The 72,089-nt window shown below is 38.8% G+C and overlaps 1 protein-coding gene and 1 long non-coding RNA gene across 9 annotated transcripts; one reads left to right on the forward strand and one right to left on the reverse strand.

Annotated features, from left to right (window-relative positions):
* Positions 1-7,800: 7,800 nt before the first annotated feature.
* Bbox1 (gamma-butyrobetaine hydroxylase 1) lies at positions 7,801-56,958 on the reverse strand. 8 transcript variants are annotated; one of them, XM_039105802.2, is made up of 9 exons: positions 56,663-56,942; positions 56,552-56,581; positions 47,876-48,129; positions 46,717-46,831; positions 34,070-34,268; positions 21,173-21,278; positions 14,089-14,285; positions 12,178-12,344; positions 7,801-9,325 (listed from the first exon to the last, which is right to left on the reverse strand). In XM_039105802.2, exons 3-9 carry the CDS (start codon positions 48,092-48,094, stop codon positions 9,165-9,167), a joined length of 1,164 nt encoding a protein of 387 aa, XP_038961730.1. In that variant the 5' UTR covers positions 48,095-48,129; positions 56,552-56,581; positions 56,663-56,942; the 3' UTR covers positions 7,801-9,164. The 8 variants fall into 8 exon arrangements, with proteins under 8 accessions (XP_038961730.1, XP_063140593.1, XP_038961729.1 ...); XM_063284523.1 differs by having other exon boundaries at positions 47,876-48,132; XM_039105801.2 differs by lacking the exon at positions 56,552-56,581 and having other exon boundaries at positions 56,663-56,958.
* LOC120101622 (uncharacterized) lies at positions 19,168-45,023 on the forward strand. The gene is made up of 4 exons (XR_005502326.2): positions 19,168-19,260; positions 37,988-38,191; positions 38,852-38,939; positions 44,618-45,023. It is a non-coding gene; the product is annotated as an uncharacterized LOC120101622 (long non-coding RNA).
* Positions 56,959-72,089: the final 15,131 nt, after the last annotated feature.

Genomic DNA, 72,089 nt, shown 5'->3' on the forward strand with positions numbered 1-72,089 from the left:
TAAAGGACTTTCAAAATAGAATTTCATTACCCAGGAATTAAGCCCAACAATTGAAAAATGGTACTTCATAAAACTAAAAAGCATCTCTGCAGTTAAGGAACAATCAATTGTGTAAAGAAGAAATGCTGGAATAATTAGAATAGAAAAATCTTTGAACCTATGATCACTACATGGAAGAAAAAAATAAATATCATGTAAGAATGAATGAATGACTTGCTGGTTAGTTTATGTCAATTTGACATAAGCTAGAGCCATTTGAAAGAGAGAACCTAAATTGAGAAAATATTCCCATGAAATTAGCCCGTGGGCAAACAAACGTGTTGGAGGATATTTGACCACACTATGAAACCCAAAATTGTTATTTACTGGAAAAAAAACCTGTTTCTAGTTGTGGTGTGGCTCAGTCCTTAGTACACACCTTTAATACCTGTGTCTGGAGTATAGAGATGCTTTTTGTACACACCTTTAACTCCAAATAATTAAGGTAAAATTTGTAGAAGGAAGTACCCATTTTTGATAGTGATATCTAATTGAGAAGCAGGCAAAGTTATAAATCAGAGATAGATTTGACAGAATAGGATATGTCCAACTTTCAAGAGAGAGGTAAGGGAAACTACTTGAGGGACAGTGCAGAGAGAGTTTTACAGAGACAGATTGAAAGAAAGAACAAGCTAGACACAAGTGAAAAAAGAATAAACCAGAGAATGAGAAGAAGCCAGAAGATTATATTGCAGGAGTTAGTTTGAGGCCAAGCAAAGCAATTCAGGCTAGGAGAGAAGCCAGATTGAGTCAGTCAGCTTGAAGAAGAGTTTGAGCCAGAACAACTGTGTTGACCCAGCCAGCTAGAGCTTGGAAAGAACTAGGATGGGTGAGCTGATTCAGCAGCAAGTCTCAGAGTTTAGAAACATTCTAGGCTGTTTACATTGGACTAAGGCTAGAGACTAGGTTAGCAGAGAGAGGCAGTAAGCCCCAGAGATGCAACAATTACTTAAGGTGAAGAAAAGATACGTTTACACAAACCTGTGGGCCATTTTTAAAATTAGTTATTGATGTGTGAGTGTCCAGGCATTGTGGGTAGTACTGCTCTTGAGAAGGTGGTCATGGGATGTATAAAACGGAGGCTGAGCAAGCCACGGTGGGAAGGCAGTAAGCAGCATTTCTCCATGGCCTATGCATCAGTTCCTGGCTCCAGGTTCCAACCTTGAATTTCTGCTCTGACTTCCTTGAGTGATAAAGTGTGATCTGAGAGTTTTAAGATGAATAAACCCCCTTTCATAAATTGCTTTTGGCTATGGTGTTTTATCACAGCAATAAACATAAGCAGAAAGATAGAAAGTCATGGTTAGAATCAAATAAAAAGGCAGGAGAAGAAATCTCTAAAATCATGGGATTAAATCACCAACCATGGCTATAGCTACATATATAGCAGAGGATGGCCTTATCTGGTATCAGTGGGAGGGGAGGCTCTTGGTCCTTTGGAGGCTTGTTGCTCCAGTGTAGGGGGATGCTAGAGGGGTGAGAGGAAGGAGTGGGTGGGTGGGGGAGTACCCCTTAGAGGCAAAGGAGAGGGAGGATGGGATGGGGGTTTGTGGAGAGGAGACCTGGAAGGGGGACAACATTTGAAATGTAAATAAATAAAACAGCCAATTAAAAAAATCACTACATAACAGAAATCAAAAGGCTAGTGAGTGAAATGGTCATGACTGAGGAAAGGATCTCTGATGTAGAAGTAAGACAGTAGAAATCTTATAAGTGAAAATTAGATCGAGGAAAAAATACCAAACAGTACACAGGAATGTGGAACAGCCACTAGCCATGCTAGATTCCTCATATTTTGGTGCCACGCAGCACCAAACTGAAGCAATGGTTGACGCAATAATTACCAATTGCTCTCAAATTAATGTCAAAGATTAGCCCAAAGGTGCAGGAGGCTCAGAGAATATGAAGTAGGATAGATTGCAAAACTAGGATCAAACAGAAATCTAGACATAGTCTATTCAAGCTTCAGAAAAATGATGACAGTAAAAAATAGTGAGCAAATGTACCATCACTAAAAAGAAGTAAGGATAAGGTTTCCACTAGATTTCATAATCTGTGCAAGCAAATGAAGAGAGTAGTATTTTACTCTAGTAAAATATTTAAACATTGAAACAAAACCTTGAATTCCATAGTCTGAAAATTAAGAAACAAAATTCCCACCAAGCTGGAATTTCATATTAAATTTTTTTTCAAATGTGAGAGAGAAGTAGATTTTTTTCAGGCAGATAAAAACTGGAGGAACGGTATGTTAAAATATGTCACCTTTCATATGTGTACCGTGCAGTCTCCTTAGGAGATGGAGACATACAAGATTCTCATAGGTAACTGAGATCAGATCGCCTTTGAAAAGACTGTCAACTCTTTCTACAAAGATCTTCATAAGTTCTCAGGAAACAAAAGCAAACAAACCCAACCCAACCCAACCCAACCCAACCCAACCCAACCCAACCTAACCCAACCCAACCTAACCCAACCCAACCCAACCCAACCCCACCCAACCCAACCCAACCCAACCCAACCCAACCTAACCCAACCCAAACCAACCCAACCCAACCCAACCCAACCAAACCAACCCAACCCAACCCAACCCAACCCAACCTAACCCAACCCAACCTAACCCAAACCAACCCAACCCAACCCAACCCAACCCAACCAAACCAACCCAACCCAAACCAACCCAACCCAAACCAACCCAACCCAACCCAACCCAACCCAAACCAAACCAACCCAACCCAACCCAACCCAAACCAAACCAATCCAACCCAACCCAACTGTCTTAGTGTTCTATGGCTGTGAACAGACAGACACCATGATGAAGCCAAGTCTTAAAAAGGAAAATATTTAATTGGTTCTGGTTTACAGTTTTCAGAGGTTTAGTCTATTATCATCATGGTGGGAAGCAAGGCAGCATGCAGGCAGTCTTGGTGCTGGAGGATCCCAGAGTTCTGCAGCTTAATTGGAAGGCAGAAGCAAGGGACATCTGGTCCTTTACATGTGCAGGCAGAAGGGGGACTGCATTCCACGCTGGGTGGAGTCTGAGCACTAGGAGCCCTCAAAGCCTACGTACACAGTGACACACTTCTTTTTTTTTTATTAACTTGAGTATTTCTTATATACATTTCGAGTGTTATTCCCTTTCCCGGTTTCCAGGCAAACATCCCCCTCCTCCCTCCCCTTCTTTATGGGTGTTACCCTCCCCATCCTCCCCCCATTGCCGCCCTCCCCCCAACAATCTAGTTCACTGGGGGTTCAGTCTTAGCAGGACCCAGGGCTTCCCCTTCCACTGGTGCTCTTACTAGGATATTCATTGCTACCTATGAGGTCAGAGTCCAGGGTCAGTCCATGTATAGTCTTTAGGTAGTGGCTTAGTCCCTGGAAGCTCTGGTTGCTTGGCATTGTTGTACATATGGGGTCTCGAGCCCCTTCAAGCTCTTCCAGTTCTTTCTCAGTGACACACTTCTAACACTTTTCCAATAAGACCTCCAATAAGACTAATAGTGTTACTCCATGTGACCAAGCATCCAAACACATTCAAACCACCATACAGGCACACACGCACACACGCACACACGCACACACGCACACACGCACACACCACACACCACACACCACATGCACACCACACACACACACACACACACACACACACACACACACACCACACCAACACCAACCCAAACAACTAATTTCATGTTTTTCTCCTTTATACAGCTTAAAAAATAAATCTTGTAATCCACTGGGTGTTGTGGTTCATGTTATTTGGTTTCAGACCCATGAGCAAGGGACTGCGATGCATATTTTACACACCAAAGCAGATATGGCCTCCAGATTCTTCCTGGATACCCCGCCCCTAACCGTGAACTTGCTAGTCCAGGAGCTGGGCTGCCCTACCTTAAAGGCTCTTTCCTTTAGAATCCAGACATTTTCTCCTGGGCTCTCCACCCCTCTATCTCTCTTCTCTCTCCATGCATTTTTTTTTTGCTCTTCTCCCTTTCTTCTCTCTCCCTTCCCATGGCAACTTCCATGGCCTCCTTTCTTGGGTCCAGTGAGCTCCCCTGAGATCACTTTCCCTGTAGTCCTGTGTTTAATACAATCTAATCTGTCTTGAATGAGCTCATTTCATCAGCAGCAGAGAAATAATTTATCACATCCCTTTAAGTCCAGCACATGGGAGGCAGATTCCAGATAATCTCTGTGAGTTCAAGGCCAACCTGGTTTACAAAGAAAGTGTCAGGACAGCTAGGACTAGGCAATGGAATGCCTGATACAAAGTAAACACAAGCAGGACCCCTTCCCCAAACCTTAAACCTTCCAAAGTTTTTTTTTTGGAAAATCTGCTTATTTTTGTAACGCATGTTTGAAAAAGCCAAAGTTTGTGCAACCAGCTGAGTCGAGGAGACATTATTTTCATTCTGTGTGGAGAACTGTATCTCAATGAGAGAGGACTTTTATTCATCTGCAATGCTCCTGGTAAATAAGGAAAAAAATCATTTACAGAGCAGGAGTTGTTTCTTACGTTAGCTAGTTTTTATACGCTCACCATGAATGAACCCATTATTTTTTTATTCTGTACACAGAAGCTCAGCATATTCTGCTACTGATAATCACTGTGGCTAGTCTTGGCAGGGACTGTTCTCATTTTTCCTCAGAAGTAAGCCTTGTGCCTAAAACAGCCCAAGACCCAGACAGAAGCCCCAAATTAAAAAAGCTCTTCTAGGAGGTACTGCTGTGGACTTACTCTCCACACACCCACTTCCCAACATTTCTCCAATACCAATGGCCAGGAGCCAATGCACAATGTGTGTAATCTGAGCTGACGGGGAATTCCACTTGTACTAAAGTTGTAGTTATTTTTGCCTAATTCTAAATTAGTTTTAAAGTTTGGGAAAAAGTGAGCAGATGGAACTGTCAGATATCATTAAGGGAGAAAAATATCTATTGCTTTAGACTGTCAACATAACAGAAGCATTTAACTAAACTTTTCAGTACAAATAAAGGTGAAGTCTTTTTGGGGAAGCACCTTTATTATCATTTATAATTGTTATGATGGGAGTTTTGACTGACAATCACCAAAGGCTAAGCTTTCAGAAATTTCCCTCTATATCTGGAATTTGTTTACTGTTTCTACAAACAATGAAACAGCACTCCAACAAATACTCTGATTTATTTCTTAAAAAGTTGTCTTAAACCACCTTTAACTCACTTTTTCCTAGAGTATAAGTAGCAATATCATTAACATCAAATGAGATTATTTTAGAGCTTCTGAGGTAGACTTAAATGTATACTTTACATTTGTAACTTATTATGGTATGATTTTGCTCACAGGTAGTCCATGGACCACACGTTGGTATCATACCTTGGTCCAAAGGAACCATTCTCTCCTGCCTAAAACATCTCAGAAATGTTTCACACACATGCAGTGTCCACTCTTGCTTCATTCAGCCAAGATTTCTCTTGTTTTTCTGTGGTTCTCCAATAGCAAAGAGATGACCCAGAGAGTCTACCTTATTCTATATAATCAGGACTGGCAAACAGATCACTGTGCCAGTCCCATTAAACATATTTTCTTCAGCCTCTTGCCTACCACATGTTTTCCTTATAAACTAAGTCTTTCTTGGAAGCACTTGGCACAACTGTATTATTCAAAAGATTTCTGCATAATTAATTCTGTTCCCTCCTCCACCCCCGGCAAACATAGAGACATTTGAAACATCACAGTCACAGTGCATGGCGTACATGATACACAGCCCAAATTCACCAAGGAATCACCAAATAAACAAGCAGGGCACCATTTTTTTGGATGCAGACCTTTTTCATGTAGGACTCATCCAAAATTTATAGTTGTGAAGTAGAAGAGAATGAATTTTCCTGACTTTCTATTCTTGAAGAATGTGATGTTTCCAAGTGTTCATTCTGTGGTGTGGCCAGAAAGACAATTGGTTGTAAATGTTCTCAGATAATTGAAATGAGTTTAGTGAGAAGACATTAGCAGTAAGGGCAAAAATGTACTCAGGGAATATTTATGTTTAGGATAAATGAAAGCCTGAGTTAAACTTTCCATTCTCAGGAAGCCACACTGAAAAAGATGTCACCACTGTCACAGAAGCTTAATGAACCTAGTTATCACCCTGGTTTCCCCAAGAAAGTCAGTGTGCTGGTCCAGCTGCAGAAGATTTGTATGTTTGCACAGGTATAAATCACAAGGTTTGCCTTTCAGTAGGTTCACGTCAAGTTGTACATTTTACTGCAAGAGTTGCTATGGGATAGTGGTGCAGAGACTCACATTTGATGATGGGGCCACAGGTGCAGAAGAGTCAATAAACATGAATGTACCATTTTATTTTAGGACACCTAAGTCTTATTCCCTGTTTAACACATCTATAAAAATGGCAATTTTTGTCACCATAGCTGATTTGAAATATGTCATACATGGGAAGATCTCACACTCAGTCCACTGGTGGGGCAAAGGCAGATGAAGAAAAGAATGGATCTAAATATGCACATGATAAGAGACTATTTTCCCCATTTCTATTCTACCCCATGTACAAAATTGCTTTCATATTTCAGGTTGTGCATTTAACATGTTGGATGCACTAGAATGACATTGAAATTGCTTGGGATAGCTATCAGTTACTGATGTCTAAACAGTCGACCTTATTTCAGGTCACAATCCAAAGTATTGATGGTGGAGACTAATCCTCCTTCTTTCCAAGAATCAAAACTAGACCTGATATCCATTTTGAAGAATCCATACCCATAGTGGTAGGAATTTCCATAGCAATTAAATACTAAAGGAACAAAATCATAACCCAATCTACATTTTCTTAGGTAAGACAATATTATGTTATTTGCTTTCACTTATCAGTTACCATTGATTATGTAACTTTAAAAGAGCAGTGTAGTAGTCATGTCATAGTGAAGATAGGGTAGAAAAACTCACAAAGGACCACTGCAGATGAAGGACCACTGGAACACTCACTTGGCAGAGGTTTGCAGATGGACAGAAAGAGCAAGAATGCCAGGCACCGCCTTCACATGCCATGTGGAGTGCCATCATGGTCACATGTAGTCTGCTCTGTGGAAGAAGGGGATTACTGCGCTTGGATCTAAATTGTTCCATAAACTACATGCATGCCTCCCTACTGTTTATAGTGTTCACCATTGTTTACTCCAAAGAAAGTACCAGGAGCTTTTTACAAGTAATCCACTTCTATAGACCTCCCCAGAGAAGGAGATGTTACTGATTCCCCTACACACAGAAATGTCCCATGATCAGAATGGCCATCAGCAACTCCACTTATGTTCCAGACAGCCATTGTGATGTCACTAGGCACATGCACTTCAGGTGGTGATTTTATAGCCACTTTGCACATGTCCACACATGGTAGGATTCTAAGGCTATGCTGCATGCAAATATGAAGATCTTACACTAATTGACAGAAAGTAAAAGGATGAAATTGTAATAGCAAGTGTCCCTATGAAGATGAGCCTAGGGCTAGAAGGAGGCTCTGCTGAATTCTACCAAACCAGTGAAAGGGGCAAACACTAGTATCTCTTAGACTAGACAAATTAGAAGGGGAATACATGCTAACAAACTCTTGTTAAGCCAGTATTTTCCTAATACCAAAACAAGATACTATAAGAATAGACAAATAAGCCAAAAATAAAAAACTACAGACTAATTTTCCTGGTGAACATAGATGTGATGTATTAATAATTTTTTTGTAAACTGAATTCAAGAACTTTAAAAAAGATCATACATGAGGACAAATTGGTTTTATTGTGGGATACCACGATGCTACAACATATACAATTGATAAATGTTAACACAGCACACATATGAGTTATGGCAGAAATTACATGGTCATCTTAATATAGTTAGAAAAAGCCCATGTTTCCCCTCAGGATAAAATGTTGGAAGAATTAGGAGAAGAAAAATGTCTTTACATATTAAAGGCTAGATATGATGAACCTGGAAATGACATCATACTTAATGAAGAAAGACAGAGATTTTCCTCTAAAGTCAGAAATGAGGTGTGTGATCACTCTTGCCATTCTTAGTGTAGTGCTAAGAACCTTAAACATCAGGATAGAGATGAGACAAGACATTGAGGAAAGCAGGTAAGGATAACCATGTATTAAGATGATGTTACCACAGTGAAAGCCCCTCCTTTGCATGCTAACTGAAGTTAAGGATTTCTAGAAAAATAAAGTTTACACAGTTTCAAATGTCTACAACATGAAATATGAAGGTACTACCAGAATCTCAGCAAACTGGAATTCCAAAGCTTCTTTTCTCATTGGTATGGGAGGCTCAACAGACTACAACTTCACGTTGTGCTATGATACCTGAGTTCCATCACTAGGGGTGTGGCCATGCAGGAAGATGAGACCAGCTGGTAAGGCTGTCCAGAGGCAAGGAGACAATGTTGTCTGTTCATGTAGGTTGCCAGCATCATTTACAAATGCATGAGTTGAAGACAAGGAATGAGGAGGAGTGGTTCGTCCTTAGGTGAGAGCAATGCTGGCAGTCTATGGGAACATATTTTTTAGACAAGACAAATTTAGAAAGACTAGAGTTTTCTTTTAATTTGTCATACTTGGGTTTACTCTCATGATTTAAGGATGACAAACAATGTTGGGATTATCAACTGAATGAGGTCTCTAAGCATGTACAAAAATATCCTGCGATATAGAAAAAAACCCCCCAGATCTTCGAAAATATGAACACCTTTGAAGCGCGCTAATGATATGCAGTCATGAACAATGAGACCGGGTAGGCAACTGAGGAGGAGCGTATTTTAAGATCTTCTACTTGAAACATAAGCTTTATTCATGCATAAAAAAGTTTTATTTGCCAGAAACGTTTGTTAGATAATACTCACTAATGCAAAGTCAGAGAACACATGCGGCAGAAGGGATGCTTTGAGACTGCTCCTTACCATGACGTTTAATAAGTGATATCGAATGAGATTACAAGGAAGAAGACTCTGATGAGAGAAGCTGCATGTTCAGTTTTAAAGAAATTATTATGTGAATGCTATTGATCATGATATTGGAATAGCCAGGCTATAGATAACAACATTCCGTCGTTGGACGTGCAGTACAGTTTAAGGCCAGGATAGTCAGTTCCCATTCATGACTCTCTGTCTCAGAATACGAAGCCTTGACATCACTACATCCCAGTCAGCATAAGCGCCTTCCAGATGGCGGGATATCTCAGTTCCTGCTTCATAGCTGCGACGTCCATGAAGCAAGCGCCAGTTGTCAAAGGTAATCACATCACCTAGGTAGGAGAATATTTTAACATGAATAATTTGTATTTATATGATTTACAAACAAAAGTTATTATTTACAAAGTAGAAATTATGCCTTTGGTTGTAAATAACAAAATCTCCATGTTCAAATCTGCTGCCCAACATAATAATTATAATTAGTAAGAATGAACTATATTCACAAAGGAACCAAATAACAGGAAAATGCAGTATGCAAGATGTCACCATTACTCAGTTATTGTAAAAAAAAAGAATGCTTTCTTTTATAAACATAACCACACATTTAATTTTTTAACTAATTAATTTTGTTCATGAACAGTTTTATCATGACAGCACATTCTTCCCCCCCATCTTTATTAACTTGTGTATTTCTTATTTACATTTCAAATGTTATTCCCTTTCCCAGTTTCCAGGACAACATCCCCCTAACCCCTCCCTCTCCCCTTCTTCCCCCATTACTGCCCTCCCCCCAAGAATCCCATTCACTGGGGGGTCCAGTCTTGGCAGGACCCAGGGCTTCCCCTTCCACTGGTGCTCTTACTAGGATATTCATTGCTGCCTATGCAGTTGGAGCCCAGGGTCAGTCCATGTATAGTTTTTGGGTAGTGGCTTAGTCCCTGGAAGCTCTGGTTGGTTGGCATTGTTCATATGGGGTCTCAAACCCCTTCAGCTCTTTCAGTACTTTCTCGGATTCCTTCTGGGTCCTGTTCTCAGTTCAATGGTTTGCTGCTGGCATTCGCCTATGTATTTGCCATATTCTGACTGTGTCTCTCAGGAGAGATCTATATCCAGTTCCATGACAGCACATTCTAATTACCCTCCTATCCCCACTCCACTTTATCCCATCCCTACCACTGCCTACCGCCATGACATCCAGTTCCTTTTCTAGATTCTTGACCTTTGATTTTTTTGTGACCTCTTTAGTTTTGGATTGAAACTCTCCATGGGATCTTGTCAGGGTCGTCTGTAGAACACAACCATAGGCAATGGCTCCCCACATACATCATACCATTTAAACTTTGTAGATTGGTGGACTTTTATGGACATTGTTCTATAAATGATTTTTCTCTGGGTAAGGCTTTTGTGTGCTATTTTTTGCAAATTTTTCAATAATAGACATTCCGTCCCAGTTTAAGAGCTTTAAGTAACTGTGAGGATAGTGAAATATTTGGCTGATAGCCTATATTCCTCATATTTTATATACATTTTTTCAAAAGGAAATACTGAGAATTTAAGCTCCTCATATGTGAGAAAACTCAAATTGCAGCATATACCCAAAGCTACTCTGACACTAAATGGTGAAATTTGGATTCCAACTCCTGCTATTATTTTTGTATGTATTTTTCCCATAATGTTTTTATTTTATATGGTGTTAGTCCTAAAGTAAATCTGCTTTGACTGTATGCCAAAGGCTTTATGAAGTTATCTACTTCTATTTATGCACTTTATTATGTCATAGAAAATTTCTAAAAACAACTCAATTAGGTTTGGTATGTGTGTGTCTGTAGTCCAATTTTCTTAGGTGAATGAGAGAGGAAGTATTAATGAAGCCAAGCTCAGGCTCAGTTTTATGCCATAGTGAGGAGAGAAGGGGGAGAGTAGGAAGAGTTAAAGAGGTGCAGGGATTGAAGAGATGTCTTGGCAATTAAGAGTATTGCTGTCCCAGAGGATCCTTATTCAATATCCAGCACTCATACTGTGGCTCACAACTGTCTGTAACTCCACTCTCTGGAGATTGGATGTCCTTTTCTGGACTGTGAGGGCATTATATAATGATTAGTGAACAGAAATGCATCAGGCAAACAGACACATGAAAAGGTAGATAAAAATCTTAAAAATAAAACAAAAAAAAGTTCAGATTGACCAAACTAGTGGCAAAGAGAATATGCCTTTTATTGCAAATAACATGCAAATCTCTGTGTTCATATCTAGTTTTCAACATGGTGTCCATAATCAATAAAGATGTGCTGTAATCACTATGAAGGGAGATCTTATGTGTTCCCATTGTGAAAACTGATAGTTATGTAAAATAAGATACATTATTAATTAACTCAATTTCACCATAATATGTATAACATCTCAAAACATATACACAGTAAACATTCACAACTTTATTGTGAATTAAAAAACAAATAATAAGAGAAAATAGTCCAAGTTTGGTGATACTTTAATCAGTAGAGATTGTCCAGAAAAAATATCAGTATTTGCTTATTCATTGCAGTCCCTGGAATAGGCAGAGTCCTGCTTTATTTTATTATTAGCATCTTTGCTAGTTAAGTTTTATCAGTGAACATTACTCATGTATTTTGGAGTGTGACTTACAAAGATAATTTTGTTTAGCAAGAGAAACCTTAAAATAAACTTCAGTTGTAATCTATATTTTCACTATTTTGAGAACTGATGCTTTTATAGGAGTGTGAGCAATCTTCATGTTGTAATTTCTATACCATTTCTTAGAATCTAGGTTGTGCTCATGAAACTTTAATATAATATAATATTTGGGGTAAGGGAAGATAGCATTCTTTCTTAGATTTGAGACAGGGTGGCTTTAGTTAATAAAATAAGGAAAATCACACAGGTGACACAGAAGAGTTTTCAAAAAGCTATCAGAGCAGAAAATGTAAAAAAGTTTTAATATTAAGCATAGGCTTCATCTGGCCTCGCTTTGATTGAGTTTTAGATGGAAAGCTCTTAAATTCCACGTGCTAGGATTTCCATGGGAGTTTGGAAAAAGGACTATTTTTAAGTCTGGGGAATTAGCAGCCTAGAAGTGGAGTTGTCAAGAGCCTGCTATTGGGACAAATCGGATGCTCACTAGTAGTCTGCTGTAGAACCAATCTGGATGTCATTTTGCTCCACTGACCTGGATTCATCTTGAAGGTGTACTTGTATTCTTTGCTGTTCATCAGGTCAACAAACTCCTTCAGAGCAGCGTAGAAAGGCTGAACTCTTTCAATGGGGACATCGAAGACTGTATCTCTGGTTGCGTTGTTGAAGTTGATGCGAACCACTTGGCCTTTATCATCCAGCCTATTTTATTTAAAAGGCAAAATTAACATCTAATAAGTGTCAATTTCCTTTGGAAGATATGTTTGAAATATAGCACACTTAAAAAGATACAAATTAAATATAATGGGTATATGTGGCTTAGATACATGTTCACAGTATGCATATTGTGTTTGCTTATATTAAGCTAAAAACCCAAATAGCATTTTCAAAAAGTAGTGTTTGAATTTAACTGTCAAGTTATAACTAAGATTCTTGATCTGCTAGGTGTAAAGGTCCATGCCTGTCAGATGGGTGAGGTGTGAGGATCTCAGGGGTGAAAACAACAGAGTTGTATAGAGATGTACGTTCAAAGGGGAAAACTCCTCACCTCACAGTTTCCACAGAATAACTTAGGTTTTTTGGGGGGAGGGTTGGTTATTTTTATTGGTTATTTCATTTACTTACATTTCAAATGTTATCCCCCTTTAGAATTATGTTTATCTAAAATTTATTCCTGAAACTTATTTTTTCTTCACTTTTCCTATCCAACTTATCCAAAAACCCATCTATTTCTACACATAGATTGTATCTGTTCAGCGGTTTGCTGAATTCTCATTCAGGGAGGTTGACCCTGCAAGTTTTATCCTTAGCAAGTCTCTAGAGCTACACATCTCGTGTATCATCAACTCTGCTTTCATTTTAGAACATGCAATGTTCTTTTTTATTTTTATTTATTTATTTATTTTCATCTTTATTAACTTGGGTATTTCTTATTTACATTTTGATTGTTATTCCCTTTCCCAGTTGCAATGTTCTTTTCAAACATAGATTATAATTTAGCTGAAAAATTTTAACATCCCCTTCTTCTAAATCTAAGCTCTATAAATGTAGGGTTCTTCCTTTTTTCTTTGGTGCATCCCAAATACTAAGCAGTACCTGGGTCCCCATAAACACGTGCTGACTGAAAAAATGAAGCCTATGTGTGGAAAGAGAAGTTAATTGAATATGTAAAGAAGAAAAGGAAAAAAAAGCAAATATTCTAATTAAGAATGAGGACCAACTCAGTCAAGAAATGTATGATATGTCTCATCATGTACTCTCAATAAGGTTTAAGAAAAGCAGTATCATAAAGTAGTGTATGTAGGACATAAATATGATTTCTGCTGACTTAGCACTTTATGAGAGATGTTTTATTTTTAGATCATGTGGCTAAAATGAGACAGATTCTGCTCCGGAGATGCACATGGGATCCAACCGTGGTTAACTAGCAGCACTGTGAAATCTTCCAGTATGGTCATTGTAGTGATGTTCTAACGGACCGACCTAGACATGACTGGGCGGGGAGTCATCCAGCTGGGCCACAATTTTTACAAAACAAATGCTATCTTTGCTAGCCTGAAGGATGTTGAAAATTTTGGGACTTGTGAGAAGTATCTCTGAAAATGAGGCCAAGACAAAATGACAAAGGTAAGAAGGAAAAGCAACAGCTTCTGGCTGGCAGGACTTAACTCCTGCATCCATTTTCAAACATATTCATTCCCTTTTATCTGTAAAGGTGCTAAGACCTCTAATCACATTGATTATAACAAGCCAGAGTTCAGACTTTAAAAGTGGAGTATGCATGAATTCTTAGTTACCAGAAAAATCTAACACTGATTATGAACAAATTTTAACTTTTTTCAAAAAGCAAAACCTATTTTCTTTTCTCTTCTAGCAACTTATTAAGTCACAGCTTAATTGTTTAACCCAATTGTTCCAATGACAGGGGATTTATAAGACTGCTCACTCTATAATCTTGTGTTTAGACTGCACAGAGAAATCACAGTAATCCACTCCAATGTCTGTAAAATCCACAAAGGTGGAGGAGAGAATAGAAAAAGCCTGGGGGTTCTTCTCCTTGAGTTTTTGGCACACATTAAACCCATCTACGATTTCAGAGTCACCTCCTGTGACTGTTTGCTTGATACAGTGCAGAAGCTGAACCTGTAAGGAGAAATGAGAAGGAGTTAAAGATAATGTTGCCTAGTTTAAAAAAATCAGTATGTCAAATATCCAAAAGACAGAAGTTAAAAATCAGCAAACTTAAAAATATCTATTCCCCTATGTCAGTACTGAGGGGAATTAGGGATTAAAAGCTGCTTACAATAACGTGATGCATTTCAAGCCTACTGCAGTTGAAGACGTGACCGTAAGACTAATGCTCAATGGTAGGGCACAGATTATAGCAGTTGTAGACAGGGAAGCCAACCGCAGAGGCAGGTTTAAACTGGGTAGTGGACTATGGATAAGACTTGGGTTACATGAAATAGGAGGATGTAAAGAGGTGACTGAGATGATAGGTCTGAGAAATGCATAGTTTACAGGATGATAAAACCTTGGCTACAGCAGATTGGTAGAGTGGGAGAGGTAGGCCAGGTTGGCAGGATAACTGACTTTTGTCATCAACAGTCTTAAATGTCAAATGAAGGATTCTTGGACTCGCTGTTGTGCCGAAGGATTATTCACACTGGGGATAGTATGGTCCAAACTGAAGAAACTTGTATCGCTCTAGTGGTGCTGCACACAAACACACACACACACACACACACACACACACACACACACACACACACACACACACACATTAATTTTAATGTGGGAACATGCCAAGCCATAGTTTCTTGAAACTTTAATGAGACAGTTCATACATGTAGATGTTGAGGCAATGAATGAGGGTGGGACTATGGGAGGAAATGGTAAACTAAGTGAGAAAAGTATTAATTGTTCCATGTATTAAGGGAATATGGTGAACATATTACAATTTGAAAGGCAAAACAAAAGTTAATTTTTATTTTTGTGAATAGGGTTTTTAATTGATTTTGTGATTCCTTGTGGTAAGTCAGTTTACATTGGTTGATTCTGTACTTATGTTTAGAGCCTGGTTTTCTGCTTGAAGGAACTAATGACATTCTCTTGGGAAAATTTTGCATTTACTCATTCCATTTTAGATCATTGTCTCACTGATTACTTATAGAATAAAAGAATAAAGTGTGATGAAATATCCATACTTGGATGGATATTAGTATTAGCGAGAAAAATATTCACTTAGATTGGTTTTCTCCACAAATGGTCTAGAACAGTGGCTATTAAGGCCTTTTGCATTGACAAACATGTCGGTTTTTTGTTGTGTAATGTAGTAGTCACCAGTTTCACGTGGTCATTGTACACTTAAGTATAGTTATTAAGTATAGTTATTTTTTGCACAAGTCTGCATGTGGTTGTGTGCATGTTTGCATGCATGTGGGTACATGTTATGTGTGAGTATATGTGAGCATGTGCACATGTGTAGCATCCTGAAGCTAGCATCGAGGTTTCTCTCCATTGCTCTCCACTCTATTTATTGAGGCAGCATTTTTTGATTGACCCTAGAACTAGCCAAAATGGTTAGTAGGTTGATTGGAGGATGTCCTGTATGTTTTATCAGTGCTGAAATTACAGGACAGATGCAATGTGGAGATTCAAACTCTGCTCTTCACATATGCCTTGTGGGTGTCTTATCCACTGGGCCACAGGTTTTATATCAATTCTTATAATTTTATGTATAAACTACTCTCAATTATTTTCTGTATGTTATTTTTTTATGATGCCACTTAGAATTTGATAAACTTGTCTTTAGCTTGAAGATAGAGATATTGAAATACAAAGTTATAAAAGTATAAGACAAAAAATATGTGATAAAGATGATACTCGATCTTTGACTCGTTTGTTACAAATCCAAAACACAGAAAGTCCCCCTCATTTCAGGGGTCCATTTAGAGCAATCCAGTCTTAGGTGTTTATGTGCTCACATATGCAAAGGTCAATTCTCATTTCCCAGTGTTGGAAGATAACTCAAATTAGTAGTGATTGACTCTTTAAACGGAGCAACATTTATTTTTCATAAAAATTACCTAGAAGCATTCAGAATGTCAACAAAATAGTCACAAGTTATTTTTTGCATCTACAGAGTGATATTCAGCTAACGGAACAATTATCTTTGTAAAAGCTGCATCAAAGACAACTGAAGATGAAAGAAAAAAACCCAAACAAAACAAAACAAAAACCAAGCTACTGTCCCCATATATAACTAATTTGTGCTGTGCTCCAACAAGAACTTGCTTTAAATTCCATGCCAATTTACATCCCCCAGACTATACCAGGCAAGGTTAGTGACTATTGAAAATGCCACCAGGACAGGGCTAGCTAAAGACACATTTAGTAGTGTGTTAACTATACAAAAAAGACATTGTACAGTTTAAAAACAAATCATACAGACTTACATTTCATTCTTTTTTTTAAAAGGAGTGAATTGTGTACAGAGACGCTAAATGCTTTATAAACCAGAAAAAAAAACCCTGCTAGAACCAACTCATTCATCATCTTCTTCTTTCTCTTTTTCTCCCCTTCCTCACCCTCTTTATCCTCCTCCTCTTTCTCTCCTTTCTTTTTCTTGTCCTTTTCAGCCTTGACCACCCCCTTTTTGACTGCATCAGGTTTTCCTTTAGCTCTGTAGGCAGCAATATCCTTCTTGTACTTCTCCTTCAGCGTGGCGGCCGTCTTCTCATAGGGCTGCTTGTCATCCACAGCAGTGTTGTTCCACATCTCTCCTAGTTTCTTTGCAACATCACCAATGGATAAGCCAGAGTGCTTGCCTTTAATTTTTGGGCGGTACTCAGAACAGAACAAGAAGAAGGCTGAAGGAGGTCTCTTCGGTACATTGGGGTCTTTGAACTTCTTTTTGGTCTCCCCTCTGGGGGGGCATGTAGGTTTTCATTTCTCTTTCGTAACAAGCCTCGTCAGCCTTTGCCTTATCTTCAAATCTTCCACCTCTCTGAGCACTTCTTGGAGAATTCTGAGAAGTTGACAGAAACATCCGCGTGCTTCTTGTGCTCCTCCCAGGCAGGTTTGCACAAAGAATGCATATGAGGACATTTTGCCTCTCAGCTTCTTAGGATCTCCTTTGTCCATTTTTAGTTGATTTTCCTTCGTGAGGCAGAGTTGCCCGGAACCTGTCCAGCTCTAGCTTGCCCTGGCGCTGTCTCTGTGGAGCTCAATGTACTGCTATGGCTCTGAGAATGGGAGCCGGACAGACAGCCACCTCACTATCTTTGTTCTGATGGAGCAACATTTTAACTTTGAGAAGAATGTTCCTAAACTGAACAAGTCATTTTAGAAACGTTATCTCAGCAGGTCAAGAAAGACCAGGCAACAAGGCGACCTACACAAAGGAGAAGTAGTCACTTCAGCTATAAGTTTACGAACTCCAAAAGATAGAACAAGAACACAAAGTTGTTCTCAAGAGAATAACAGTGGCTAAATTCTTTTGAATTTTGCCAAAATGAACCTACTGATTCAAATGCTAGTTTAAAAAAGTTGATATCTTTGCATATGAACATACCAAATAATATCTCCTTTTGTGTTGTTATGTTTTAATACAATCTTATAAAAGAAAATAGCTCATAGAGTCTGACAATATTTCACCACTGATCTAAAAGCTAAATATACTCCTGTCATATATAAAACCCAATTTTGTTTCACATAAATCATTCAGAATAAAAAAATTCCTTTCTAAATATTTCCTTATGGAAGCATGTGACTTCTGGCCCAGAGAAAGAAGTGAGTGAGGCCACATCTGTGTGTCATTTAAGATGTGTCTTCTCATCCTGATCAAGTTGAACCCTTACCAGGAAAGTAATTTTCCAGATCATTGCAAACATACTGAAAAGAACATTTACCTTTTCTATTTGTTAAAGAAAAGATCAAACTTTGGTATTAAAAGACTCTTCATGATTCAAAATGGAAGACTCACAATGACACAGCCTATCTGTGTTTATCTGCTAGAATGAAAACAAGTCAGTGATTCATTATTTAAAAACTACGAAAAGCCGTTGGCTTTGGATGCCTGCTTTGGTTTACTGCATACTTCATGGCTTTTCTAGAGCAGATTGCTCTTGTGTCTATCATGCACAAAGATGTCTTAAGTTTTGAGTGACAAAGAAGTTTAAAATTCAGTTACTACCTGGTCACCTGGAGGGGACTTCCTTAGCACACCTGTGTGACTGTACAGCATTAGTTGCCCTGAGTGACCCAGGGGATCTGGCATCATGAGGATTGTGGACCTTGGACTCTGTCACTCTGACAACTGGTTTCCCATTCGGAGTTTAAAGCAGGTTGAGCACCCTTAGAACTGCGCAGCCCTGTACCACACAACCTCTGTGCCACGGGTGCTGTGCACTCTGGACATCCCTCCTCTCCCTGCCCCTTGGAGTTTAAGTCAGTAAAATTTGTTTTCTATTCTCTGAGAAGATAAGTTTGTATGTTCTGAGAATAAATACATGAATATTAAAAAATTCAGTTACTGTCCTTGAAGAGTTTGTAAAATATGATAATATCTATAAATAACCTATCACTTCACGTATTGTGGATGTTAGTAACTCCAGTGTTGACTCATAATGGTGTGTTAAACATATAGGCAGAGATGTAAGTTCAAGTCCAGGTTCTTCATCCAGGAGTGGTTGTCCTCGAAAACCTTATGCTTCTGTATGTTTCTGTCTAATGCAGCAAGGCATAATCAAGTTTGTCTACCCTAAATGATTTCTATAAGAAATCATGTAAAGAAGCCAAAAACTCTGAGAAAGCAAAAATACTGAGACGATGCAAATATTATACTTTAGGTATTTTTTGGAAGCCATTGGATCATTTTTTCCTTAGGATTTCAGTTTTTACTTAGAAACAAACTGAAACTCACAAAAAACCAAACATAATTTAAAAGTTCAAGTAGGACTTTCAGTTATCCAGATCCGTTTTTCTAAGTTGTTCTACATTCCACATCTCCAAGCAACTGTTTGCAGACGGAATGCGCTGAGTGGTTTGGTGTCTCTGGACCACATTCAGAACAAACCTCATTGTTCCTTTCCTTCTCCAGCTCCTGTCCCAAAAGGTGATCAGAGGAGTCATTTCTCTGCTGTTGTTTGGTTCAGAGAAATCATGTGATGCTTTACAATCAATGTAATAATTTAAAACATATGAAGTCAAACACTAGCTTAGCTAACTAGTTCTGGCAAGAACAATGGTAAGAACCCGGGCACAGGGAAAACACGTTCAGTTACGATGTTGGCCAAAAAGAATTCATTTTGATTTTGGCCCATTCATTCTTAATTAATTCAAGAATTGCCTAACTTTTTAATCTATCTCTGAAGATATGGATTTGTATGTGGTTGTTTAAGTTCAGTTCACTTTAGCTAAAAACCTAGTGTTACACTGTCTTCAGTTTTCTGACTATTTTTTGGTTTAAGAAAATAATGATTTTGTAAAAATGTGTTTGGTTTGGGAAGATGATTTGTAAAGATGTAGAGAGAAAGTCAAAATTCTCATGGATAAAACTGCTATGCACTATGCTTCCTCTTTGGCAAGCAATCTTGGTGCGCTAGGAGAGAGCACCCAAGAAGAGTGTGGCTATTCTCTTTCATATGCTGATATCCCCTTCATAATCCACTTTTCCAGCTCTTCATGAGAGCAATCCACTTTCTTATCTCCTCAGTCTGGGCTAGTCTCTTTAATTGCTTAGACAAATAAAACATCACTGAAGAGACCGTATGCTGATCACTGGCCTAGGTCCCAAGAACTCACACATGCTTTGGCTTGCTCACTGAAAATGTTGCCAGTTGTCGTGTGAGAAAGACTAGGCTAGCCTGTTGGAAGAGAATAAACTAGGGGGAGCAGAGTCAAACCATCTCAGGGCCATCTGAAGTGAGCTGTTTCCTAACCAATCTAACAGCTGACAAGAGCCAGATGACTGAAAACAATAGCCGCTTAGCTGAGCACAGCTCCAATAATAAAAACACATGTGCGGAGTATCTAGCTGTTTATTATGATGTTAATATTCATCATTATTATTTATCACAGACAGGGTTTGAACAGTCTAATACATGCTGGTCAAGCACTCTTACCATTGAGCTGCATCCTCTGGTAGTATTTTGCTAAGCTTTTGATTTCACAGGAACTACTCATCAGTTCAACTTTGTGGGTTTGTGCATGTAAGGGTGAAGGTGTGCACATGTCCAGGTACACGCATGAAGGGTGGGGCAGAATGTCAAGTGGTCTTCCTATACTGATTCTTCTTTTAAGCTGTTAAATTGATGAGGTCTGTGGTGTGTGTGTGTGTGTGTGTGTGTGTGTGTGTGTATGTGCGTGCATGCACATGCATACCTGTGTGTAAGCAGCAGATCAACATTTCTTCAGTTACTCTCCATGATATTTTAGGAACAGGGTCTATCATTGAACCTGGAACTCAACAATTGAGTGCACTACCTGGCTAGCATGCCTTGGAGAGCTTTTTTCTGCCCTCTCAGAGCTGGTTTTACAGACACACCCACACCCACACCCTTTTACCTGGGTGACAGGTTTCTGAACACAGCTCCTTATGTTTGTGCAGCAAAGACTTTTATCAAGTGAGCTCCAAAAAACCCAATTTGGAAAGTTAATTCATTTGCTGATACAAGGGATACCCATGTGACTGCACACCACACCTCCACATTACCTTCCTGTTTAACTCTTATGGGAGTGATACACGTGCAGAAAAATCCCAAGATATATCGCTATCTTTAAATTTGTCTTGGTGAAGCAAAATACCCAATAGTTATATCCAAGCAGATGAATAAAAATGTCCTTTTCCCTTTAAAAAGTGAGGATATTTAGAACTTAGGCCCAAGACATTTGTGATTTCAGATTGTGCTCGGAAAAGAAGATGGACATAAGACATATCCAGCAATGAGATATATTATCTAGACTAAGTCCAGGGGAACATTTTTTCTTGGCCTGGCTTGTGGAAAGTGTGTTGAAGCTCACCTTACCCCAGGTGGATGGTGGAGGGCTGGGTAATCTGTGTGGAAGCTGAGCTTCCCAGTTGTATAAGCCACATTGTTGGCATCAATCTTGTCCTGCACTTGCCAAGTGTGTCTGCAAAATACAAGAAACATGTGTTTTAAAAGGTTGACACTAAGCCAGAGGAAATGTGTTACAATGTATTTGCTATGAGAGAGGAAATGGAAACTTTCCATTTTATGAAATAATTAACATAATGACTAACAGCCAGAAAAAGTTCAACCTTTCTTTCTCTTAAGCGGCTCTTTCCGAACTGGCATTTCTGTATTTCTCCTGTCAAGTCACCGATGAATAGCACACAAGCTAGCCTCTCCCATATGATTGGTAGAGGGGTTCATATTGGGATTATTAATCCATTTGATTAACTACAAAAATTCATATATTATAAAATGAACAATTTTAAAACGAACAAGGTAGTGGCATTTAGTATATCTAAATGGTAGCAACATTTCTGAGTCTAGTTATTCTAAAAACATGAACTTATTCTTAGCTAATACCTGTAGTGGTTTGAATGAGAATGTTCCCCATAGGCACAGATATCAAAACACTTGGTCTCCAGTAGGTGATACTGTTTGGGGAGGTTTATGAGGCATGGCGTCATGAAAGGAAATGCATTACTGAGGTAGGTTGTGAGAACTTCAGGCCTCACTATACTTGCAAATTTTTCTCTTTATGATTGCAATTGAAGATGCAAGATTTCACCTTCCTGTTCCTGCCTGCATACCTGTTGATGCTGCCACAGTGAATTTTCATGCTTCTAGAACTGTATGCCCACCCAACATTTTCCTGGGTGCTGGGATCTGAACTCTTTTGTGCTTACACAGCAAGTGCTTTACATACAGAGCTGCTATCCTTGAACCATTTTAAAATTGCTAAATCTACAGGTTTTCTCTTCAAACTATTTTCTCAATTTAGTGTTTGAAGAAACACTGGATTTTAACCTAGAAAGCATGGCGGTTTGGACTTGGGATTCATACTGCCATTCAACGCATTTTGCTACCTTTTGTACCTCTAGGGAGCTAATGGATAAATGCAAAGGCTTAGTATCTAGGGCAAAAAGAATAGGTTGACCTAGGAACTGTATGTCAAGACACAATGTCCAGGTTTCTTTGGGGTACAGCTTTGTCTGCATAGATCATTGGAGGATACTCACTGTTAGTTCAGTGAGGCAGTAGGGAATGCCAATGAGATGGGATGCAGGGTCCTCATTTCAGAATATTTGAGTTTAAGAGATCCACGGTAAGGTGCGGGGTCAATAATTGAATTTTAGAAATTGACCCCACAAGTCTCCGTTCCATGACATAGCTTCTTTCTGAAGAACAGTCTCCACACTGAACTTACATCATCCACAACAAAGTAAAAAGGTTGTGCAGTCTCAGTTCAGGAGAAGAACAAGTGGCTTTAGAAAGCTATGAGTTATAGCATTGAAACTGAGGTCCAAAATCCTAATTTCAGGTTTCTAGAACAGCTTCCTTTTCATTGTTATTTTTATTTTCAAGTTTAATCTCATATGAAGCTAGTAACAGAGCACTATCAAGTTTGTTATGAAGAAAGCAACATAGGCCATAAGATAACAGAACACTGACATCCTCTTCCAGGTAGGTGTGGCCTCCCACAACCAAAAAGTGTCATATTTTCCTAATTTTTAGAAAAGCTTTATTTTAGCCAGGCACGGTGGCATACATCTTTAATCCCAGGACTTTAAGATCAAAATCTATGAGTTCAAGGCTAGCTTGTATCTTTGTGCACATGCATGTGGGTGCTCGTGTATGAGGCACAAAAAGGATGTGAGATTCTCTGGAGATGAAGTTACATGTATTAGTGAGCTATGGGAGGTAGGTGCTGGGAACTGAACGCTGATCCTTTGGAAGAGGAACAAGAGCTCTTAATCACTGAGTCATCTCCCCAGATCCACAATTTTTGATTTTGTATAATTTTACTATTTACAACCCCTTCTAATGAGTCTAGTCATCTATGAAATCGTTCCATGTGTGAATAACGTCTGTCAGAAATAGAAATCTAAATGCAGAATGTATACTTAGGAAAGAAAAAAAAATCCTTAAGTGAAGACCAAACTAGAAGCAATGAGAAACGAAATGCGTACAACCGATAATGTGTTTAAGTGGCTATGAGATAAAAAAAAGAGATGACTTTGAAATTAAGTAAAGAGGGCTAGAGAGGTAGCTCCTCAATGGGTAAGAGGACTTCCTCTTGCAGTCCAGTTCCCAACACCCACATCTGGTGGTTAACAGCTCCTGTTCCAGAAGATCCTTATTTTGTCCTCAAGGGCTTGTGCTGTACATAGAGCTAAGTAGGTGCTCACACATGTGTGCATGCACACACACTCAGTAAAAAATGAATAAATAACATTAAACACAGAGAGAATGTGTAAGGTAAGAGAAAGGAAGAGAGTCGGAAGGCAGTAAGGAAGACCGAACACATGCATAATGGGACTTCCATAAGATGGAGCCCTAGACAAGGGGACACAACAAATAGAAACATTTCCAGAAAAAAAACTTGAAAATTTAAAGGAAAACTTGTACTGCTCATTGAAGAACTGACCTCAGAACAACCCATACCAAAAAATGGCATGTGAAATGACCAGACTTCAAAGAAAAAAAAACCCTTAGTGTCCAGGTAGAGAAATTACATTATTCATAAAGAAAATCAAATCTGATTACCAATAAAACTCTCCTGACTTGTTAAACGTGATGTGAACCAAGAATTCTTTATTGAGCTAGGCCAATTTTCAAGTAGAAGAGTCTTAAGCTGCTGTCAACATTCAAGAATCCAGAGAATATCGTTCCCATGGGTCTTTCCTGAGAAATTTACAAGAGGCTGAATTTCAGACAGGCAAAATAAATACAGGCTCAGGGACAGAAGACTTGGGCTAAGCAGTAAATTTATGTTTACTCAAACTAATGACAACACATAAGAAAGATAAAAACAAACAAACAAAGAAATCCAGGAAATTGAGAATGTGAGTAGCCAAGGAAAGTACACAAGGGATGATGACACTAAACCAGGACAGCAAAGAAGCAAACATTGTGGTCCCAAAAGTTTGGTTTTGCTTAAGACATGTGGTTGGGGTTTGTGGTGGCTGCAGTGGTCTACTTTTTTGACATGGACCTTTGCATTTGCATGATAATAATTAATTTAGCTGTGCATTTATTTTATGTGACTTTATGTTATGTTATACCACGAGAACTCAGTAATGGGGAACAGATGGTGATTACTATGAGTTAGGGATGAACGGAAGGGGGAGACATTGCTTAAAAGTACAAAATTTCTGAGAGATGGCTCGGCAGTCAGGAGCACTGGCTGTTCCTGCAGAAGACCCAGGTTTAGTTCCCAGCATCCACATGGTACCTAGTAGATGTCTATTCTAATTCCGGAGGATCTTCTGGCCTCTAGGAATATATATAGTATACATATATACACATAGGTAAAACATTGTTCACATAAAAAATAAGCCAATAAATCTAAAAATTAAGCACAACTCTTTAGTACTTTCATTACATTTGTTCATGTATTGTACATATGAAATTTGCTGAGGCATAGGTTATCAAGTGTATCCAATTTGCATGCAAACAGACCTCTCCATATCTGAAAAATGGTAAATATGTAAATTAGTTTTTTCGTGTTAACTATTTCACAGTGTATTACATTGTATGTACTCATTATATACGTTTTCAAAATCATACTTGAATAAAGTTGTAAAAAATAAAATTTCATAGAATATTTAAAAATATTTAATGTTTAATGTGGATAGGTAGAAATAGAAAGTGCCTTATCACCTGCAAATTTTTTTTTTGGTTCTTTTTTTCGGAGCTGGGGACCGAATCCAGGGCCTTGCGCTTCCTAGGCAAGCGCTCTACCACTGAGCTAAATCCCCAACCCCTCACCTGAAAATTTTTATTGCTCTGCAAACATGAGTGTCTTAGGGTTTTGCTGCTGTGAACAGATGCTATGGCCAAGGCAATTCTTACACAGACATCTGATATCATTTAATTGGGACCGACTTACAGGTTCACAGGCCCACTCTTTTATCATCAAGGTGCGAGAATGGCAGCAGCTAGGCAGGCATGATGCTGGAGGAGCTGAGAGATCTATATTTTCATCTGTAGGCCTCTAAGAGAAGACTGAGCTCCAGGCAGCCAGGACTAGGGACTTAAAGCCCAGGTTCACAGTGATATACCTACTCTAACAAGACTACTCCTAATAGTGCCACTTTCTGAGCCAAGCATATACAAACCTTCACATTCTACTCCCTGGCCTCCATAGGCTTGTTCAAACACATGAGTCTATGGGGGCCATACTTAGCCATGGCATAATAAAAAAGTGCATTTAGTTCAACTTCTAAAGTCCCCATAGTCCATAGCAGTTTTAACAACATTAAAAGTCCAAAGTTCAAAATCTCTTCTGAGATTTATCCAATCACTTAACTGTAATCCCCAAAGCAAGACAGGAAACCAGCTGGGCAAACTCCAAACTCTTCATCTCCATGTCTGATGTTAAAGCCGTCTAAGATCTCCACCTCCTTTTTCATCTTCGTTGACTGTAACAAAGTTCTTTTTCCTGGGCTGGTGCTACTCCTATTAGCAGCTTTCCTCAGCAGGTATCCCATGGCTCTGGCATCTTTAAGATCTTGGGGTCTCTTCGTTAACTTCAGCTTCACAGCTTCTCTCTTGTTCCAACATCAGGGATTCATACATGATCTTCTAGGCTCCTTCAAAGGGCTTGCTTCACTTCTCCAGCTCTGCCCTCTGTAGCACTCTAAGCTTAGGTTGATCCACTTCACTGCTGTGGCTGTTCTTGATGATACTGGCATCTCCAATACTCTGGTGTCTTCCACTGCAACTGTGCCTCACCAATAGCCTCTCATAGGTTCTCTTCTTGGTGCCAAGCCTCAACTTGTTTGCATAGCATTTTTAGTACTGGGTCATCAACTGTAACTCAGGCTGCACCTTCACCAATGGCCTTCCATGGCCTCTCACAGTGCCAAGCCTCAGATGCTCTTCATTGACCCCTTCATGCCTTCAAAGCCAGTATGACCTGGGTGACTCTTATCTATTACCAAGTACAACTGCAGCATGAGGTACAACCTTTGCTATCCCTAGAACACAGCTTTGTGCTCTCAGAAAATATTTCCCAGAAGATTTTACCTCAGTGATGCTGGTCTCTTCTTAATCACCACTAATCTCTTAGTTTAACCTAACCAGCATCAATTATTCCAGTAGTCTCTTCTAGAGTCTAACTCTAGAGCCACATGGCCAAAGCTGCCAAGTTCTTCTGCTTCCTGTGCCTGGAATATGTCCACCCCCCTGCAACTATCTTGCTAGCTTTCTATTTTCCAACACCCTTGCTGCCTAAGCTTGGATGTCCTGGAACTTGATCTATAGGTTGACCTTAAACTCAGAGATCTGCATGCCTCTTTTGGGATTAAAGTGTCTACTGTCTGGATTCAAGTTTTTCTTCATCTAGAACTTGATCTGTCCTATATTGGCCTTGAACTCAGAGATCTGCTTGGCTTTATCTACTGGAAGTAAAGGTGTGTATGTATCACCATGCCTGGATATAAACTTAGCTGGGTAGGATCTTGCCCCAAAGTCTCACTCCCTTAATCTGTTATCTCCTAGAACATAAGATTTAGCTCCATTCTACTTCCTGGTGCCCTTTAATATTTAAACTATGTATTTTGTTATTTTTCCGTTCTCAGCTTGATATGCTTGTTCAAAATGCAATTCATGAGACTTAACAAAAAAAATACAGTATATGCTGTGAAAATACAGTATGGGCTTTGTTGAGACATCTTTCTTTGTCAATGCAATTTAATATAAATCTCTTTACCTTAGCCTGAGGAAGATTCTTCAGACAAGGGCAAAAAGGAACCATATTCTTCACTAAAATAGCACAAAATAGACTCTAGGCCATCTACTGAATTTTTTTCTTCACTGAAGCCTCTTGGGAAGGTCTGTATAGTTCAAATCACTCTCAGCTACAAAATCTTCCATATTCCTACTAAGAAAGCCCATTCAGCTCCACTTAAAACATACTACCACTTTCCAAATGCCAAGTCCCCAAATCCACATTCTTCCAAACAAAAGCATAGTCAGGTCTATCACAGCAATACCCCATTCCTGATACCAACTTAGTTAGTTAGTTAGTTTTACTGCTGTGAACATATGCCATGACCAAGGCAACTCTTACAAGGACAACACTTAATTGGGCGTAGTTTACACATTCAGAGGTTCAGGTCATTGTCATCAAGGCAGGAACATGGCAGCATCTAGGCAGGCATGGTGTAAGAGGAGTTGAGAGTTTTACATCTTCATCTGCAGGCCTCTAAGAGAAGACTGACTTCCAGGCAGCTAGAACTTAAAGCCCATGGCCTCAATGACACACCTACTCCAACAAGGGCACACCTTCTAATTGTGCCACTCCCTGGGCCAAGCATAAACAAACCATCATAATGACTCATAAAAAATTACTCCAAAGGAATTATCAAAGGCCTTCATTATCAAAGATTAAGAATTCAAGTACAGGATAACAGAGTAGCTTTCGATAACTCCTCCAAGAATGTGATATGCATGAGTGTGTGTGAGTATATGTGAGTGTGTGTCTGTGCGTATGTAAGTGTGAGCAAGCAAGCTTCAGAGCACCTTTGTGTCTCTGCCTTCCCAATGCTAGGATTACAGTGCATGCCATCATCTTTGAGTTTTTATATGGCTTCTGGGATCTGAAGTGAGGTCTTCATGCTGTTTGGCCACAACTTTACCAAATCAGCTATCCATCAGTGTAGGTTGATGTCATTATACAGGTGAAGGCAGGTATAGGATAGAACGAGGCCTAACATTGGTCAATAAGGAAGGATGGGTGGGAGAAAAGTTTTAGAGGAAGAAGAGACCAGAGGGAGAAGGGGAGCAACAGAGAGAACATGGAGGACGATGCTAATATTTCTCTCTGCACATTTAACAGGTTGTTATGAATATTCTTAAGGGATGGATGTGCACAAGATTTTGTGTGTCTAGATGAGCAAAATATATCTTATCTAGGTGGGCAATTATATCTTATCAATTGGATCAGAAGTTATTGTATTGTATGTTCTTTAATGTGGCGATTTAATGGAGTTCAAGAGAGTGTGTGGTGGCTGGACACACTGGGCCACCATGGGATTGGGATGTGTATATCTGGCATGGTGGCAACCTGCCTTGGGAACTAGATGGGTAGAGAGATTGTTGCCAGGCTCATAGAGTAGCCATAGGCAGTGTGATATGGGATGTAGCTTTGCAGGTAAGACACTTCGTTGACTGAGATGAAAATATCCACAGATGTCATGTGGCCCTACAGTGCCAACACAATTGCAGATTAAAAGAAACTTTTTAAAAAATATACTGTAACACCCCAGAAAGCAGACTTAACAGCCCAAAATTCCAGCATTGCAAACCATACAGGAAATAACCCAAACTAAATGGTTGCAAAAAAACCATGGTGGGATATTGAGGCAAGTAACCCTGTTTGCCTCAGATTTGTACCTGCATTATGGGTATAATGACTATTGGATTTGTGAGGATTCACAATACTGATTGCAAAGAACTGAGTTTAATTCTTAAACCATAAATGATGCCTTATCAAAATTACTTCTCTTGTCTCAGTGACAACAGCTTGGTCCTGGCTGCATGGGAAGTCACAAAGGTAGCCATGGACACCAGAAAACTTGTGGAAAAGAAGTGACTAACTAAACAGGCTGCATCATTCATTTCTTCAAATGCTTTCTTGGTAGAATGAGGCACAATTACTTTTTCTTCCATTCATGAGATGACTTCATAAGCACATGGTTTTACTGGCAGCAGCATTAATTACTGTGAAACTTAATATCACAAAAAGAACCCCAGGGACTGGCTCTTGGCACATAACATGAACAGGGGTTACAATGGCTGTAGGAACAGAACACCATGTTACCATGCTTAAGAAACCTTAGTACCTACTAGAATACTCATTTTAAAGGCTTTCCTTCCCCTCAAACTCTATAGTCAGTGGTGCATTTAAAACAACTCATTATGAAGTTCCAGCGGTTCAGTCTTTTCAATGTAGGTTAAGATTACAACTAAATTCAGAACTCAGACAAGTTTTCTTTGTTTTTCTCTGAAGTCTGAATCACTTCTAGGTTGGTTTCCATTCCCCACAAACCATTTTTCTCCAAGACAGGCTATGTAGTCCAGTCCCCCAACCCCTCCCAAGCTGTTTCTTGGCGAGACATTTCAACAAAATGGGTTAGCTTGTTTTTTCTTTTCCCATTTTTACCCACATGTCAGCAATATTTTCTGGTCAAACCAGTAGGTGTTTCAAAGTCTGACTTCAAGGCAGTGTTAATGGTGGGAACAATTTCCAAAGGGCTGGATGCCAAGGACTGTGACTATTCAACTCATACATCCACAATCTCTAACACAACCTTGTGTGTGACATGTTGCTGGCCTGGTTTACAGACAGCTTTTGAAAGACCGTCAAAAGTCCAATGGATGATGGGAAGCTTCTTCAGTCTTAATCCCTAGATGCTATTTCAGTATTCTAGTTCTTAGCTCTCTGGCTAGTGTTCTTGACAGACAGCCCTCTAGAAACATCTATATTTTTTGTTTGATTTTATTCATCTGATGAGGTCTGCATGCAAGGCACTCATACAGATGTGAAACGGGGCAGTGTTTTATTCTCTTTCCAGCAAACTTTCATCCTAAGATCTCAGAAGGCATGGTGGGGATTAAAACACTCCAGAATGGTGAGGCCAAGCCCTCAGCTAAGGAGAAACAGAGCCATGGGAAATTATACAACAGGCTTAGCTGGACTTCTCACTTACAAGTAGCTCAGAGCAAATCTATGATTAAACTGTCTGTTCTGGGGACTAATTTAATATGGATGTCCTAGAGTGTTCAGATCTCAGTCTATTTCTAAAGTTTTTAGAAAAAGTATGCCAAAGTATTTATATGTTTTAATTATGACAGGGTGTTATTTGGCAATAGATAGCATTGGATAAACATCAAGATCCTGTTTATTTTCTTTAACCACTTTTTTCTCTGTGCCTCATCTTCTTAATTTTATTCCTGAAGCTGATTTCAGAATGCTTTGGTTTTTCAGTTCACTCCTCATACAGTCTAGCCCTTATGTCATGTACCTGTGCAATACGTTTACCTCAACGAATAACACACTTTTAGAGAAACAACCCCCTCCTTCACCAAAAATATATAAAGCTGCATGTCTGGCCTTGGTCTAGAAAGAAAGTAGTCTAGGAAGATGACCTTGCAAGCCTTTGCCCCTTGTCTTTAATTGTTTAATGAAGAATTGCTATGAGTCCCTTATGAGGTTAATTTTGAAATCAAGACAGCTGTTAATAACACTGTGAAAGAAAATGTCAAATCTTGAGTTGATGGAGGTACTTAGGCTTGGAAACTCACTTAGTGGGAACTTGTGTGCCAGGTAGTGAGTTGTTACTGATGGTCCTGATCAGGTCCTCATTTTGAACAGAAAGGTGCTCAATATGAATAGGGCAGTAATATCTACATGTTTCAAAGATTACAACAGGGTGACTAGTTAATTGCCCAAACTGGACCACTTTCCTCCTAGTTCTTCTCTCACTTTGTGACACACAAATGTATTTGCACAAATAATTCTGCCCTGGCAGAGCCAGCTGGTTTATGTAGTCACACAATTAGTAAGAAAGGAACATTTGAGGGTTTGATATTTTTCCTTATTTGAGATGATTCAGATTTCTCAGTATTGTCTTAATAAAATTAAGCAATCACAAGCTAGCAAATAAACAGTAGGGATAGCTTACAGCTGTGTTAGTTTTTTAAACATACAGAGCTAATTATAAATAAAGTCAGGCTATTCAACAAAAAAGTAGAAACCATTTTATGTTATAAGTTAGTAGGGGAGAGGAGAATTTACATTTCTTCTTTCCTCCTTGGTCACTGAGACTACAAAATTTGTTCGTGTGAGAAGTAACGAGATGTTATACTCTATCATAATTCCTAGACTTCAGAAGAAAGTACAGGTTCTAATGTCATAGAGCAGGGTTGACTGAGGGAGATTCCTTCCCAGCAGCTGAAGAGGTTTCCAGATGAAGGATCATGTACCAAGAATAGTTGTTGGAAGAGATAATCAAAAAGCTTAGTTGACTAAATTAGAAAGACAGCAATAGATAAACCAACTGACCAACTAACCCAACCCAAAGCCCCCTAAAGTAAACAAACAAATAAACAAAAAAAACAAAAATAAAACTAGTCTTAAACAGGCTTAGCATGTAGTTGTCTTTTGTCTGTCCAGAGAAAATATAACAGGGGACAGAAAGCAAGCACCATGTGTCCTGTGAAAAAAAGGGGTTAGAAAGAAGGGAGTGAAGCAATTCTGAGCAAACAACAGAGAAAAGGACTATGTCTACCATCATCTCTTATATGCTGACTCCAGCATAGGTACTGAGCTAGACCTAAAACCATAACTTGATTACCCAACATTTTCAGCAGCCAGGACTTCTGAATGACTGTGGTAATGAAATACATATGTCTCAGTTTTACTAGTCCATGACAGGCATGAGAATGGATGGTGTATGTTTGAGCTGAATTAACATAGGCATAATGAAAAGATGCCATGTAACATAGCATGGTCAATTAAATAAATATTTATCATGTCACACACACAACATACACATTTTTTATTTAAAAAATGAAATTATCCATATTTGTGTGTCTCTGTGTGTGAGGATTTGTGTATATAAGTAGAGGTGGCTGTTGGATCTCCTGGAGCTGGAGTTACAGATGGTTGGGAGCTGCCCAACAACAAAGGCACTGAAAACTGAATTCTGGTCCTGTTCAAGAAGAGTATCTGTTCTTAAGTATTGATCCATCTTTCTGTCTCTTAATGTAGTTTTTTTAAAAGGCCATCTTGCTCGTTAGATACTGCACCATTTTGATCCTACTTTGCACTATGTTGAGGAAGAATTTGACCCCTTCAAACTTCTGTTGGCAGTGTGAACTGAAATGTTACCTCATTTGCAATGTGAAATGTTCCTGGAATGTTTGAAGTTTGACCTTTGGTTTCTGTGGAATTCTTATTTCTTTAGATTATTTAGAGAAAGCCAACTGATGTACTTATATCAACCAGCAAACTTCATTTTAGAATAAAATGCCTAGCATAGTCCCTTACACACATTAATTTTCAGAAAAAAACACTAATAAAATTCCTCAATAGTTTTCAAAGTCTCATATTATGCAAACTTCAATATCTTTTCCCCATATTTCAGAGAGGAGGATCAGAAATGACTAACTTCAAAGAAGATATTCAATTTATCCCATTCCCCTTTAACACCAACAGTAATACAAATGTCTGATATAGGAAAGCAAAACAGAACTGGCATGACAGCAAAACCCTCTGCTGGTTATGGACTGTAGAGAATTAAAAACTGTAGAAAATGTGGCAGAAACTCTGGTAATATGTGGGGACTGTTGTGGTAAGGTGGTAAGAAAGAGATATATTAACATGTGTGCACTGTGAGGGATCCTGCCAAGGCTCGAGCATCTGGGGAAGGTGTGTTGGGACAGCAACAACTTTCTGGCTCGGTACAAAGACCTTGGCTAAATGCAATCAGGAGGAGTAACAGGTCTGATTTGTTTTGACAAATTGTTTTACTATTTATTCAAAAATTTCACAGTATTAGATCAGTGACCAAGAGATTCAGCCCTATTATAGGACCTGTAGAAACAAACCAAATGTATGTCGAAGTGAACATCAGTATTAAGATTCTGACTCTCAATTAGATGATGTGTGGTTTGGGTTCTACTAGGAAGCTCCAAAACACGCTGAACTGTTCACTATTCTGAAAATGTGAAGTGCATTGGAATAACTCAAATGTTTGTTATTTGTAAATGGAAGCTAAACAATAAAACTTATAAGAAATTCATTTTGAGTGTAGTTCAGTCTCAAAAAGCACCTTTTTATGCATTTTCATCATGAAATAGTGTTAGAATATAAAAGCAATGCAGATTTATACTTTGCCTCCTTTATTATTATTTGTGTGAATTTGGATTATAGATTGATTCTTTGAGCTTTATATTGCCTACTCATGGACTGGAAGATAATCTCCATTTTAGAGGTTTTAAAAGAATTAAAATATATACTTGAGGTTCTTAATAATTTCAAATATTTTATTTCCATTTATTGGACTACTATTGTTGCAAAATTGACAGAAGCACCAATTCTTGCAGACCAAACTGTTATATACATTTTATGTAAAGCAAAACTGCTAACAGTGTAAGTAAATTCTTATGCTAATGGTCGGGTGTCTATGTCCCAACATGACGTAGTCTTTTGCTATGAATAAACTCACCGAAATGATTAAAGGAGATGATTTACTGTTCCTGATCATTTGTACATCTTACTCTACATTAGGGACAACATACTTTTATGTTATCACAGCCTTGCAAGCCTGAGGAACGAGAAGACTTCAGCAAATGATTCAAGGTGTAGCCTGTTTATGCTCAGTAGATTGTTGGCACGGTATGTTTAGGCTTAGTGTTGCTAGATGCGGTTTTTCAAGAAAAGATATGTCCACATAAATTTCAAGCCTCTGAGTTTTAAAGTGTTGACAACGAATTCTATTTTCTTTCAACACCTTATGGGCCAAACCAAACATATCTAAATATGTTTGCGTGTTCCTTGTGTGCTGCCTTAGGCTTGTGAAGGTCTCTTTCACGTGTAATGTTCTCTACAATATAAACTCAAAAGTAATTTCATTTATTTTGCAGTCAAAGCCTATCCCCAGTTGGAAATAGATCCAACTGTATTTGTCATGGCAGAAAGCAAACCATCTGAAAACTCACCCATAAAATGTGAGGTACAGAAAGCCAATTCTTTTCCCAAGTTTTATGATCTCGCCACGTTTGTCAGCTGCTCCAGTGAGTCTCACAATGCCTACTTTCTTGAGACTAGAAAGCCATTTGTATGCATGGTCATCATCATTTAACACATCTTCAAAGTTCAGAGTTGGCAGCTGGAGCTCTGAGCCCCAGTACTGACATTCTGTGGATTAAAAAAAAAAAAAGTGAAGAGCTGAGGAATGCCGAATGGCTGAGAAACACCTAAAGAAATGTTCAACATCTTTAGTCATAAGGGAAATGCAAATCAAAACAACCCTGAGATTCCACCTCACACCAGTGAGAATGGCTAAGATCAAAAACTCAGGGGACAGCAGATGCTGGCGAGGATGCGGAGAAAGAGGAACACTCCTCCATTGTTGGTGGGATTGCAGACTGGTAAAACCATTCTGGAAATCAGTCTGGAGGTTCCTCAGAAAATTGGACATTGAACTGCCTGAGGATCCAGCTATACCTCTCTTGGGCATATACCCAAAAGATGCCTCAACATATAAAAGAGACACGTGCTCCACTATGTTCATCGCAGCCTTATTTATAATAGCCAGAAAATGGAAAGAACCCAGATGCCCTTCAACAGAGGAATGGATACAGAAAATGTGGTACATCTACACAATGGAATATTACTCAGCTATCAAAAACAATGACTTTATGAAATTCGTAGGCAAATAGTTGGAACTGGAAAATATCATCCTGAGTGAGGTAACCCAATCACAGAAAAACACACATAGTATGCACTCATTGATAAGTGGCTATTAGCCCAAATGCTTGAATTACCCTAGATGCCTAGAACAAATGAAACTCAAGACGGATGATTAAAATGTGAATGCTTCACTCCTTCTTTAAAAGGGGAACAAGAATACCCTTGGGAGGGAATAGAGAGGCAAAGATTAAAACAGAGGCAGAAGGAACACCCATTCAGAGCCTGCCCCACATGTGGCCCATACATATACAGCCATCCAATGAGACAAGATGGATGAAGCAAAGAAATGCAGGCCGACAGGAGCCGGATGTAGATCGCTCCTGAGAGACACAGCCAGAATACAGCAAATACAGAGGCGAATGCCAGCAGCAAACCACTGAACTGAGAATAGGACCCCCGTTGAAGGAATCAGAGAAAGAACTGGAAGAGCTCGAAGGGGCTCGAGACCCCATATGTACAACAATGCCAAGCAACCAGAGCTTCCACGGACTAAGCCACTACCTAAAGACTAAACATGGACTGACCCTGGACTCTGACCTCATAGGTAGCAATGAATATCCTAGTAAGAGCACCAGTGGAAGGGGAAGCCCTGGGTCCTGCTAAGACTGAACCCCCAGTGAACTAGATTGTTGGGGGGAGGGCGGCAATGGGGGGAGGATGGGGAGGGGAACACCCATAAAGGAGGGGAGGGGGAGGGATTAGGGGGATGTTTGCCCGGAAACTGGGAAAGGGAATAACACTCGAAATGTAAATAAGAAATACTCAAGTTAATAAAAAAGAAAGTGAAGAAAAAAACTTGATTTTGTTGTTTTTAGATAAGACACTAACAGTAAAGGAAAACAGTTCATTGGGGCTGATCTTTGACTTACAGTCTTTACTAAATGTTGGTCATATCAGGAATGCTGGTCACCAAGTCATTCTTCCTTGACACTGTGCCTATTATGTGACTCTTGTTTACAATGTGCCTGGCCTACAGTGGTATTCAGCATATCCCATGTACTTAAAGAGTATTCATTAGCTGATGGCACAATGGCCCCCGATACCTGCATCCTTAAGACTTCTCAACCCAGGCACTGTCTAGAAGCAACCACATAATAAGCGAGTTACAGCAACTGGCTTTAAACAGTGATAAAATTAGGTTTCTGCATTAGGACAATATTGTGACTATTCTGGCAAGAGAACAAGTACAGATTCTTTTCCCTCTTATTTCTTCTTCTTGGAAGCTGTCTCTGTGATCAAGCTGTTCGTTAGGGTCAGCATGATGAAACTGTGTTTCTGGGATACACAGAGCCTTGGGTGGCAGCGCCAAAGCAGATAAGGCTGGGATGTCTTTCTTTTGTTCTTTGTGATGATGAAGTGCTCATAAATATGTTTGCTTGAGAAACTAGACATAATTATGAATGTGCAAACCATAGTCTCCTAAGGGAACTGGAACTCAGAGGGCATGCTCGTTGAGCCAGTAATGCTCTTTCTTTACTGGGAAGGAAATGGCCTCAGCATAGCAATCCCTTCCGACAAGCAAAAGGATTAGAGGGAACTCAGTCTCACTATCATCCTGAGCAATGCTGTCTCTCCAACTAGGAAATGTGTGTGTTCTATGTGGGATCTATCCCTAAAGCCTTTAATTTAAGAATGAAGAATGCGTCAGTGGCACTTTTCCTCTTTGAGGTTAATGTGAGTAATTCTATTGTGATAGAAACCTTCTTAGGGGATGGTAGATTTGCATGAGTAGATACATGCAAATGCAGAGATCCACTTACTGCACTAGTAAGGGTTAGGGTTAGGGTTAGGGTTAGGGTTAGGGTTAGGGTTAGGGTTAGGGTTAGGGCTAGGGTTAGGGTTAGGGTTAGGGTTAGGGTTAGGGTAAGATTTTGAGACTTCTAGTTTCCAGCCCCATGGAATTCCCTACAGAGGTTCAATTATTTATACATGAGCATACATTATATTATATATTATAATTTTTAGAAAAATGTTTTGTATTTTGACAAAAGCTGCACAGGCAGATGCTTAGCATGATAATGTTCAGTAGAACGTTCCAAGGTTATGGAAATGTATGTGTGGTCCAGAACCAGAGCTACTAGTAAGGTATTGACTATTGTTTTCTGGGCAATGTGATAGGGACATAATTCTTTCATTTATTTGCTTTTAATTTTTAGCTAAAATTTGCATCCTTCTTTGCAAGTGGTTTTGTTTTAGATGTGGCAACCTGAGGATGAAAAGGAGGCAGAGTGGTCTGGCTTTGAATCATTATTCTGCCTTTTTTCAGCTTGGTCCTATGAGTCTGAGTTTCAGCTCACTTTCCTAAACAGAGATTCTTACATTCTCTTTGCACCTCATTTGCAATGTTGTCATGAGACTATAGAGAGAATCTATTACAACAAATGACACATGCTGATTTATAATTATAATTCAGCTGCTAACATTTGCTAATAATTTCTAGGAGTCATACAAAGAACATACATATACATATATAGCTTTATTGTTTTATTTCTTTTAATCTCCATAAGAAATATGTGGGCTAGATGCTTTTAGTAGTGCTGAATTCAAAGAAGAGAGTAGCCCAATGCATCCAGCTAACAATTTTCAGTGCTAGTTGGTCAAATCCATGTGACGAACTTCAATGGTTACTTGAATATATAACTTGATGCTTAGAAATACTATCATCATGAACATTTTGACATTATAATTATATTTACTATCAAAATGTGATGATTATTTTTCTGCAGTGTTGAGATTGAGTTGAGAGCTCTTGTAGGACAAGCAAATGCTTCATCTAACTTTTACATTTAAAAATTTAAAATAAGATCTTTCACTTTGAAGCACCTACAAATGCCTTGCTGAAATCAGAGACCAAAGGCCAAAGGCAATCATGAACTGGTAATGGAATATAAACCACTAATGTGCTTTGCTGTTTAAAATGTGATTTGCAGGGGTTGGGGATTTAGCTCAGTGGTAGAGCGCTTGCCTAGGAAGCGCAAGGCCCTGGGTTCGGTCCCAGCTCCGAAAAAAAGAACCAAAAAAATAAAATGTGATTTGCAGAGGTGAGTAGCTTGTTGCCAAGTCCCATCTATGATCTTGAATATAGATTAATTTACTTATCAGAGAGGAGTAATTCTATGTTTCACTAAACGTGGCTTACAAAGCATTTTGTGATGTCTCCACAGAATAATTAAACATCAACATCCAGAGAGCGACTTCAAAATATGTTCTCGTTTTCTCCCAATTGCAAAGGAGAACTGTCAGGGGATGCAAAAGAAAATACATTTGACTAGAAGCAAACATTTGAACGGAGAATACATTAACAACAAATGTAAGCTTCACACTTGGTCTGCATACATAAACAGAACAGAAATGATGGAATACTTAAGGTATGGGCCACCCTTCCTCATTTAACTTATGGCCTTACTAATGAATACTTCCTTGAACATGCGCTTAGCACATCATAAAATTTATGATCGGGCTCCATGCCGGGCTTCAAGGAACTGTTTGTGTAAGTGTTCCTACTGAGGGCTAAACATCACATTCCTGGGCCCTGAGTTATGTTTCAGAAAGGAAAAGACACAAAGAAGGTCTTTAGTGAAAGATTCATGAGCACAGAGATCTGGTTTTCCGATGTTATTTCGAAAATTTAGGACCTCCTGTCCACCTGCACCATGCTGGGCTTTTGGCTCTGAAATGGTTTCTCTAATGTACATAGCATCAGTTAAATTTTTACTCTTAATATCTTCATGGTATGTTAATTATATTTCATCTTATAATAATATATAATAAAATAATATAACAATCATTTATATTTCAGGGCTTTTTTTCTTGTGAATAACTTTTTTTTTTTCGGAGCTGGGGACCGAACCCAGGGCCTTGCGCTTCCTAGGTAAGCGCTCTACCACTGAGCTAAATCCCCAGCCCGTGAATAACTTTTAAGGTCTCCACTAAAACACAATTCTGATCCATGAAAGAGGAGAGAAGTAAGGAAAGAAACAGGAATTGAATCTCTTTCCTTCACTGATGGATAGTGTACTCTCTTCTAGTCCTTGTCCAGTGAACTCTATATCTTTTGGGATTCTGCTCACTTGTCCTGTCAACATTCAGATGAGATGAGGATCTGAAGACAAGAAGGTAATGTGGTGGAAATCTTGGAAGCACTAAGAGGGAGGGAAGCCTCTGGAAGGACTGCTAGTGTATGGCCCACTGCTGTTGACACCAGTGTTCACCAGTGTGGGACCTTATGGAGACACTTCTGTATGCATCTGTAGTGTCTTGGCTATGGAGCAAACGTCATAGCACTCTTCATTGATTGATAACTTCTTTTCCTGGAATCCACTTCTGGGTCTTTCAGGATAGGAATATCCTTTCATACCAGAAAAGAGACTGGTAGTTTCATAGTAAGACAGTAGTGGTGTTTATGCATTGAATTGTAGCAATAGCCTCTGAAATGGCTTGCTTGGTAACATGCTGTGTCTGCTAAGCAAGGGCGAGGTGTTTTCTTCTTGGCTCAGGCTTGGTACATACCACAGCACTTATCTCTTCATGTTGAAATCCTACTCAACATCTATTTGTTAAAAAAGATTATACTCATGCATAAAAATTGCATACATGTAATCTTTATAAGAATGAGTAAAAACTACAATTGAGTCCCCTGCTTGGAAAATTGAGTAGATAGTTAAAGAAACAAATATAAATATATAATGTTAAAACTATTGTGTCAAGTGCTTATGAAGTTTGTGGTAATGGTAAACAGTTGCTGGGAGTGGAGAGTGAACGAGTTCAGACAACGCTTCAATCTGCCCCTCCCACTACATAGTAAGGGCTTCACAAACAACTTAGACCATGCTATTTGTCTTTACTTCCTTACTAATTATGCCTTTCCCCCCCCCTCTTCTGCCTAATAGGCATGCCAGGGAGATTACCAAGGAGATTTTACAGAACAAATTGTGCTCTGTACCTTTATTCATTCCTCACTTGACTTCACCTCAGGGTATATTTAAGTCTTTTATTTTAAAGATTTATTTATTTTTATTTTATGTATACAGATATTTTATCTCCATGTATGTAAGTGTATCATATAATGACAGTGCCTGGAGAGGTCAGATGAGGGCATCAGATCCCCTAGAGTTACAGATGGTTGTGAGCCATCACACAGGTTCTGAGAATCAAACCCTGGTCCTCTGGAAAAGCAGAAGCACAGAGCTGTCTCCCCAGCTCAACTCTAAAGTCTAGAGTGACTTGCATGCGAATATATAAATGTGGCTTCTAAACAAATCTAAGCTTGCTGGAAGAAGAGAAATGCATTTTTAAAAAATTTTACGACCCTGGACTATTGTATATCCACAGCTCTGTGACAAGAATGGCTATTCATGTGGAGAATGCAACACATAAACCATCCAAGTGGCATGTCTAGGATGCCTAAAGGTGAAGGAACACTTAGGACTCCAGGCACTCTTCTAAACATTAGACATTGATCAGTTCATCAAACAACTCCATAATGTATGCACTATCATTTCTTTAGTTTATAGATAAGGACAGGGACACAAGAGCCTAGATAAAAGCCCAACATCACACAGATAACCTTTGTGTCCAAACTGGAGCAGCTAGGTAGCTCCTCAGGCTGCAGACATTGAGAAAAGAGAGTTGCATACTAAAGAGAAATCAGCTCAAAAGAATGTTAGAAAATGGGATTGTTATCCCAAGATTTAGAGTAGACGTAGAAAACAGGCAATTCCATCTCACTGTATGCTCTTTCTGTGGCTACCCTGGAAGTTATACAAAATAAGGTTACTGAACGCTTTCTTGATCTTAATTGCTTGGCATGCACATACGTACGGAGAAGCAAACTGAAGATAAATAACAAATTTCATAAACTTCATCCTTATGCAGAGGCACCATCTGTTTGCCACCTTTTTTTTAAAGATTCATTTTTAAGCATGCATGCGTGTGTTCTTGCATGCATGTATGTGTATGTGTGTGTGTATGTGCGTGTGCGTGTGCATGCGTGTGTGTGCATGCGTGTGTGTGTGATGTGTATATGACTTCCCACAGAGACAAGAAGTGAGTGTTGGGTGTCAGAATCCTTTAATCTGGAGTTACAGTTGAGAACTGCTCAATTTTGGAGCTGGGAACTGAACTTAGGTTCTCTGGAAGAGGAAGATGCACATTTAACTTCTATGTCCTCTCTCCAGTGCTGCTGCCTTTCTTTAACATCTCCAGTTGTATATTTATAATCACAATGAATACAGACGTCATGGAGATGTCATAGGTCCACCTGCTGTGCTATTTTTCTAATTTGACTACATTCCTTTCTCTTCATACAAATTCATGGCTTGTGAGACCCCATTTGTAGCATTTTCTGTTTTTCCGTGGGTGTTATGTTTTAGTGTGCAAAAGTCCCACGATGTCCTCAATGGAATGCAATTATAACTGGTTCAGTCCATGCCCCTGTAGTGAGCTCATTGCTGTATTTTTACTAATAATATCCTATCTCTTTGGCAGCCTTAACCAGATTGGCTCATCTTAGCTCTCCTGCTAACCAGAAAGATAGGAATTGAGTGTTCTCTGAGTATGCTCCCATTACTCAATACTTCATTTCTGAAATCGGTTCATTGCAAAATCCACAAGTTCCAAAGATGAGGATACAGGTTCCACCTGACAGGGATCTCGTGTTAAAGCAAATGACTTGAGATTTGAACAGTCAGTTTGGGTTCAATGCTTTTCATCTGCATAGACTTTATGAGGTAAGAAACTCTATGTTCATCCATTGTCTAGATGACATGGTATTAAAATAAACAACCAAGCTGTGGAACTAGAATGAGATAATACCAGTGGAGAGCAGCGGCTCCACTGCCTAACCGAATCTGCCCCTCTGCTGCAAGTACTGACTGTCGAGCTTAAGAGAGCAGAGTAATTGGTCTCTGTGACCATGCACTTATAGAAAAAAATACACTCTTCTAGCACATTATCACAGTCTCTAGTCTCAAGTTTTCACACAGTCTCCTCTATTTTGGTCTCAGAAAATGATTTTACTCATTTCAGTGTAAAAAATTCAAAATATAAAGAAATCTCATCTACTCTCACCTTCATACTCACCAACTTGATTCTATTTGTGTGTTTATTACTCTTGGGACCTCTTTCATTACAATAACTCCTAAGGACTTAAATTCTTCTCCTGTTTTTCTCTCTATTGTATTTTCAACCCCAGTATATGGTGATTGTTATTCAATAGTCACCCATCAGAATAATGAATGAATAAATGCGAGTACATGGTAGACACTCAGTCAGCTAAGTCTATTTATCAGGATTTAATTCTCTAATGGAGTAGATAGTGACCAGTCAATGCAACATCTGTAATGGCAGATGTGTGCACACACATGTATCTCAGAGGGCACAGAAAGAGGAGGAAAGTGTTCATTAATGCAGATAGATACTCTTTGATCAACTCTTCGCTTTGTTGTTTTGTTACTCTTTGAGTTAGTTTTAAATTTCTATTGACCTCATTTATTGCTGAGATAAATAGGTCAGTACTCAAAAGCAATTCTACTGATTTTTAGGGTAAATGTTCAAGTACACAGAGATAAAAGAGTAACCTGAGAGTGGGAGACAATGTACGGGAAGAAGGAAATATGGTGGCAGTCGAGTCTACATAGGATTGATAGGAGATCTGGTAAAATGCGGCCACAATGGCTTATTCTGATGATGGAGCAAATTTAATGGTGAAAATATTTCATCACAGACTCCCACATCTGGTCAAGAATGGTTTTAGCTTATATCACATGAATTAGGTAACTGTACTATGAGCATTTCTTGCTAATGAAAAAGAAAATCACACATATGTGCTTCTTGCTTTTTGACAAGAGTTTGTAAATATATTCTCTGCACTACTTTCCCACCATTATAAGAAAGTTAAGTAAACACACAGTTCTCCTTGAGAAAAACGGTTCTGTACAAATCTTTCTATATGAAAGTCAAGTAGATTTGAGAGACTCTGACAGGGACCTGTGATTTTTCACTTCTTGAGGCCTGTGCTTTGCAAACAAAGCAGGGATTATAGCTATGGGTAGAGAAGTTACAATCTGATGAAGAGTATGCAAAGAAAGGTTCTGCTATAGAAGGGGCACACTGAGTTGTGACTAAATGGCTTTTGGTGTGCAACATTCTCAGTTTTCACTGTTGAAAAAATGAAATAGACTGGCTCACTGGCGAGATTTTCTTTAAGTTCTCTCATTTTTAAAAGAAGTTCAGTTTTCAATAACAAAAGTCATTAAATTCAGAGAGTAATGTAAACTATTTTAGCAACAAAGAGATAGGAAAAGCAAGGATTCATTCATGTTGAAATTAATTATAAAAGAAATACTAGGTCCCTATATATGTTCGTAGTATGTAGTGTTTTCCCACTTTATCTCAGTCAATTGAAAATTTAAAATCCACAAAATAAAATTGAGTGTATAATTATGTAAAGTTTCACTTGTAAGTTAAGATATGATTACACAAACACTTCTTATTTTATTCAAGAAAAGTTAAACTTATGAATATTGTGTGTGCACATGGTATGTATGTCAGTGTGTTTACCACAGCACCCATGTAGAGGTCAGAGGTCAATTTGTGGACTCAGATCTTTCTTCCAACTTGATGTGGGTTCTGTGGGCTGCACTCAGGTCTTTAAGTAAGTTCTTTTACCCACTCATCTATCTTGCTGGCCCAAACTTAATTTTGATAAATGGTAACTTTTTTCAAGATTTGCTTATTTATTTATCTGGGAAAGCCACATCCCAGGCACTGATAGTCATGTTTTAAAATGACAGAGATTAGAGAATATGACCTACCCTCTATTATCCTACTAACAAATAATGTGTTTTTTTAAAATGCAAATTCTATCCCAATCTTCTCTGCTCCATAAGCTCCCCTTGTCTTTCATACATTTTTTTTATAGAGCATCTTGTGGCCATCTTTTTTCCCTCCCTTCCCATATGCTCCACTCAATAGAGATTCAACACATCCATGACCAAGGTCATTCTACAGGATGAATTTGATCTTTCTACTTTTCTTTGTAGAGGAGGTAGGTTACAATAAACAAAATGTCCAAGGGTAGGTAGAAGGTGTTCATGGATTTGGAGGCACTTAGGATAATATATTAATTTAATCAAAACCAGTCAGAAAGCCCCCAAAATATACAATGCACAGGAAAAACTTATAGCAATAATCTTAACCTCTAAAGGTCTTGAACTTATTGCTTTGGTTTGTCAATAAAGAATAAGCTGAGGGTTGAAGGAAATGGTACACCAAAACTCTGTGTTGGAAAAAACCTCATCCTTGTCTGCAGTCGACCAAAGTATTTCTTACTTTGTCCTTTGAGTCTCCTCTGTTGTCTAGCTATTTTAACCTCCCAATATCTAGCTCACTGTACTTTCTGAAATTCATCCTTCTATTTTCCACTCCTGCGGTTTCCTGCATGTCCTTCTCTCTGTAGGGATTTCCTTCTTTCTTTCTCTTCCTGACGAACTATTCCTCAAAACTCAGTGTGGGTTTCAACCTCTCATTTCTTCATATTCTTTGCTCTATGTCATTGTCAATCTTCAGCACATGGTCTTAATGTACTTAATGTATTACACGTCCAGGCCTTCTTTTTCACCTTGGTATTTCCTTACATAGTTGCCTGTACAAGAATAGATACCAAATGTCTGTGCAGCTGAGTGGACATGCGGTGAGGGGAAGGATATTCTCCACATCTCCCTTTCAGCTCCGAGGGATAGTCTGGTCCTGAGCACAGCTGATTGTCATTTATCTTTTCATTTTGTGTTTGGCAGCCTGTGCCAAGAGAAGGAAAGTGGTGTACATCTGGACTCCAGATTTTCTAAGCTCTATAGCCCTCATTTCAAAGGAGAAGCAGAGGAGGAAGATTCTACGGGGGCTGAAAAAGCAAAGAACTTTCACCAGTGGAACTTGCTCTGTTTACAGGCTTTGGAGTGCTAATATTTGAAAACTCACATTGGAGTAGAGTATCAAATTCTATAGGCAAAATAGCTATCAGGCCAATACTCTAAAAATTGCATAACAATTTCTTCTTTTTCCTGTCCACTGCACACCTTGGTAATATATTTAAAAATAAACCTTGTTTCAAAGCATTGCAATGTTTTCCTGTGTGTACCTTGCAGCCAGTTTTTATGTTATGTTCGTAGTCTGCGGTTGTGACCAGCTTTTTCCATTGCTCAGCGGAGGGTACTATCATTTCCATTCTGCTACTGCCTGATAGTACTGAGGAATTTAAGCTATAAAAAGAAAAGGCTTTACTTGTCAGCAAATATTAATGGAGGAGGTGTGGCCATTCCTCCTTTAGCATTTAAAACCTTAAGCTGTGATGATAAAAATGTTGACTTTTACTTCCTGAAATGACACAGAAAGAGCTTAAAGGCAATGAAAACAAAATCCAAATGGATTACAAAACTAGGACAGAGTTAAAATTAAAAAAAAAAAACCCTGAATACCAAAAGAACTCTAAAATTAAAAAAAAAAAAACAAAATACTTCAATTTGACACAGACCATGGCTATGAAATTATGTTATTGTAACCCCCCCAAAAAGATTTCAGAAACATATATACTCATCTATTTTCAACCACCTAGCAGGGATAAAGGAAAATGGATTCTTGGTTCAGACACGGCAACAGAACAAGTCCTTATCAGCTGTCACAGTGGTGAGATCACACACTTAGAGGAATTGAATTCTTGACAAGACTGGCCTGTGTTTAAAGAGAAGGGGAAACTCTGGTACTTTGTGATTGATAACCGTAGGAAAAGAGAAAGCTGTCTGATAACCCGATTAGTAAGTACCATCTCCTTGTCTAGTGAACTGCTGTCAGACTAGTTTTAAAATCCCAGACAGTTATTACACATGAGGGAGTTTCAGGTTTGGAAGTAGTAAAGTACAGCCTCATTTAGTATATGACTCAGAGCTCCTGAGAGAGGTGGCAGGGATTAGCCAAGTAGCCACTTCCTGAAAGGGGTAGTGGTCTGATAGATGGCGTTGACAGTGGAAAGGGAGGTTCAAGAACTGTGCCTGGCTTGTGGGAGTCAAGGTTCTAACCAGCAGGCAAAATTCATGTGTGTTAGAGTTTGCCTTTGGTCACACAATCAATTGTAATCTGTAGACCATTGTAAATTAGAGACCTCCCCACACTCACACTTGCCTGTATTATTGTGTATTTCTTAGAAATTTATTTTTAATTGTTTCTTTATTTTGTCTATGATCTGAGAGATGTTATCATCCCCCTTTGCCACAGAATTTATCTTTTAGTTATCTGAAACATTTTTCTGTTTGCAGAATCTCTGGAGAGCCATATAAATGCTCAAGAAAGGGGCTTGTACTTGCCCTATGTTCCAGCTCCATTCTGGGGCCCTTGTTTTAGGGCTCCATTGCTCACATAATCTCATGGATACCGGCATACGAATTTGTGCTTTGCTCTGTTCTGATATCACCGACGAGAGTGAGCTTTCTCTGGTTTATGCCACTCCTTTGCAGAGTGCGTGGAGGGAACATCTTGGACTCTCAGCTTTGACTTCAGATGACACAGGCTCAAGCCTGCTGTACCTTTCCCTGCTAGTTAGTGCTTTAGAATGTCAGCAGCTGGTCTTCATTTTGGCCAAATTATCTGTCTTGTTAACAGGTTAAGCATTTCTTACAAATGACAATATCATTTTAACCAAGATAGGAGGGATTGAATTTGCTCCTGAGCACATCCTTGGAAAAGGAAAAAGATATAAATATTGATTGCATTGATCATCTTGTAATATATATGTTATCTCAATAAACCATGTCCCACAAATACAATCAATTCAAATAGTAGTATTCTTTTCAATAAATTCTTACCATAAGTTTTTAGTGTAGACCAAAAACCATCACAATGTTACCTGGTAAAAATAATTCTCCTTGGAGTCCTGCTCTGGCCTCCTGAGAAAAGCATCTTTTCTTCAGCCAATTAGCTTCAAATTCGCTGTAATGGCCATTGGGCCAAGTGATATAAACCTTACATAAGAGAGAAATAAGATGATATAAGATAGTTATTATCTATTTGTACATTGCACAGCTATACATTTCTGTGTTCTGCAATTACTTTTCTTTTGAATACTATTGAATTAGAACTATTAGAAGTAGAATTTTACTAACATGGCATCTCTACTTTACATACTCTAAATATTTAATCCTCAAACTTCGTCTGAGAAGGTCTGACTCTTAAGAGTGAGAACTGGAAGTAGAGAACAAAGCTGACAGAGGGCAGAAGAATGGGGAAAGATAGGCTTTTCTATTGCGCTTGTCCTTCTGCTGAGGATTTGGAAATAAGAAAGAGAGAGACAAGTGCAATGGTTGACATTGGGATTGAAGACTTTAGGATATGATTTCTTATGTACCTACTCAGTGGTTTAGACAAATAGTACTAATCAGTAAGATTTCTGAGTGAGTTCTGTAAGCCAGGCAGTAGGATAAACATTTCCACCCAGATTAACTTGTTGACCCCTGACATTTCTATGGACAAATTCTGTACTTTTACAGCTTGATAGAGCAGTAAATTGAGTGCCAGATGCACCGTTTTCATGGTATCAATTGCATGATTGTGTTTCAAGGGTGCTTCCCCCCAAAAGCATAAAAAAGCAATGTTTTCGTATTTTATTAAAATGGTAGTAGTTTTAAAAGGCAGAAAAATTATACACTCTGAAGAGAAACCAGAGTATCTCAGCAGGCTACATTTATGTATTTATTTATGTGTACATGTAACAGTACTAAAGAAAAACAGACCACCAGTTTGAGAGGGAGTAAGGAGGATTGAAATTAAATTTCACTTAAAATAAAAAGTAGGTCTATTAAAAAGAAAAAGAAAAGGTAAATGTGTAGTAGTGATAACAAGAGCAGATTCTTCCTCTGAATATACTTACCCTACCAAATGCTGTACAAACATGTCCATGGAGAGGGTTTGTTCTATACAACACCTTAAGAAGAGTTACTTACCTTACTATAGACTAAGCGCTTGATTTAACTCAACAGAGAAGGGAAAGACCATTTAGAGGTAACTACCTTTTTCTGGTCAAATGTCAAGTCATCCATTCTAATGTTCACATCGAGAGCTTCCAGGAGAAGTTTCCGAGCTTTTGCAGAATGTAGATAGCAGTCCGAACACTGACAGTTGTCTCTGAGCCATACTGCTGGGTAGAGGGACTCTGCCCCATCGTGCCAAAAGATCTGCATCAGGCGAGCCCCATCCACTGCTTCCGCCTTTAAGATGGCACAGTGCATGTTTCTGGTCTTTGGTGACAAATTCTACCAGCTACCTGCTATGACAAGTCAGTGTTAAAAGTAATAGCCAGGCAGATTGTACCTGAGCCTGACCTCTACAATAATGTCAGTGGACTCTGGCCTCTGCCTACCACTCGGCAGTGTGAGCCTACGCTTCGACCAACGCTGGGACCTTTGTTCTGCTTAGAGCATTTCACATGTTGTAAGCAGAAGCACGGCGACTAGCTGTAAGATAAAAATGCCGCATCGAGTCCAAATCAAGAGAACTCCTTGTTCTTTTAACAGAAAATTTAGATTACAAAATAAGAAACAATGGCACACACATTGATATAACCATGTTTGCAAAAACACTGTGAGAAAACCACTATGCAAATGGAAAATGTGACATTTGCCTCTCCATTTGGATATTTCAGTGCTGAAAACTGTGAGCCCAGGGCTTTACCTGAGAGACAGGTTGAGCTGCAGCCCCGTTCGCGGCTCTGCCGTTTTAATCAATGACAGAGGAACCCGGCTTTTGAAACAAGAACTGCTTCCATGATTCGCAATTACCACCAAGGAAATATTAATGCAATTAATTTGCTTAAAGGGTAATGTAACTTAGAATATGGTACTATTTCTGTTCCAGTTTTATTTTTTACTTGCACAATATAGTTTCTCACTGGAATGTATAAAAAAAACAAAGTCCTTTAAAAGCTTACTGGGTTTGTCCTCTGCCTTTGCTTGCTTGGAATGTCTTCCTTTAGCTGGAATGTTTACGGGGGGAGTTTTATGAATCTACTTCTTGATTGGAATGTATGGCTCCTTTTTATTACAAAATCCATCAACTTTGTAGCAGTGCAGTAATTACAGGAGAAGAAATCTCATGGAAGGAAGGTGTCATGGACTTACACTGGGCAACTTTATTGCATTAGTGATTGTATACCTGACCTTCAGGAATAAGACAGAGTTAAAGAGTTAACATTCCGAGTTTTTCTGGGATTCTCAATATCTATACAAAGAGTAGACCTTAGTAAAAAGATAAAATTTACATGAAAATAGAGGAATGCCCTAAGCATTTTCATAGGCTCATTAACACCTTAAGCTCTCTTAACAGAAGAGAGCAGAGAGGACAGTGCTACCTTGTGTTAAGAGAGGAAGACACAGCACAGTGACTGCTTACACAACCCCTTCACTGTACCAGAGACCTAGACAGCACCAGGGACGTACCGAGCCAAGCAAAGGTGCTTGGCAAACTGCAGTCACCTACACTAACCTACACCTAGGCATGCATACAAACACACAATTAAAAACAAAACAAAGCCATTGACTAAAGAGACAAATAGCACAATTAAGAGAAGTCTGTCAGGGATCACCGAATAGTTTCTACAAAAGGGCTGCTAGACAGTTAGGCTTGTAAGGCATATATAATTTCTCACTTGTATTCTTGATTTTAAAATCCCATCCAAAAGATTACAAGTATTCTTAGCTCCCGGTGTGCATAAAAGTGGTCTGTGGGACATTTCTTGGCAAGAGCAGTAGTGTGGCTGTCCTTTACAAATTAGTTCTCACTTTCTTCAGCACTGTGGTATCATGTGACGTTTTGATTCAGAAAGTAGCACACCGTTCCTTCCTTGGGTATTGAGTAAAAGTTAGCATTCATATATAATGGTATCTATTTTGTACATGTGGCATTACAGGATACAAAGATGGCATGCCACAAGGGAAACCGAGAGAATTACAATGTAAACAAAAATTTGCTGTCAAATGGTTTCAATTATGTTAGAAAAAATATTTAATTTGCTCTGGAAAGATCTGTGACTGATAATGCTTTACATGTCTTGATTCTACCTTATTTTGCTTCCTTACTAACAGACTATTGATATTTCAGTATAAATATTGGACATAGTTATAGTTTCAGCTTTCTCTATTGCTAAGATTACTGTGTGTTATGTAAGTCTGCCCAGTGAAATATTTTTCCTATCTCCACATAAGGAACATTTGTTAAAAGCAGATAGGAAAAAAAAAGCAGATAGGAAGATTTCAGGATACAATACCAGTATACAAATATTCATATTGTAGAGCACAATCTTATTTACAATATCACCAATGAAACGACTTGGGATTAATTTAACCTAAGAGATGAAGCCTAAACACTGAAACTATAAGACAACTGTGAAATCATTTGAGGACAAATATAAGAAATAATATGAAATCATGAGTCAGGAAAATCAATACTGTTAAAATGCCCATGATACTGAAATAATCTACAGATTCAGTGAAATTTATGTAATAGTGCCAATAACATGAGTCAAAGCAATAGAAAAGTTACTCCTAACATCTGTATAGCAACAGCAACAGTTTCTAAATAGCCAAAGCCACCAACCAGGAAAGAGAGACAAAATTAGAGTCATTATACTATATGGTCTCAAAATATATTGTAAAGCGATAATGACAAAAGTAACATAGTGTTGATTTGAAAAATTGAAAATGTAGGGAGACCAGACATAAACACATGTATCCAATATCAATATTTTTTTTGCAAAATTTCCAAGATACTCAATAAAAATGGCCTCTTCAATATTGCTGGGAGTACTGGCTATCCATATTTGGAAGATTAAATTTGGATTCTTCTCCTAGAATGGAAAGGCAGGTTATATTTGCAAACCACAACTCAGACAAGGGTCTCCAAACAAAAAGTATAAAGAAAGCAAACAATGCATCAAAGAGAAGTAAAAAGGTCTCCTAAAATGAAAGAGGCTCTTCATATACATTTACCAAAAGAAGATGCAAAATTAGCCATCATGTCTGGGAAAACAATGGGCAATTATTTTCAGAGAATACAAACCCAGACCACTATGAGGGAAATCTCCTTGTCCTTGTTACAATCAATATTACAGAATGGCTTTAAGCATTGGCAAAGATGAGGGTTATACATTGGAATACCTACTAAGCCAGATAGTGTAGAGTCTGGTTTTCAAAAAGTTAAGAATTGAACTGCTTATGATTCAGCTATTCTACTGCTGGTATATATCTAAAGGAAATGAAATCATTGTGCTGAAGAGATTTTTACACTTCCACCTTCTCTGGAGAATCAATCACAATAGGCAAAATATTGACTCAGTTGAAATGTTCACAGATGGATGGATGAACGCTTAAGGAAAAGGTGAGTTGCACACCCAGGAATATTATCTACCCATGTAAAGGAAGGACATGTTGACATTTGTGATAATGTGTATGAAATAGAATGGACACTGTGCTAAATGAGGTAAGTCATCCATACAGACACAAATTGTTTAATCTCACTTATTGTTGGACTCTAAATTTATTGAACACTTATTAGTTAAATGGAGAAAGGCAAGTACATGCAAAACTATCAGATGCTGGAAATTTCATAAGAAAATGCATTTGGAATGTTCCCAGTACACACACACTCACACACACACACACACACACACACACACACAAGGGTATGCACACACACACAAACATACACCATGGGTATGCACACACACAGACACGCACAGAGATAAGTATGGAAAGTATTAGACAATTCTTAATTTGATTGTGACAAGTCCTTGAAAATTCATAGGCACATTAAAATATTCCATTTACCGCTTTAAAATAGAATTCTATGAAGTATAAGTCAACAGAACTCAGAAAAATCAAATCAAACCAAAAAGACTAAGTTTTAGTTATGTTGACAGCAAGGTCACAGTAGCAGAAGAAAGCAGTGCCTAAGACACAGAATTGCTACTACAGCTCTGCAAATAGTTTGTTTAGTGAATCCTTTGTCACTAAGAGCTCTGAATGGCATATACAACAAGAACTCATTCCTTCTAATCAATCTGCTGCATTTCTGCAGTCAGCTGTAGAAAACATAGGCATGCCCAACATACATTTATACATACATACATACATACATACATACATACATACATACAGTCATATAGTCATACATACATACATACATACATACAGTTATATAGTCATATAGTCATACATTCATACGTAGGCATGAGGCTATGACTGGCCCTCAGCCGAGTACATTTGTAGATAGTGTCTCCATAGTTTGCTTTCTATTTCTGTGAAAAAATGACCAAAAGCAAGAAGAAGGGCAAAGGGTTTATTTTATCATATAGTCCATCATGAAGGGAAGTCAGGGCAAGGACTTAAGGCAGGAATCCAGAGGCCGGAACTGAAGCAGGAGCAATGGGAGCACACTGATTAGTGGTTTCTTCTCCATGACTTTCTCAGATTACTTTTTAAAAATATAACTCAGGACTTCCTGCCTAGGTAGCCTGGGCCCTCCCACATCAATGAGTAATCAAGAAAATGCTCCACTGACTTGCCCACAGGCATTTTTCTCCACTGAAGTTCTATTTAGCTTGTGATGCTAGCTTGTGTTAAGTTGGCAAACAAATAGCCAGCAGATTGAAATGTCATGTTACAATAGCAAAATGTTGACCACCCTCGCATGACAGTGGAAACTGCCTTAAGAATAAGACAATTTTCTTGTTTTGTTTTTCGATCTAGGTTTCATGTGTGCTGGCACGTATTATAATCTCAGTTCATTTCTATTATATGTTTATCAAAATACTTATTTAAAATGATTTACTTTTATGTATGTGTATGCATAGATACCATGGAGGCCAGAAGGGGGCCTTAGATCCCCTGGAGCTGGAGCTCCAGGTATTTTGTGAGTTGTCTGATGTCCTGGGATATAACTTTTGTCCTGAAACAGATCAGTAAGCCCTCTTATGTGTCAAACCATGCCTCAAGCTTCTGTTAAAACTTTTCTGGTTGAAATGTTAGGTATTCCATTTGGCACTTGAAGCATTGTTACGTAATGGATACTTCCGTAGGACAGGATTTTCCATCATGATGAACACGGTTTCTGTACTTAAAAATGGCTTTGTGCCTTGCTGTCAACTTCTATGAAAACAGAAAACCTGCTGGAGAAGTTATTATACCTGTAGACATCTGGCCCAATGCACAGTAATCTCATTCCAGCCTATTTTGAGATTTTCGTTTATCTCTTTCTAAATTCTTTTCCCTTTTCCTCTATATAGAGCATTTGGACTGAAGAGATTTCCCCCCGGAACCCACCTGGTTAAATAATACATAACCTGGAGGGAGAAGAGCCCCAGACATTAGTACATTAGTGAAGAATGGTAGCTACTTGGGGTAGCACTGGAAGAGCCACTAAGATGTAGGTTTTACTAAAATAACATAATTTGAATGTCTATGTAGGAACTTGTTGGGGCATTTCTACTCTTCATAGTCTCTTTCTTAGCTTCCCAGTGAATGTAAATAACAATTTAAACAGAAACAAGGGGAAATTAGCACTCTATTTTATTATTCTCTATTTTAACTTTGTTTCACTAACTCCAAGTTTTTACTGGGGTAAATAGAAAAAAAAATAGGAAGAAAAATGCCGTTAAGGATCATAAACATGTAAAAGAAAACGTCCTGAAAAGTTATACTCTTCTGACGCACTTTGGATTTGTTGAACTCTGTTTCTAACTCATCCACCTTACAATCGAACTTAATAAGGCATCATGGGAATGTACTTAGTGACACATTTTTATGCTTTCCTGAAGAAAAGGAAAACACACTCCACTTGGAAAATGAAAATATTTATTTTATGTTTATTATTATTTTGCTTTTTTAAAGGAGTTATTAGCTTATGAAATATTATTTTGGGTGTGGTGGGAAAGAGCAGTTCTGCCTGGCCTGTAAAACGGCCCTTGGGTCTTGGCAGCCTCTTATCTGATGGAGTTTTCTTTTTACTCCACAGTGTTACCTTGTGTGTTCTCTTCTTAATTATCTGCTGGTTTCCCTCTTCAGACATTACCTGGGAATTCTGTTTGGCACAACTAGATTGCTTTAGAAGCGATCCTACTTCAGGCTTCTGTGTGTGTTCTGTCATTTTTCTGTTTCTTAATTTTATATGTTGAAATTTATCACCAATAAGAAAAGAAAACAGTTGTGAAACCTACTTTGTGTACTGGTATTGAAAATAAAATAAAGGCAGAACTAGAACCCTTGGAGCCAGGGAGGGGCCATCTGCAGTGTTCTGCTCTCATGTCCTTGTTAGCTATAGAACCAGGCAGGAAAATGGAGGCTGGAAGGTCATCTCTTTGATTTATCCACACTCACTTTGTTAGTGGGAGAGATTGCCTCAGACATGTGGTCATAAGCCAGATATACACACACTAGGTGAAAAACGTTTACTCTGAGATAACTAACATAAATAATAGTCTTCAGAGAGGAGTGGCAAGATGATGCAGGACCTTCATAGCAACCATACCCAAAATTAGAACCGCGGGGTAGTAATGGGGACCAGTGAACCCACAGAACAGTTTAGCAGCATCAGTGAAGAGCATCATGGGTGCATCACATGTCAATGTCTCTTCATTTCCATCTGCTCATCCTCATGCTAGTATTGCATTGTGGAAAATTTATGCTATCATCTTCCAGAGAATAATTGCAGTTCATTAACATGATACTTTTACACCGTTCTCAAGGTCTGTGCTTAATTAATCTCACTGTTTGACATTTTATTTTCGGATAAAAGAGTACGAAGAAGCGAGTTTCTTTTTTTTTTTTCTTTTCTTTTTTTTTTTTTATTAACTTGAGTATTTCTTATATACATTTCGAGTGTTATTCCCTTTCCCGGTTTCCGGGCAAACATCCCCCTCCCCCCTCCCCTTCCTTATGGGTGTTCCCCTCCCAACCCTCCCCCCATTGCCGCCCTCCCCCCATAGACTAGTTCACTGTGGGTTCAGTCTTAGCAGGACCCAGGGCTTCCCCTTCCACTGGTGCTCTTACTAGGATATTCATTGCTACCTATGGGGTCAGAGTCCAGGGTCAGTCCATGTATAGTCTTTAGGTAGTGGCTTAGTCCCTGGAAGCTCTGGTTGCTTGGCATTGTTGTAGAAGCGAGTTTCTTAAACTTTATATTACTGAGTCTTAAAAAAATATTACCTACTTGTGATTCAAACTTTAAATCATATATTTTGTAATTGGAAAAATTGCCATTGACTGGGCTGTGCTCGTGGTTCCTAATTAATAACATTGGAATATATACTCTCTCTAGCTCATGATAGCTGTTACCTATAGACTGTAAGTTAAGGGCTTCAACATTGTTAAAATTCATTTTTAGTTTTATCGTGCTTGAAGAAGTGGTGGAGGCATATGATCATCCCTGAGGTATCCCACATAAATAATGAATTCCATGGAACCATTAAAAAAACCGCTTGGTGTTCTTGAAGAAGTTCACTATTCTACCTGCTGGATTTCATTCAAAAAATTCCTCCATACTTTGTAAAAAGGACATGTTAACTTTGGTAACAGTGGAGTTACCATATTTCAGTAAGAACTGAATTAGGAAGCCTCTTGTTTACTGATGTAATGTGTACAAAACAAAACAAAACAAAACCCTAAAATCTTTGACCACATCATACACTGATTATGAAAAAACTTAAATTTTTATTCGAATATTCAAATTGCATAAATAGCTTTCGAACTGTATCAAGGGAGCACAGTGAAGCTCTGCAGGCTGGCCTGACTTGACCAACATTTTAGAGACGCATGCTAATTTCAGCTCTTTCAGTTGAACAAAGGGCCAAGGAACAATATGCATCACCTTCCTTTCGGCTGCGTGGTGGACTATTCAAAGGACATTTCAACAAAACTCTCATTAGAACTTTCCTTCCATCATGGTCAATCAGCTTTGTAGACAGAGCTGTCTCTGTCCCCTTTACAGACATCCTGGATCACTTTGGGGATTGCAAAGTAATTTGACGACCAGACTAAGCCAAACATAATTGGAAAAGACTAACTGCCAAGAAGCAATCAGATCCACTACATTCCAGAAATCAAGCCTATTCCAGATGCCCGATGGTTCATCCTACTGCTGCCCAGGGCTGTGAATGATATGTGTCTGGAGTTTGATGTTCCTTCTTTCCCCTGTACACAGAGCTCAATCCAGGGGTCATTCGAATAAGAGAGCTAAGTTCAGTCATCCCTGTTACCATGTATTATCTGGGCACCAAATCACACAAACACTCCAAATAGAGGAAACCTCAGCTTTCTTTGGTCCTGGATATCCCTTGAAGCAGAAACCTTCTTGCTTCAGGCACATCTCAGGACTGATCTGCCTCTAGTTTCCAGTTTGTGCTTTACCTCGAAAGTCACTATACTCCTTGCAGCCCTGCTTTGGTCCTGCCCCTATACACAGTTGAGGTTGACAAACGAGGAAGGTTATAGCTTGATGTGAAGGTATAGCCATTTCTTTGTTTGGACATTTAACAACAATAACAGCAACACTAAAGCAAAGGCTCTCGTGGTCCCCAGAGGAAACAGTCACCAAGGAAAAGAACTCTAATACGTTTCTGGAAACCATAAAATCCCACAGCTCAAGCAAAGCTTTGCCCTATTTCTGAATCAGCAGAGAGGAGGAAGAGCATTTCTCACCTGTCTTGTCTCCTGTGCCAGAGCCAGCTGCTGCAACAGGAACAAGCAGACAAGAGCTTTTACTTCACTTCCACCTGCTCACACTGACAGCTCTTCTATTGCAAAACTCACCTTACGAAGAAGCCTTTGCACTCTGCAGGGAGGGGCTGTTGGCTCTCACCTGAGCACACGCTCAGTGGCATCTACTCAGCCATTGAGTATTCCAACAGAAATGTCTTTAGAGAGCTTTTGATTAGTTGCAGGGATCTTCTCAGAAGGTTGGAATTCGCTTCCCTTTGCTAGATAATTCTTTCTTTTCTCCGGTTTTGTTTGGAATAAACAGTAGCTGCCAGACAGCCTCAGTCTTTGCTGAAGACACTCGGTTGCCCAGTGATTTGACTCACAACACACAGCCCTTAGGGCAACAAAAGGGAAAGACCAAGGCAGGCCATATGCCAAGTATCCAGAGTTTGGCTGGCAAGCTTTTTTCTTGCGGGAGGGCCTAATACATGGAGGATTTGTTGGGCAGTTCCCAAGACCCAGTCTCTTACAGTGTAGCCATTATGTTAAAATAGCGTGTTTGGGAGGCAACTGAAATCTAGAAGGTGATCAGGAGTCTTCTGGCTTCCTTCCACCAACACCACCCTTCCCAAGAAGATACAGCACAGCCCAGCTTGCAACTTGTTGCTTCTTGTTTCAAGGACTCAGTGTTGGGAAACAAAAGTAAACAAAAGCCTTAGTCAAAGAGAGAGGTCATGCTACTCAGCTCCCAGGTGACCTCCAGAATGGCAATGTCACCCACATCCCGGAGGAATGCACTGTCAGCTGATATCATAGTAAAATATCAACTGTGTCCCTGCATCACCTCCACCATGGACTTTCTTCTTCTTCTTTTTTTTTATTTTTTTTGGACTTTCTTCTTAAAGTCTACAACTTCTATTGGGGGACAACCAGTGTCCAGGAAAATAACAGGAGGTTTGGCTTTCACACACAGGAAGAGGCAGATGTGGGCTGCAATACTATATGGTGTCAGCCTTGAAAACCACAGGAACAGAAGTTATAAGTTGCCAGAAATAATCAACTAATTATACTTTAATAATTCATGACACAAATGAAACAGGCATAAGCAGCTTTTTCTCTAGCTCCTGTGTTGTAGTAACTATTATTGGAATAAATTAGGTTAATTCAGCTCCAGCTTAAAATAAAAAGGCTGTCAATGCAATACGAGGCCATGAATTTGAAAAAGAGGAAGAAGGGGTATACGGGCTTGTTTACAGGGAGGAAAGAAAAGAGAGAAATGATACTATTATGCTAATCTCAAAACATTTAAAAAATATGATAAAAATCCTTACCTAGGGAGCAGCGACCGAAGGAGAGGCCATCTAGGGACTGCTCCACATAGGGATCCATCCCATCTGCAGACATCAAACCCAGACACTATTGATGACGCCAAGAAGTACAAGCTGACAGGAGCCTGGTATAGTTGTCCCTGAGAGGATCTGCCAGAACCTTACTGATACAGATGGGGATGCTTGCAGCCAACCATAGGACTCAGCAGCGGGGGCCCAGTGGACAAGTTAGAGGAAGGACTGAAGGAGCTGAAGGGGTTTGCTATCCCATAGGAAGAACAACAGTCTTAACCAACCAGATCACACAGAGCTTCCAGGGACTAAACCACCAACCAAAGAGTACACATGGAGGGACCCACGGCTCCAGCTGCACATGTAATAGAAGATTGCTTTACCTGGCATCAATGCAAGGGGAGGCCCTTAGTCCTGTGGAGGCTTGATGACCCAGTGTAGGGATGTGCTAGGATGGTGAGGAGGGAGTGGGTGGGGGAGAACCCTCATAGAAACAGGGGGATGAAGAATGGGATAGGGAATGCATTTGTTTTAAAGAACACTGACCTTACTTGGCTATTTTTATGAACCCAGTGGTATACTTGGTGGTAAATTTTTCTTTTCTGTTTAATTAGTAAAAGGCATTATCGCCATCTGCCTTATTATAATGATGTTGAATTATTTTTATCTTTAACTCATGATATTTGATATTACCAAACTAAGTAGCAGTAATGATATTACACACTCACAAAATATAAAATATCACATGAGTTTATTATTTTTGATGAGACTGAAAGTGAAAGAAATTAAAAGGGAGATATAGCTGCACAATTTGAGATAGTGAACATCCTTATTTTATACTTAAATGCTTTGTATCTATCTCATTTTCTTCTTCTATAAACTATTACACGATCACAAAAATTTAAACATCTTTAATAGCAAGAAGTGGCATATCATTGTGGCTAAATTGTTATATCTTTAATTATCAGAAACATTTGAAGCAGTGTTTACTTGCCTATTGTCCATATATGTGTCCTCTTTTGATAGACTTCTATTCGAGCCTTTTCTCTCTACAATGAACTTGTTAGTGAGTTGAGGTTCATATACATTTGGATATTATTCCTTAATTAGGTGTATGTTTATCTAGTTTCTTTTGTTGTGATAAATACCATGTTCAAAAGCAAATTGGTTTATTTCTGTGTATGCTTACAGGAAAAGCTTATTATTGATGGAAGGGAAAGCAGGAAGTCCAGCAGAGGAATGTAGTCTGCTGCCTCATTCTGTGACTCATGCTCGACTGACTTTCCTATACAGCCCGGGCCCAGCTGCCTTGGGATGGCCCCACCCCACGGTGGGCTGGGCCTTTGCCTATCACTCATCAATCAGGACAATCTCTTAAACATATGCTGTTCTAATTTGCTTTCTATTGCTGTGGTAAAATACTAACCAAAACTGACCTGTGGAGGAAAAGGTTTATTTCTCCTTATACTGACAGGTAACAACTGTCAGTCACTGAAGGGATCCAAGGCAGAAACTCAAGCAGGGCAGGCACCTGTAGGCAGACACAGAGGCAGAGACCTCCTAAGAACACAGTTTACTGACTTGCTTTTATGGCTTGTTCAGCCTGTTTTCTAATACATCCCAGGGAGAACTGCCTAGAAGTGGCCCCTCACACAGTGGGTTGGAAACTCACTCCTGCGTCAATCATTAATCAAGAAAACTTACACTTGCCTAGAGACTGATCTTACGGGAGCATTTTCTCAAGTGAGATTCCTCTTTCCTGATGGCTAGCTTATATGTGAAGTTGATAGAAAAGTAACAAACAGGAACATGGAGAACAAGCCAGTTTTGTCAAAGCGTTCATTCAATTGAGACTCTTTCTTCTCAGCTGACTTTATGTTGTGTCATCTTGACAAAAAAACCTAACTAGGACCTGCTTACAAATTTTTCCTGTTTCACTTGTCATATCTTCATTTTTAGGAATTGCTTCCTTGGCTATGCAGAAAGTTTCTAGTTTGATACACTCCCAGGTGAATATTCTTGTCTGCGTTGACTGTTTTCCGTGTTCTATCAAAAAAAAAATCTTAGTATAAATAGCACTGTTTACAATGGCTAAGGTAGAGAATCAAAGAAAATGTCTGTCAACTGATGAATTAAGGAAATGTACCACACACACCACAGAATACTATGAAGTGAGCTTTGTTAGTGAATTTGTAGAACTTTTTTGTAAAATGATGTTAGGTAGGCATACAAAAATAATACATAATCTCGATGTCTGGGGCCCAAAATGGCCAAGGTCATAGAAGCATGGGTAAAGCATGATGGTTGCCAGGAGATGGAGGTTGCAGTAACAACTGTACAAGAGGTGGTTATATTTAGGTGGCATGAATACATTTAGGAGATCTGTCACATAGGTAATCCTAGTTAATAAAGTTATCTACGTGGAGATAGGTAAGATAGTAGATCTCAAATGTCCTCACGAGATAAAGTAAATATGGTAGGTAGTAGACAGCTTAGTTTAACGATTTCACTCTATCATCTATCTATCTATCTATCTATCTATCTATCTATCTATCTATCTATCTATCATCTATCTATCTATCTATCATCTATCTATCTATCATCTATCTATCATTTATCTATCATCTATCTCTATATATTAAAATAAAAGAATATACAAAACAACAACAACAACAACACACACACACACACACACACACACACACACACACACACACACACCACACACACAAAACATGATTTGTACTCTAACCAATACCTTAACTAAGATAAGTAAATTAGTAGTTCTCGGGATTATGAAGCTTACTTTTTGAGAACTTGGTCATTTTTCGCATTAACTCTTTTTAGTCTTTAGCTTGATTTCATATGTGCTTTTCACTTTTCATTCTGATATAGTGTTGTGAATTTCAGAAGGATAAAATTAGCCCAGTGGTTCCTGATCAAATGGAAGAACACAAACATGTGAAAGCTGCCATAGGCATCACGGAAGCACAGCTGCCGCATTACCCACAGGCTTCTTACAGAAAAATACAGGGGGTTTCTCAGTAGCCATGGAGATATAAATGAAGAGTAAGGCCATCAGAATTTGCTGAATGATTCTGCTGGGACAGTAAAAGAGTTCTACCAAAAGGTGAGAAAGAGTAAGGTCTTCATAACCCGAAGACCTCCAGCCTCCAGGTAGTATCCACAGAACACAATAACAGCCCTAATGTATGGACCTAACCCCCACCCTCTAGAGTAAAAGGCCCATGCTCAAGATTTGAAATTCCACCAACCCCTTGGTTTGCCCCAAGCTCTGAACTTGAAGTCTCACTAATCCCCTCCTTGGAAATCCCTCCACCAAGGAAACCCTATATAAACACTGCCTTTTGCCTTGTTTTCTGCTGCTTCTTGCTGAAGCAGTGGCAGCCACCCTACAGGGTTTTTCTCTCCCAATAAGTCTTTTGTATGAGGTTTGATGTGTGGTATGACTTTGTGGTATTTCTTTGCTCCCAACTGACAGGATACTTTCCCCTTTAGAGTTGTAATACTTTGGGGAAACCTTCCTCAGCTGGAGTAGAGGTGTAGCATTTTGGAAAATCCTTCTCCCACTGGGCCTGAAGCAGAACTCTTAACTGGGGAACCCGTAGACCTGGAATACTTACCATAAATACCTTTGAGTCTTTCCAATAACTGTTAGTAGTTATTTTGAGAATTAAACTAATAAGCAAGTTCTGAAATTTTAGTCATTTAACTTTGAAGAATTTTGTGAGAAAAAATCCCAACAAGCTGCTAGTAAATGAAATTATTAATTTTATGGTTAACATAAGCAATTTGATGTTTAACATAGTGTTTTTTATATGTAAAAATGTTTGTCTATATCATTTGTCAGTAGACCAAGACTTCCATTAGGGCCTTGAAAATGCAAATTTGGCACTCTTCTTACATTAAGCACTAGTGACCAGTATCTTGGACCTTGTGCTTCAGTAGGCCTCCATCATACCATGAAAGAAAGACTGGTTTATCTATTGAACCAAAGGAACTAATCCAGAGACTACACCATCCCTTGATTTTAGGTAAACTATAGAATGCAGAACAAGATGCATTAGTTTTCTAAAGACTTGTGTATGCTTCTCTTGTCTGTGAGAATCCATCCTCTTCTTTCTGTTCATTGAAGTTCTGCATGTAAGTGATGGTCAAGGACCTGTCTATATTTCTGTGCTATACAGATAGATGAAGTTAGAGGAATATGCAAGAACATTCATATGTCCTCATTTGGACTCCCTAGTATATAATGAAAACTGGAATTTGGAGATATTGGAAAAATCTAGGATTTTGGACTACAATCTGGGGACTGGGTTCTAGAGAATAGCTCCTTCATGCTCTGAACAAAAAGGAACCTGGGAATAAATTTAAGCTTTGCCTTCTAGGATATAATGAAGATACTTTTCAAGTTTAAAGAGAGAACTTATTCAGTAGTCATGTTGTATAAGTAATGCCATGCTAGCAAACACTTAACTAGAGTCTCTTGGAAAACAAGCATAAAAGCAAACATTCACTCCACTGTAGTGTTTGCTGTTAATTGTGGTCAAAGGTCAAAATGAAGCTAGGCTGACCTATTTCAGTCTACTAACAATGTTATTAAATGGAAATTTGGGAAGATTGGTGTATAATTAGCTTTCTCAGGCATGTAAGAATAGACTCCAGAATTATGTTTATAATTGTAAGCTTTTGTCCATATGGTATAATGACCTTCATCAGTACTCCCATCCCGAGCCCCCAGTGGTCTGCCCTAGTGCACAGAAAGTACCAGCTCACAGAACACTCTTTTAAATACCTCTTGTATAAAAGGTCCATTAACTGTGTGACTCTAGGCACATCATCAATCTACAAATTAATCTGTACTTCACATCTTGCTTGACTAAAGGAAAGAAAGCATCTGAAGGCATCTAACACAATTCTTGGCACTTTATTTACGACCAATAAATGTTGCTGAAAGAATGAATCATAGGCATTCAATTTTAATTTCTTTTTTATTATCATCTTTGGGGAAAATTCAAGCTTTTCAGTTTAAGCTGTTCTTAGATGTCTGCAATTTTCTGCTTTTGTCTTTAAATCAGAGCCTTTGTGTAGAGAACTCCGGTGGTAGACGTCTCATTTTCATGAAGTTCTCAAGGGAACAGCTCACACTGCCTTACTCCTTTTAGAAAGATTGGTAACATTCCATTTGGCCACATGTCTGTTATCTGAGTTCAGGGAAGGAAAGTTTGTTTTTATGTTCTGACTTTGTTCTCAGCTGTATTTTGTATTTTGTATCCCAAGACAGTAACAGAAAAAGGGCTCTGAATTAAAACTTGAGATCTAGTTATTCTGCATGTGGTCCTCAGTGAGGAATGTTGTGAATATGAGTGTGTACAAAACAAGGAAGTGCAGAAGATTCAGTAGTGCTCTCAGCATCATGTCTAATTTCATAAAATGTCCTTGATGAGGAGCAATTTCTAGGTGTAATTTCTGCATCATATGAATGTATCCCATTGGTTCATGATTTATATAAGCATTGCTGTTTTCTTAGTCCTTTACAGTGGCAAGTATCTAGCTCTCAGAGAGGGTTTTTCCTCCTAAACTATTACCTTTTCATGTCTGCTTTTACAACGTTATATGAGTAGCTTCTTCATCTTTGATATTTTACCTGACACCTAGGGGAAGAATGGCTTTGAAACATGTCAAAGATCTTGTCTGTGAGTCTTACTTTGCTAGTAAAAACTGGTCATTTCTCCAAAACAGTTCTTTTGATGAGAAAATAAATGTATTGAAAACTCATTTGGATAGATGGCTGGGTGGAAAAACAGATTTGTAAATATGAACATCATTTTGAAGACAGAGTCAGGGGAAAATCATCAGTAAGTTCAAAAATATGATTTGTGACTTGGAAAAACTTAAGACACTTTCTGATTCAATGATCTGATCTTATAAATGATGAACATGGGATTCTTGCAAGCTAGCATAAAACCAGATGCCATCAGGGGACAATCTAGACATTTCTATTTTTAATACTAGTTAGAATAGATTGGATATTGTGATAACAGTAAAACTGAAACATCTTAGGGGCTTACTGCAATGAGGGCACTGTTCACATAAGCCTCATTTTCAACACAGGAAACCTGGAGAACCTGCATGATACCCAAGGTTGATGAACTCCTTAGTACTTGTGACAGAACTTGGAAAGCAAGCGTTGACAATTATGCATGACATTTGCAGACTCATACTTGCAAGTGACCCATCCCAGCTCCATCCTTAGTTAATCATGCTTTTCTTGAAGGAGATTAAGATTCTTCCTCATGTTTTTAGAAAGAGGAAAGCTGGAATATGGTTAAATGGTCCAAATATTTGAAAACCCTTATGAACCATATAATCATGAACAGACTTCAAATGTGTCAAGTCATAGATAACAAGAGCAAGCATGGAACATAGTGAGATATAGTAAGATTTACTTTAAAAAATAAGATGTTTTGATCATTTAAATGCTATAGCTGCTCAAAGTGCAGTCACCAACTTACCATGGGATGCTCACCCCAATTAATACATTTGTAACACAACCCCTACATCTAAGGCTCAAAAACATCATGGAAGAGATCTCAGAAGGATTGTAAAAGGACAGCTTACTTCTTCTAGAAAGTAGAGGATATAAAGTAGGGGGTTAGCAGGGAGGAAAGATAGATTTGGGGAGAGTTGGGTGGTTGATTATAATCATTACACCTTGTAGGAAATTCCCATACAATCAATAAACTATTATATCATGTTTAAGGATGTATTAATGACTTTATTAGCTAATTTGATTATGGAAATATATTATGGAATCATGACTGAATTGTCAAAAAAATTTCCCCCATCCTAAAGACGACATTGTTACCTGGCTGAATTAGTAAAAACCATGTTATCATAGAATATTGATATATCTAAAGAAAGGCCCAGTTTGGATATGCAAAAACATTGACTTAACAAAAAAAAGGAGTTGGAAGAATAGAACATTTCTTCTCTACTAGTGCAAGAACCTGGCAGTACAAGTGGAAGGATTCTTCTTTATAGGACATTTCCAATGGCAGTTTCTTTTGACTAAACCATTATTTCTTTTTTATCTTTGTTAACTTGAGTATTTCTTATTTACATTTCGATTGTTATTCCCCTTCCCGGTTTCCGGGCCCACATCCCCCTAACCCCTCCCCCTCCCTTACTCTATGGGCTTCCCCTCCCCATCCTCCCCCCATTACCACCCTCCCCCCAACAATCTCGTTCACTGGGGGTTCAGTCTTGGCAGGTGACTAAACCATTATTGAGTCCAAATCCAACTTGGATTTTGATGGGGAAGTCAGGAAAAAGTGAGCTCATCAGCTTACTATGAATATTTTACATTTGCATATTAGTATTCTTAACAAAATTTAATAAACTTCTCTTAACTTCATATACATCAAATTAGATATTGTAAGGTGCTCCAGTAAATGTCATCAACTTCAGGAAACTGACATTTTCTGTTTTTCACATAGACAGTACTTGATCGTGGTAATTCATCCAGGAAATGTTACTGAACAAGTCCTTTCAAAATTCATCAGCTTGGGGAATTTCTATTGGTGGCCTTTGACCTCTATCACCTTGCCAAAGATCTTTTATTGCTTGTCTTCTCCATTGGTGTAGTCAACTTCAAAAATCAGAATGACAACTGCTAGATAAATTCCCTCCTGAATGAGTTCTTGAATATGAAGAGAGCTTAAAAAGTATACCCTGAAAACCTAAATAATCAAATCAATAAATGGGTAAGTGAGATGATTAGGTTTCAAAGAAGAAATACAAATGTATAATAGAGAAAAGAAAAATCTTCAATAAATGTCTAAAAAATGAAAATTAAAAGTACATTGTGATTCCATGTCATCTTGATTCCAATGGCTATCATCAAGAAAACAAATTCTTGTGGTCCAGACTGCACCGAGATCTGAATGGACCCGGTCAAACAGCTGCTTGCACCCAAATCCAGTGGGAGGGTGAGCTAGACCTTCAGAGGGGCAGATACATCTGGTAAACCAGAGGAAGACTACTCTCTGCCCACATTTCTGACTTTAGAGGAAAACACCTAGCATCTGGGCCCCCTGAGAACAGGAACCCAGAAGTAGGGGCAGACCCTTCTGGTTGCTGCCCTCACAGAGAGCTTAAACCCAGCCCCGAGGAGCGAAATCAGGCCCAAGACCAGAGGTAAGACCAAATTTTCTGCTCCAAGTAACCTGCCTGGTGAACTCAGGACACATGCCCACAGGAACAGCTGAAAGCAGTAGACAGGAACAACCACACGCCCGAAAGCACAACACTCTATTCCCATAACTGGCTGAAATATAACAGGAAAACAGGTTTACAGCACTCCTGACACACAGGCCTATAGGACGGTCAAGACTGCCAGTAATAACAGAATAAGGTAACAGCAGAGACAACCTGATGGGGAGAGCCAAGTGCAGGAACCCAAACAACAGAAACCAAGACTACATGGCATCATTAGAGCCCAATTCTACCACCAAAGCAAACACTGAATCCAAACACACCAGAAAAGCAAGATCTAGATTTAAAATCACATTTGATCATGATAATGGAGGACATCAAGAAAGACATAAAGAACTCCTTTAGAGAAATGCAGGAAAACACAAGTAAACAAGTAGAAACCCTTAGAGAGGAAACACAAAAATCCCTGAAAGAATTACAGGAAGACACAATGAAATAGGTGAAGGAATTGAAAATGGAAATAGAAACAATAAATAAAGCACAAAGGGAGACAACCCTAGATATAGAAAACCAAAGAAAGAGACAAGGAGCCGTAGATATAAGCATCACCAACCGAATACAAGAGAAAGAAGAGAGAATCTCAGGAGCAGAAGATTCCATAGAAATCATCGACACAGCTGTCAAAGATAATGAAAAACAGAAAAAGCTACTGGCCCAAAACATACAGGAAATCCAGGACACAATGAGATCAAACTTAAGGATAATAGATATAGAAGAGAGTGAAGACTCCCAACTCAAAGGACCAGTAAATGTCTTCAACAAAATCATAGAAAAAAACTTCCCTAACCTAAAGAAACATGCCAATAACCATACAAGAAGCCTACAGAACTCTAAATAAACTGGACCAGAAAAGAAAATCCTCCCGTCACATAATAGTCAAAACACCAAATGAACAAAACAAAGAAAGAATATTAAAAGCAGTAAGGAAAAAAGTCAAGTAACATACAAAGGCAGATCTATCCAAATTACACCAGATTTCTCACCAGAGACTATGAAAGCCAGAAGATCCTGGACAGATGTCATACAGACCCTAAGAGAACACAAATGCCAGCCCAGGTTACTGTGTCCAGCAAAACTCTCAATTAACATAGATGGAGAAACCAAGATATTCCATGACAAAACCAACTTTACACAATATCTTTATCCAAATCCAGCCCTACAAAGAATAATAAATGCAAAGCCCAACACAAGGAGGCAAGCTACACCCTAGAAAAAGCAAGAAACTACACATTTTGCAACAAAACAAAGAGAAGACAAGCACACAAACATAATCTCACCTCCAAATATGAAGATAACAGGAAACAACAATCACTGTTCCTTTATATCTCTCAACATCAATGGACTCAATTCCCCAATAAAGAGACACAGATTAACAAACTAGATACATAATGAGGATCCAGCATTTTGCTGCCTACAGGAAACACACCTCAGAGACAAAGACAGACACTACCTCAGAGTGAAAGGCTGGAAAACAACTTCTAATATCAAATAAAATCGATTTTCAACCACAAGTCATCAAAAATATAAGGAAGGACACTTCATGTTCATCAAAGGAAAATCCACCAAGATGAACTCTCAATCCTAAATATCTATGCTCCAAATATAAGGGCACCTACATACATAAAAGAAACCTTACTAAAGCTCAAAGCACACATTGCACCTCACACAATATTAGGAGGAGATTTCAACACCCCACTCTCATCAATGGACAGATCATGAAAATGGACTAAGAGAAGTCATGAACCAAATGGACTTAACAGATATTTATAGAACATTCTTTCCTAAACCAAAAGGATATACCTTTTTCTCACCACGTGATGGTACTTTCTCCAAAATTGACCATATAATTGGTCAAAAAAACAGGCCTCAACAGACACAGAAAGATAGAAATAATCCCATGCGTCCTATCAGACCACCACAGGCTAAAGCTGGTCTTCAATAACAATAAGGAAATAACACCACATATATATGGAAGTTCAACAATGCTCTACTCAATGATAACCTGGTCAAGGAAGAAATAAAGAAAGAAATGAAAGACTTCTTAGATTTAATGAAAAAATCTTATGGGATACAATGAAAGTTGTGCCAAGAGGAAAACCCATAGGTCTGAGTGCCTGCAGAGAGAAACAGGAGAGAGCATATACCAGCAGCTTGATAGCACACCTAAAAGCTCTAGAACAAAAAGAAGCAAATACAGCGAGGAGGAGTAGAAGGCAGGAAATAATCAAACTCAGAGCTGAAATCAACCAAGTAGAAACAAAAAAGACTATACAAAGAATAAACAGAACTAAAAGCTGGTTCTTTGAGGAAAACAACAAGATAGATGAACCTTTAGCGAGATTAAACAGAGGACATAGAAAGTGTGTCCAAATAAACAAAATCAGAAATGAGAAGGTAGATGTAACAACAGAATCAGAGGAAATTCAAAAATCATCAGATTGTACTACAAAAGCCTATATTCAATAAAACTTGAAAATCTGGAGGAAATGGACAATTTCCTAGACAGATTCCAGGTACCAAAGTTAAATCAGGAACAGATAAACCATTTAAACAACCCCATAACTCCTAAAGAAATAGAAGCAGTCATTAAAATCTTCCAACCAAATATATCCCAGGTCCAGATGAGTTCAGTGCAGAATTCTATCAGACCTTCAAAAAGAACTCATACCAATACTATCCAAACTATTCCACAAAATTGAAACGGACAGAAAGCTACCAAATTCCTTCTACGAAGCCACAATTACTCTTGTACCTAAAGCACACAAAGACCCAACGAAGAAAGAGCACTTCAGACCAATTTCCCTTGTGAACAGAGACGCAAAAATACTCAATAAAATTCTTGCAAACCGAATCCAAGAACACATCAAAACAAGCATCCATCATGATGAAGTAGGCTTCATCCCAGGCATGAAGGGATGGTTTAATATACAGAAAACCATCAACATAATCCACTATGTAAAGAAAGAGAAAGATAAAACCACATGATCATTTCATTAGAAGCTGAGAAAGCATTTGACAACATACAGCACCCCTTTATGATAAAAGTCCTGGAAGTACCTAAACATAGTAAAAGCCACATAGAGCAAACCAGTTGCTAACATTAAACTAAATGGAGAGAAACTTGAAGCAATCTCACTAAAATCAGGGACTAGACAAGGCTGCCCACTCTCTCCCTAATTATTCAGTATAGTTCTTGAAGTTCTAGCCAGAGCAATCAGACAACAAAAGGAGATCAAGGGGATACAGATTGGAAAAGAAGAAGTAAAAATATCACTATTTGCAGATGATATGATAGTATATTTAAGCAATCCCAAAAGTTCCAACAGAGAACTACTAAACCTGATAAACACCTTCAGCAAAGTGGCTGTCTTTAAAATTAACTCAAATAAATCAGTAGCCTTCCTCTACACAAAAGAGAAACAAGCCAAGAAAGAAATTAGGGAAACGACACCCTTCATAATAATCCCAAATAATATGAAGTACCTTGGTGTGACTTTAACCAAGCAAGTAAAAGATTTGTATGATAAGAACTTCAAGCCTCTGAAGAAAGAAATTGAAGAAGACCTCAGAAGATGGAAAGATCTCCCATGCTCATGGATTGGCAGGATTAATATAGTAAAAATGGCCATTTTACCAAAAGTGATCTACAGATTCAATGCAATCCCCATCAAAATATCAATCCAATTCTTCAGAGAGTTAGACAGAACAATTTGCAAATTCATCTGGAAAAACAAAAAACCCAGGATAGCTAAAACTATCCTCAACAATAAAAAGACTTCTGGGGGAATCACTATCCCTGAACTCAAGCAGTATTACACAGCAGTAGTGGTAAAATTGCATGGTATTGGTACAGAGACAGACAGATAGACCAGTGGAATAGAATTGAAGACCCAGAAATGAACCCACACACCTAAAGTCACTTGATGTTTGACAAAGGAGCCAAAACCATCCAATAGAAAAAAGATAACATAGTTTCCAAATGGTGCTGGTTCAACTGGCGGTCAGCATGTAGAAGAATGCGGATTGATCCATGCTTATCACCCTGTACAAAGCTTAAGTCCAAGTGGATCAAGGACCTCCACATCAAACCAGATACACTCAAAGTAATAGAAGAAAAAGTGGGGAAGCACCTCAAACACATGGCACTGGAGAAAATTTCCTGAACAAAACACCAATGGCTTATGCTCTGAGACCAAGAATCGACAAATGGGATCTCATAAAACTGCAAAGCTTCTGTAAGGCAAAGGACACTGTGGTTAGGACAAAATGGCAACCAACAGATTGGGAAAAGATATTTACCAATCCTACAACAGATAGAGGGCTTATATCCAAAATATACAAACACTCAAGAAGTTAGACCACAGGGAGACAAATAACCCTATTTAAAAATGGGGTTCATAGCTAAACAAATAATTCATAGCTGAGGAATGCCGAATGGCTGAGAAACACCTAAAGAAATGTTCAACATCTTTAGTCATAAGGGAAATGCAAATCAAAACAACCCTGAGATTTCACCTCACACCAGTGAGAATGGCTAAGATCAAAAACTCAGGTGACAGCAAATGCTGGCGAGGATGTGGAGAAAGAGGAACACTCCTCCATTGTTGGTGGGACTGCAGACTGGTACAACTATTCTGGAAATCAGTCTGGAGGTTCCTCAGAAAGTTGGACATTGCACTACCTGAGGACCCAGCTACACCTCTCTTGTGCATATACCCAAAAGAAGCTCTAAGTATTAACAAAGACACGTGCTCCACTATATACATTGCAGCCTTATTTATAATAGACAGAACCTGGAAAGAACCCAGATGCCCTTCAACAGAGGAATGGATACAGAAAATGTGCTACATCTGCACAGTGGAATATTACTCAGCTATCAAAAACAATGACTTTATGAAATTCATAGGCAAATGGATGGAACTGGAAAATATCACCCTGAGTGAGTTAACCAAATCACAGATAAACTCACATGGTATGCAGTCCTTGATAAGTGGCTATTAGCCCAAATGCTTGAGCTACTCTAGATGCACAGAACACATGAAACTCAAGAAGGATGACCAAAATGTGGATGCTTCACTCCTTCTTTAAAAGGGGAACAAGAATACTATAGGGAGGAAAAGTTTAGAACAGAGGCTGAAGAAACGCCCATTCAGAGTCTGCCCCACATGTGGCCCATACATATACACCCACCAAACTAGATAAGATGGATATAGCAAAGAAGTTCATGCTGACAGGAACCAGATGTAGACCTCTCCTGAGAGACACAGCTAGAATATGGCAAACACATAGGTGAATGCCTGCAGCAAACCACTGAGCTGAGAACAGGACCACTGTTGAAGGAATCAGAGAAAGGACTGAGAGAGCTGAAGGGGCTCGAGACCCCATATGAACAACAATGCCAATCAACCTGGACTTCCAGGGACTAAGCCATTACCCAAGGTCTATACATGGAATGACCCTGGGTCCAACTGCATAGGTAGCAATAAATAGCCTAGTAAGAGCACCAGTGGAAGGGGAAGCCCTTGGTCCTGCCAAGGCTGGACCCCCAGTGAATGGGATTGGTGGGGGAGGTCAGTAATGGTTGGAGAATGGGGAGGGGAACACCCATAAAGAATGGGATGGGGAGGGTTTAGGTGGATGTTTGCATGGAATCTGCGAAAGGGTATAACATTTGAAATGTAAATAAGAAATACCCTTTTTAATAAAGATGGAAAAAATTAAAAAAGTAAAACGAAAAGAAAACAATATCTATTGAGTGTGCAGAGAAAGAAGAATCTTTGTATACTGCTGTTAGGATTGTAAACCATTTGGCTGTGATGGAAATAAATGTGGATATTGAAGCAAAAACACAAAACCAACCAACAAACAAACACCCACCAATCCAAAGTAGACCCTGTACT

Source organism: Rattus norvegicus, chromosome 3, assembly GCF_036323735.1.
Source record: "Rattus norvegicus strain BN/NHsdMcwi chromosome 3, GRCr8, whole genome shotgun sequence".
Lineage (NCBI taxonomy): Eukaryota > Metazoa > Chordata > Mammalia > Rodentia > Muridae > Rattus > Rattus norvegicus.

Coding starts and splice junctions, on each gene's coding strand:
- Bbox1 (XM_039105801.2), bottom strand. CDS start 48,094: ATGCACTGTGCCATCTTAAAGGCGGAAGCAGTGGATGGGGCTCGCCTG. Junction 34,269..46,716: donor AGGAGAATTATTTTTACCAG/GTAACATTGTGA, acceptor TTTAATCCACAG/AATGTCAGTACTGGGGCTCA. Junction 14,286..21,172: donor CCCTCCACCATCCACCTGGG/GTAAGGTGAGCT, acceptor TTCTCCTTACAG/GTTCAGCTTCTGCACTGTAT.